At 36.4% G+C, this 60,948-nt stretch overlaps 1 protein-coding gene across 1 annotated transcript; it reads left to right on the forward strand.

Moving 5' to 3' along the window:
• Positions 1-26,611: 26,611 nt before the first annotated feature.
• On the forward strand, positions 26,612-60,169 carry LOC123549274 (tyrosine-protein phosphatase non-receptor type 1-like). The gene is made up of 9 exons (XM_053545530.1): positions 26,612-26,767; positions 30,159-30,267; positions 30,900-31,009; positions 32,042-32,140; positions 32,760-32,906; positions 39,797-40,006; positions 40,868-41,080; positions 42,261-42,691; positions 57,824-60,169. Exons 1-9 carry the CDS (start codon positions 26,699-26,701, stop codon positions 58,017-58,019), a joined length of 1,584 nt encoding a protein of 527 aa, XP_053401505.1. The 5' UTR covers positions 26,612-26,698; the 3' UTR covers positions 58,020-60,169.
• The last annotated feature ends 779 nt before the right edge of the window (positions 60,170-60,948 follow it).

The raw sequence follows: 60,948 nt of genomic DNA on the forward strand, positions 1-60,948 counted from the left end.
TATATTGCACGTAAGAACACGTCAGGTTAGATCACTTTTATTCCAGATAATTCCCTACATAGTATTTGTGTAGTTTACATGCACCATTCACTGTACTCTATATATATCTATAACAACAAGAGTATATACATAAAAAGGTTTTTGGTACTCGCTGCATGTATCATTGTAGATATTAACCATCTTCCGCCTAGACCTAGATTTTCCATCCACGGTTCCTGCAAAGATCTGCCAGATCCTGATACGCCTTTCTCTTTCTTTGTTTTTCTTCTTCGGGACAGTTAGCTTCAGCCATGTCATCAAACTACAGAATTCTGTCTGGTAAGATGTCGCTCTTAAAACTCTAAATATTGACTGGTTATTTCTTACCGCAATAAAGAATGGTCTCTAAACCCCAGAGATAGTATTTTTGTATAAATGCCTTTCAATGTGCTTCACACAAGTTCGAAGGGAACTGCTTGATCATATTTGTTTATTGTATAACATTTTGGATTAAATTAAATTGAAAGGCGTGAAAATCATTATTTGCATATTTACGTGTCATTTGCAACGGGAATAGACAGAATTATCAATTATATTCTAAAACCACAACTCTTTTCTCCAGTTCTGTGATATTGTAAAGTCAGTTACCGATTTAGCGCAAACAATGATTGATTTCTAGTTGCCTTCTAGAATTAAGATTTCGTTCCATTTCATGAACGAGAACTTAAGTACCTTTGTTCATTTTTATCAGTTCAAGAAGTTGACAAGAACCATTCCAAATGACGTAAAGACAACAACGTAAACTGATTTCTATTTAACAAGAACTAATTGTAAGTTAAGGTTTCCAAGTCCGAGACATTTTGCGTCAGGATATGTGTCTGAAGATAAATTCCGAAGTAAAACCTACGCCAGAATAGAATACTTGGTTCAGTTATGTCTTGGGAGAGCTTCTAAATGAGATTGTAGAAGAGACGTAATTTCAGCACGCAATGTCGTATAGTTATATCACTCAGATCCTATTCACGTTACAGTCACTATCGTCCACTCACATAATTTGCGCAAATAGCTCCGATTTCATATGGAGAAGCTTTTTTTTTATATTTCAGATTCAATAGGCCATAGGCCCATGTGAACATATACATGAATTACAATTATATGTAATGTCTAACCCTCAAATTACGGGGAAAACATTTTGCGGTAACCACTCAGTTTATATAGCATTGTTGTCAATGAAGTTTAAATCTACACAAAGTCGATTCCGCTTTCGTCATAATTACCACTACCTTCGTTTATAAAAAGATAATAAAAAGCGATTACGTTTATCATACTTTATTTCTTACATACAGAAACGTGCACTCACGCAAAAGGACAAAACGGCACGAAGTACAAACTGGCGTAATAATTTTTGTCTGCATATTATTAGGATCTTCGAAATAATGTTCTTGGCATTATATTGGAAATACGCACATTAATTTTCAAATAAAAGAGACGCTGAATATAAGTAATATAATTCATTTCCTTTTTAGATTTCTAATAAACTTTTACTTACGTAATTAATGCCATAGAAACATTAAAATTACTTGATTAAACTCATTAGATGAAAGCTGTGATGCAATCAGCAAATATCATATGGTTACAATTCGGCCAGTGGCTGTTCCGATGCGTGGTTTTTTTTTTTTTTTTTTTTTTAAATACATAAATTCTATGACAAAAAATTGTACAAATTCTGTAAAATACCCTTAGGGTAGTGTTTCTATTTTTACTGCAAAATAGTTATAACTATCTGGACTTTTATTTTCTTTGGTTTTATTTTCTTTTGCCGTATTTTTGTATTGATAACATTGTACTTAACTGTATGTTCAGCATTGATATCACTGTGCACATATAAACCCAACGTACGCCAAAGATCTGATCCGATCCTGGAACAAGAACAACAGTATTATTTTTGTATGACCGTTTAATATTGCAGACAGACACATAGTAATAAACTTGTAAAGTTGCACCTGCTGCACGAGCAAATATGTCTTAATTGTTTCCATTTTGCCGCTCGAGCAAAAAATTCAATGCCACATTCTCAGGAAATTTCTCGGCAAAACGCCATGATGTTCTGTTTGGGCGTCAGCGAATAGTATCCTATAGTAAAGCATTATACTTATAAATTCCGAATGCATTCCTTTTTGAGCAGCTTGAGTTAATTAAGGAAAATACATTGTTTATGGAAATCACCTGTTTTTCGGCGAATGCCGTCTAAATTCGTTTTCGTTACCTATGCCACGTGACTTCAGTTTGCAAATCAAACTACTTGTTAACGCATTATAGATAATTTATCAAAATGGAAGATTTATGCAACACTCTGCCTGATTGGACGAGAGTGTCAATTTCTTTCACTCTGTTGATTGTGCTACGCTGAGTGAAATGTAGACAAAGCGTTTATCTTAAACGACGCTGTTCACAGTTTTAAAGCTAACTTTGGCTCAGTATATTTAGCAAGAATATTGATATATCGCAAAAAGATAAGTAAGTTTAATAAATATGATAAAAACCTGTTCAAATACCAACATATATCAAATTAAAGAAAGAGCTGAATACGGTCTGCGTATCACATGAGTAAGGGTGTGATTAGAGTCTTTTATGTAGAGAAGTGCTTTTTAAAAGATTTTCCTTGTTACAGTTGTCGTCTGTATATGAAAAGGTTTCTTGCTTTTGTGACTTATTCAGATTGCATATTGAAATGAGTACTTGTTTGCTTTGATATATTTCTTGTAAATTATTTAAGGACGTATGCTAGAATTTGGTGCGAAAATTTTCCCAATAACAGAATTTCTTCAAACTTTGGATATTGAAGGACAATCATCTAAGAAACAAAAAATGCAATAAAATCATAGGTCACCGGTATCGAAAAAAAGTTATCTGCCCTTGAAAACGGCATTTCCCCCAAAAATGACGTTTTCAAGGGTAGATAACTCTTTTTAGAATCCGGTGACCTATGATTTTTATTGCATTTTTTTGTTTCTTAGATGATTGTCCTTCAATATCCAAAGTTAAAAGAAATTCTGTTATTGGAAAAATTTTCGCCCATCTCATATACAGGGAATTCTAGCGTACGCCTTTAACTGATTTATTATATATGAATATTTTTCTTTAGTATGGTATGCAAATATTGAACTCAGTTGAAATCTGTTTTATTATATTTATGCTATATAATGACTGAATTTCATTACACTGAAATGAGTACGCTGCATACAGTTTATCTATGTGATATGACTACGGTCAAACTTTGTTTATGAAACAGAAATATTGAAATAATTACTTTTGTATGTTTTGCTTGACCTTCCCTTTTATAGGTGTGACGTCATTGTCCAAAGATTCTTAATAGCGAATATGCATTTGTTAAAGCGGGATCAGTTGGCCTATTTTAGAAATAAATAAAAATGATAAAAAAAAATCCTTTAATTGATTTTTTCTCATGTATTCTAATCAAACTTGATTTGTAGCATCTTTATTAGGCCCGCAGCCAATTTTGTTCAGCTGGGACATTTGACCCCTTTTAGGGGCTGCTAGAGCTAAAACTAGAAATGCCTTTATACAGCATCTCATGAACAGCTTGGTGGATCTTTGTCATACTTGGTCTGGAGCATCATTATAGGGTCCTCTTCCAAATTTATTTACATAGGAACTTGGGCCCTATTAGGGACCACTATAGCTAAAAGTAGATATGCCTTTCTTCGCATTAACCACTAAAAATGGATTTTTATCAAACTCGATGTGTAACAATATCGTAAGTTCTCCTGATATTTTGCTACAAATGTGGATAGTGACCAATTTAGCTAAAAATATAAACACGTTTAATGACCTCTTCTCATGAACCGCTTCATGAATCTTCATCAAACTACTGCTGTAATTATTCGTCTAAGGATAAACGAAACAAAATTGCAACCCTACGAAACCTTTGCGAAAAATTAAAAGAGAACCATTTAAATTGTTAAAGTGCGGTGTTTAGTTTTGCAATTTGAAAAATGTTAGATGAAAGATGAATGTTAGATGAAAAATTCATAAACTTCTTTCCTTATTACAATTCGCCGACCATCATTTTTAAAGATATTTCTTGTTATGTTTATATAGATATTCTTCACTTACTGATATTTTGATATTTTAACTGGTATATATTTCAATCAGTAGATAGAACTTTTAGGGAAAGTCTTGTACCGAATATTGTCAATGATAAGAGCTCAAAGAAATCTGAAAGTACACATATATAAATCTATAAAATAAGTTGTAACTACAAGTGCATGGAAGTTTCTGTAAACGTATACGGTTTTGTTCGACTTTCTTCAAGCAAATCTTCATTATGGATGGATACTATTTACTTTGTAGATTAAGAATTATATTTTATTACATATGCTTTGACTTGACATTTTTGTAGAAAATCTTCATGTGCGCTATAAACTAAACCAGAGCTATTTATTGATTTATTTTACTTCAAAAAGTCTCGGACGAAAACTTTCCACACCATGAGTAATTTTTAATGTAGTTCTGCACGTTTGAGAGACTGGAAAATACTATTTCTTATAAAAGCTGGAAATTTGTCGTTTTCGATTTTAAAAGTTATTTTCCTTTAATTTTCATCTTTGTAGCATGTTTTATATGCAAAGAAATCACAACACTCCAGATCACAATGTACGTAATCTGTGAACAACAACAAAAAACAAGCGTTCACAAAACGCATTATTTTGCGGATCAAAATCTTTATTAGCTGTCACTTAAAGTGATATAGAAACAAGAAGCTTACAGTTCTTTTTATCGTACAACACTTTGCGTTGTCTGATAATGACAGACGAATAACCGATATTTACATTTCCTAACAGTAAAAACTTTTGTTTTCTTATAACCTCTAAAAGATTACACTGCTCCGACACTGACAAAGAATGTGAAATTGACGTACAGGGAACATTGGATTCCGAAAGATAAGAGTTTGTACAGAACAGATACTTTATTTAAGACTTATACATAGTACACCGTCTACAGTTCACATTCTGTGAGAATAACGTAACATGTACATTTTTTTTTTAAAAGCTGGAAGTGAGCTGTATGTAAATTATAATGTGGATGGTAATGCATCTTTTGAGATCGGTGTCATTAGTAACTTATGATTTTTTAAGGTGAAAGATTTGGTTAAAATGAACGGTACCGAAACAGCATTGACTAATTAATGCTTTTTGGGGTTCTTTTTAAAGCTGGGATCAAGGTGAAATGTTTCATGAAAATTTGTATTTGTAAACATTGAGTAAACATTGCATTTTGACAGTCTATGACCGGAATCTGTTCTTCGTTCATTTTTTGTCTGACATCTATGTATCACCGCCCCTTTTTATTTCTATAGTTTGTAATTGATTGATTGGGTTTTATTTCCTCAAGTGATGTATTTCCGACTAGCTATTTAGATGTTATATGGTGTGGGTTCCTTTAAGGACGATGACAAAATTTTGTTTGCAGACTTTAATATGTGTCATCATAATCATGTATCAAGATAAGTATCATCAAGGTGGCATTATAATGACATCATAGTTTCATCATCCTACAAATAAAGTTATTACAAATTATAATAATGATTTAAGATACGTACACGAGATAACGTAAAGGAGACTGAAGACAATGTTTCTGCGCATTAAGTCAGGACCCGCAAGAGTTGTGGTGAACGCCAAGAAGAAGAAGAAGAAGCTAGAGTTATTATGGATTGCTTTAATAATGTTGTAAATTTAGCAGTCTTATTAAAGCTGATTTATTAATTGATTCTACTGATGGGAAACTTTGGCCTCTGCTACTCGGGGTTTTCATTTACCAGTTACCCTTATAAATTGCTTGGGATTATGTATCATTTTATCAGGGTACGTTGTCATCATGCAACATGTCTGGTTTGTTAGAGTTAGAGGTGACTCCGTATTTGGGATGGTATCATCAGTCAACGGTTATCCTCAAAATTATTAGTGGTTATCTTTGACTTTCATTTAATATGGTACACTCCAAATATGGAAGGGTACATACTTTTGTATATAAACCCAGGCCAGAACTGGGGAGGTTACTTTTACTTTTGGCTCGGACTTTAGAAATACAGATAATTGGATCTAGAAATAAAAAATGTAATATTGTAAGTGACTTTAGACCAGAGAAATGAGAGAATTATAATTCTGATGACTATTATCCATCTCATAAAAAAACTAGCATAGAAAACTGGAATTGAAATGTTACTTTATCAATGGTGTAGAAACCCTCATCCCGAACCTACGCTTTTCAACAATAATATATGAGATTCTATATGCCATATGTATTAACTTTGTCCGGCCGCTTAGCACAGTACATAAGAGCGTTGTTCTACGGATCTCGGGTCGCGAGTTCGATCCTCGAGAGGGGCGTATGTTCTCCGTGACTATTTGATAAACGACATTGTGTCTGAAATCATTAGTCCCCCACCTCTGATTCATGTGGGGAAGTTGGCAGTTACTTGCAGAGAATAGGTTTGTACTGGTACAGAATCCAGGAATACTGGTTAGGTTAACTGCCCGCCGTTACATGACTGAAATACTGTTGAAAAACGGCGTTAAACCCAAAACAAACAAACAAACAAAATCGGAAATTCGATCTGAAACACTGCTTTTGAGGTAATGTTCTTGTATCGAATGAATAAAAATACAACAAGTTCAATAATGTTCATTTCTACTTGCAGCTGGGTATCAAAATTAAATGACCAAGGCTTTTGCGTTAGTTAACACGGTTCGGAGTGCATATGAGACGAAAATGAGTAAATACTTAATATCCACGCATTTGAATAATGTACCAAACTAAATAGGATCGTGAAACAAATTACTCACTTACATATTAACTTGAAAAATGTACTGAACTTCCGCCATTTGATATCATATTTGACGGTTAATTCTATTGCGATTTTGTTTGTTTTGTTACTTCTTGCTTCTAATTTGGCATGAAATTACTGTCGGATGGAATTTCCAAATAGCTAAAGCATGTTGCTCTTTTCATTACCTCTCAAGTACAGGCACAAAATTGAACCGACTTTTGTTTGGTTTGAGTCTATGCTCAGAAAGGTCACTTTAATACATTTATTTTACAGGAAGTCAGAAGACTTTTCCACATTCTAAGACTCGGTATTCTTATTGTTTCTCGTCCTTCAAGAACACGAAATCAATCCAATGCTAGTTCACAAAGGAATGTTGCATTTTCATCATTTTTAACAGACTCAATCAAACCAATTTTGTGCCTTTTGCGGATCTTAACGCTGTTACATCAAAGAATGCAGAGTGCATTTTATCTTGTTTCGCACTGGTTTTACTACACTACTCTGGCACAAAACCAGAACATAATAGAGCCGTGCCATGAGAAAACCAACATAGTGGGTTTGCGACCAGCATGGATCCAGACCAGCCTGCGCATCCGCGCAGTCTGGTCAGGATCCATGCTATTCGCTTTTAAAGCCTATTGGAATTGGAGAAACTGTTAGCGAACAGCATGGATCCTGACCAGACTGCGTGGATGCGCAGGCTGGTCTGGATCCATGCTGGTCGCAAACCCACTATGTTGGTTTTCTCATGGCACGGCTCAATATTATCTGGCCTTGAACTACATATACGACTGTAATAGAATTGAAACAATTAGGACATATCTTGCGTAATACTATTTACAACCATGTTACTAGATTATAAAACTCCGTTGAAATATGAGAAGGGCGGTACAAAAATAATATTGTTCTTCTTGTCACCCGATCGGGCTCAGATCCTTGACACAGACTGCAGTTCATTTTGTATTAAATATGTTCAAATATTTACATTCGCCATATTCTTTTCCACTGAAACTTTTGACGTTCATTTCGAATGAACAGTAAAAGGAAAGGCGCGAAAGTTACGTCATCGCTGCTTAATGATAACCGACCGCTGTTTTGACGACGTCCGCGTATAGTCAAGGAGAACGTTCCCTAGATGACGTCGCAGTTGTTCCGTCTACTGAACAGAAATGGCCGGGAAGCTGATTTTAATGTTAAATTCAACAAATTATATGCAATCCATGATATTATATAGTTTACAAATGGAAAGGAAATATAAAATAAATATAAATATAAGAAATGAAACTATTTTTTCGGTGTTCATGCGAAATGAACGACAGAATAGGATCGACAAATTAAACATGAATCGGTAGCGCGATTCATGGATTTGCCGATCCTATTCAGGCTATTCTGTCGTTCATTTCGCATGAACACCGGAAAAAGTCATTTCATTTCTTAATTCCAACAGTGGCTACGGAAGTCAAGCAAAGTTTATATTTTGTGTAATGAGGACAAAATGGTAATGCATTTTTAAAATTTAAATTTGTATGTTGTGATATATTTGTTAGGTAATCAGTTTTCTTTAAAAGACATTATGTTTTGATCAATTAGTTACTTATTGGTTTTTGCCCATTTGATTAAACTCTATGGTAATTTATTAACTGTTATCTATAAAACCAGGATGATGGATCAGTAAAGATTTTTTGAATGGATCCCATAAATTCTAAAATGATGTACACATCAGGTACTATACTAATGTTACATTTTGTAAATTTCCTTTGATGATTGCTTCCCTAGCTCGTATCACACTATAAACGACGTGTTTTACAGAAATTAATTTTTTTTAATATGGAATTGGAACCAACACTTTGTTATTCTTCATATTTATTACGAATTACCTGCAAACGGAAAATCAGTAAGGATGATGTTGTAAAGTAGATTGCGCCACATATCAAAACTAATATCAACGACATATATGTTTTGAAACAGGCATTTATAATATATCATTGGCATTACCTATGACAGCTATATCTGATAATGTTCTTAAAAAGAAATTAACTCTCTTAACATAGCGCAGCTCTGCATCTCTTGCAGATATTGCTTTAGGATTTTAGGGATTATGTAATTCTGAAAATCGACTTGCGACGTTCCACCATGATGCCAAAAGAATTTCTTGATAATTCTAAAACATATTCTAGTATGCAGGGATGCAGTTTCGTGCCAGTTCTTACTTCATACTGTTTTGTCATATTAGTCGTGTGCATTATGTTCTAGATCAAAGTAAACATAAGGGCCTTTTCATAACCATTTGTTGTAGAAAGTGAGATCGACTCATGTCTTAGTGCTGGTTCTATTAAATATCTATTTAAATAATCTTGATACACAAACAACGCTATGTTTGCCAAGTGGTTACCGCACAAACTGTCTCGAATAAAAAGTAATGACGCAATATGTATAGGTGGGCGACAGGGATTGGAACGCATTAGACTTTATAACTGCACATATAAATGCAGATTGTATTGTCTCATTTAGAAGTTCTTTGAGCAAAGTCTTGTATTCTAGGTTTTGGTTTAGACTACAACTTCATCATTTTTATACTAGTACATATATTAGCGTTAACGATTAGTACTTTGATACCTTGATTTGCAATGTGTATATACAGGTACCAGTTAAAAAAACGAACAGCCCGCGTAGCGTAATGGTAGTGCGTCCGCTTCGATAGTGGGAGGTCGTGTGTTCGCTTCTTGACCGCGTCACACACAAGACGTGAAAATTGTGCTCAGCATAAAGAGGATAGTTCTAGGACTAGTCAGCTCGGTGTCGGTATTATGACTTGGTGCGGTATCATATCACTTGTGTACGGCGTGATATTCCAGTAAGGCAGCATTATAAATTGGGCATTGTGCTTACTGCTACGGGTAGACACCGTCGTTTATACGGCTGTAATAATAGTTGAAAATTAAGCAAAACCTTGCATTAACACAAGTTCAAGACACACTCAGTCACTAGAGACTTGAGATGCAGCGTTTAAACAGATATATTTCTGTGGTCCCAGACACAAAAATGATGGTTCTGGTGAAGCTAATCAATTTGTCGAAAAAAAGAGACTGAGCTAAGAAAGACCGAAGAGCCAGAACCTACAGAAATGTGACCACCTACTATATCTACATGCTGTAGATTGTACCGAAAACCTTTTAACTGAAACATGCGTGTGAAATGAAAGAAATATAGTTATGGTGCATGTATAGCATTATATACTAAGGAATGCAAATGATCTGTTTTGAGGGTTGGTTTTGTTGTAACATAAAATATGTTATTTATTTTGAGTCATGTATAAAAGGCTTTTTGTTTTCAAATCTGCCAAGAACAAGCTTTATCTCAAGAGGACTTCAATTGTGATGGATTCTTGAAAACTTTGCGATTCATCCAGTGCAAACGTTAAGAAAAAAAAACACAAGAACAGAGTTGAAGGATGAAGCTTTTTTAAAGATGAAACAAGAGAAAGAATATCTCATTAATTATCAAAGTGAAGTGCTTTGTTTTTAGAAGACAATCGGTGCAAGTACCAATGTATCTCCGCATAGCATGACCTCACATAAACCTCGTAGTGAGTGAACATATCCCATTAGGAAGTAATTTATCTATCTAAGAACAATCTTCTAGTGCAGACAAATTCACCATTTCTCATGAAATGACTATTTTAATTCGTACAACTTAGAAAGTCATGCCATTTTTATTATTTCTTCTACAGCTCAAATATATATCTGAAGAAATAAATATTAAAAAAACTCTTGACATTAATACATGTACCGACTGTATCAGAACATGATGCCTTGATTTGTCTGGATGTCGCAATACGTTCTGCATTGCAATGAAGTGCGCTGGATTTCCACATACATGCATTTTAGATACCAGCAGTTGATGCTTTTTATTAAATAACGTTTTATGTTATACGCTATCTTTTCAAATTGTTCGTATCTTGAACAAATGTAGGCGTTAGTATAAAATTACATGTGTATTGTTTTTGGCAGAACATAGTGATGTTATAACTCGATATGGAAACGCTTATAAATGAAATTACTTCTACAGCCTTAATTCTATTTAACTCTTAAACTGTGCATTACCAAAAGCTATCAAATGTCCAGCATAAAAGGCCAAGATAGGAACAAAATAGTAAAATGTTTTTTAGCTATCAACATTTTCACTGATGCTACAACGTGGCATGTCTAAAAAAAAATAGGAATACGTTAAATTTGAACACTTTTTGTAACGTTTTGTAACGGGACGTCTGTACGTTAACGTTGACGAATAATGCATTATTCGCAATATTGAGAGACAAAGAACACGATTCATCTTGTACTTTTACATCTGTATCCTGTAAGAATATTATACCCCGTAATGCCATGTAAATGTGGCAGATGAATGTGTTCAACAATGCTAGTATTGTCTTTGAAAGGTGACGCGAGAATATGTTGTTGTCATTGTTTGTATTCATAGTGCAAAAGTGATTGATAATTTTAAGCTTATTGAGCATAACATACATGCATGCGATATGCGCTAATTTATCACAAAGCTGCGTATGTGTTTGTTTACTTTCAGTCGCATAACAGAAGACTGTGGAAAACAGGCTGACATTCTGCAAAAAGAAAGTAATTATTTAAATGGCAACCAACCTGCATCGCGTATTGTCCCACGGAATGTTCTAATTACATGCCTTGTCTGTCCGTACCAGACCCTATGTGTCCAGTTGTTAAGTAAGCCGGACCAGACCGGGTCTAGCAGGGTCATGCGAAATATTTATACATTGTATACATAAACAAGCTACATAAACATCCATATAATAATCTCAAAAAAAAGCTATGTACTGAAATAAATACGCCAGGGTATCTTGATAATTGCTAGAGATGTGCTACTTCCACATACTAGTAAATCAATTAACGCATAGTAAATGCATAAACCTGATGACAGAATAAAGTTACATCTATCCATTCTATAAATAAATGATAATTATACGACCTCTATGGTGCCAGTGCATCATTCTCGATCAGTCCTTTTGGTATAGATATTTTGGTTTGAGTCAAAAATACCAGTTGAGTTTATCATAATTCAATTAATCAGAGATTTAACTGTTACGATAAGTTGAAATATCAGTTGAGACAGGCTTATTTATATGTAGAGGGGTGTTGCACATTTCATTATCCCTCATGAACAGACCAAATCAAACCTAGTCTGCTGTTATGTTGCTTGGTTGCGTTCTATGCGTTCAAAGAAAGTTTTCACAAATTTTAGGCGTTTCAAATTACTAAATGTGCAAATAATTCAGGCACAAATACCATACTTTCACAATCACTATTATGAATTTTTGAAAATTAATGTTTAATGGCCCCTGATCTTTAAAACTGCCATAACTCAACTGACGCAATAATTCTTCTTTCTTATCATTATCATTAATAGTCTTATCAATTCAAGAGTTCATTTTAGGGATTGTCAAACTTTACTAGTAGTCTTATTTCTTCTTATTTATTTTCTCTTGCGGAGTACGTAATGGGGCACTGCCTGCCCGAAGCATGTTGAGTCATTGCAGTCCTTTCTTTACTTTTTGTGTAGAAAAGGGTTATTTAAGTAAGGCTTGAAAGGGACATTTAGGTTGGACTATTAGCTTTTGTACGTATTGTAAATGCACAGACGTAACATTTTCCACGTCATTTTGCTTTGATGAATGCATATATGCACAGGAAATCGTATCTGTGTCCACAGAATTTGTTTTTCTTGTTTCATCCCGTTTTTCATTAACGCTTACTGCAAGCTGATCCCGTATTCGCTAGCAACTTCTGTAATCAGCTCTTAGTTCCAAAGTACGTTGACATTCGATTATGTAGGTTGGAGATGCGACAATACTTTAAGAACTTCAATAAGAATTAATGTTCCTTATTTCTCTGTGTAATAAAGATTGTAATATAATTATGTCAATATTTTTCATAAGCCAACATATCTCGTTAAAGTGTATGCAGCAAAGAAAGCAAGCGTCCAAGCAGATGCATTGTCTAGACGACGACTAGATAATATTTCTAAACTTTTTAATACATTTCTGAATTTCTATGTCACTTTTATCTCTTTTGCATCACGAATCATATAGTGCTTCATAACGATTGCAAGCATAGTGCATCTGTTTGTCATAGAAACGAAGCCTGTAATAACAGCAATGAAAACTGGCAGACCAGTGCTTGGCGGCATTTGGAGATAGCTATCTTTTGAAACAAAGTGGGTCTTCATTAAAAATGAATACAAGTTTCAAGTATTTAAGGAAATATTATAGTCAATCTTAAAAATACAGAGAAAAGATTGTACCTTGCGGACAAGCACATTTGAATAAAACATTTGATACTTCTCTTTGCAAAATGTTTCATGTCTTTTAAACAGGAATAGTCCGTCCCATTTTAATTAACTAATTTCCACAGGCTTTTCCTTTTGAAAATGTTTTATTTCGCATGGTTTGTTTCCTTTATATTTAAACAATAATAAAATAGATCTGAATAACATAAATCTTAACGACTGCATGTGAATAGAAAACGGTTTTATCAAACACCAACACAAGAAATTATTGATAATACTTCCACCCCCAGTAATGATTCATTTCAAAATGCATTTCATACTATGTTTTACAATTTTCTTTACATACCAAAGAAAAAAAAACACACCTGTTGATTTGATATGGAAACCGCCTGCCGTTCAAAAAAAGTATTTTCATAGCGGAATTCGTAATGATATTTTAAAGCGATAGGACAAAAATATTATTCATATCAATCAACAAACAGAGATAACGAAAATTGCATATTTAAAACACAAGAAAATAATACAAGATGGCCAAGATGGCCCTAGGTCGCTCACCTTAGAAACACACCATAACAGTGTAAACATGTTTGACCTAGTGATTTCATGGAAACAAATATTCTGGCCAATTTTAATTAAGATTGGACCAAAAATGCGGTCTCTTGAGTTTAAACAAGAATTTTCTTAGATATGACCTAGTGACCTAGTTTTTGACCCCAGATGACCCATATTCAAACTTGATCTAGATTTTATCAAGGCATTTATTATGACCAAATTTCATGAAGATCAATTGAAAAATACAGTCTCTATTGCATACACAAGGTTTTTCTTTGATTTGACCCATGACCTACTTTTTGATCCCAGATGACCCATATTCAAACTCGACCTAGATTTCATCAAGGCAATCATTCTGACGTAATTTTATGAAGATCAATTGAAAAAATACAGCCTCTATCGCATACACAAGGTTTTTCTTTGATTTGACCTAGTGACCTAGTTTTTTTAACCCAGATAACCCATATTCGAACTTGACCTAGATTTCATCAAGGCAATTATTCTGACCAAATTTCATGAAGATCAATTGAAAAATACAGCTTCTATCGCATACGCAAGGTTTTTCTTTGATTTGACCTAGTGACCTAGTTTTTAATTCCAGATGATCCATATTTATATTTGACCTAAAATTCACCAAAGCAGTCATTCTGACCAAATTTCATAAGGATCAATTGAAAAATACAGCCTTTATCGCATACACAAGGTTTTTCTTTGATTTGACCTTAGACTAGTGACCTACTTCTTGAACCCAGTTGACCTATATTCAAACTTGACCTAGATTTTATCAAGGCAGTCATTCTGACCAAATTTCATGAAAATCAATTGAAAAATAATCCTCTATCGCAAACACAAGGCTTTTCTTTGATTTGACCTAGTGACCTAGTTTTTGACCCCAGATAACCCATTTTCAAACTCGGCCTAGATTTCATCAAGGTAATCATTCTGACCAATATTCATGAAGATCATTGAAAATACAGCCTCTATCGCATACACAAGGTTTTTCCTTGATTTGACCTAGTGACCTAGTTTTTGACCCCAGATGACCCATTTTCGAACTCGGCCTAAATTTCATTAAGGTTATCTCATGAAGATCAATTGAAAAATACAGCCTCTATCGCATACACAAGGTTTTTCCTTGATTTGACCTAGTGACCTATTCTTTGACCCCAGATAACCCATTTTCGAACTCGGGCTAGATTTTATCAAGGCTATCATTCTGACCAAATTTCATGAAGATCAGTTGAAAAATACAGTATCTATCGCATACACAAGCTAAATGTTGACGGACGACAAACAGACGACAGACGACGGACGACGGACATCGAGCGATCAGAAAAACTCACCTGTAGAATAACAATAATAACAAAGCTTACGATATGAATAACAGAACATTGAATAACAATGTCAAACATACAAAAATAATCACACGAACAAGAGTGCCAGAATGTCACAATGTACGCCCGTCACAGCAAATTTCTTTACATTAGCACCTGTATTTGCAAAAGGAATTTCAATTTTGTGGTTGTTTACTATGTTTGTTTAGTAATTATTGTAATTCTTTTGTTTTTCTAAGTCCACAAAATATATCCTTACCAGGTAGAGATACCTTAAAGTACACCTAAAATTTGAAAGTAACATCTATGTTGTACCACAGAAAAGTGGTCTTGGTTACAATGTTGTACAATGTAAGTTATTTATAGTAACAACTAAGGGAAGTTAATCTTTAAAAAAAAGTAACTTCAGACAAAAATACTTACCAGGTAGAGATAAATACAACTCAGAATTGGATGTAACATGCATGTTGTACTACAGGAAAGTGGTCTCGATTTTTCCCTACGACTAGTAATGAAAAAGTTACAATATAAGTTATTTATAGTAACAACAAGGGAAGTAATTCTAAAGAAGGGACCTGCGCATGACACTCCGTCTCATGATGGTGTACAATGGTGCCAAGCTACATCAAAATCCTTCCATGCATGAAGAAGATATGCTCCGGACAAAGCCATTCTTGAATTTGACCTTTGACCTCTAAGTGTGACCTTGACCTTAGACCTAGGGACCTGGTTTTTGCGCATGACACTCCGTCTCATGACGGTGAACAATTGTGCCAAGTTCATCAAAATCCTTCCATGCATGAAGAAGATATGCTCCGGACAAAGTCTGTGGACGCCGCCCGCCCGCCCATCCGCCCATCCGCCCGCCCACCCGCCCGCCAGGGGCGTTCCCATAATACGTCCCGTTTTTCAAACGTGCGTATAAAAAGCGCTTGACATACCATACTCGTTCCCAAATCTTATGAGATCATCAATAGTCAACAGGAACCAAGACCATATTTTGTATTGCCTCAGTTATTTATAACGTTATTTTTCCGTCAGCACTAGGTTTTTTCGGGGAAGTCAAAGGAACGAGCTGACAAAAGCCAGGAACTCAAAACTGAATAAACCACAAACCTGTGAAGATACCAGTGAAAAAGAAAGCCTTAAAATCGTATTGTGAGCGTTCAGTGACGGACAGGAAGAACATACAAAGCATTTTGCCACGTGCCATTTTATTCTGCTTATTAAGTCGTTCGTGCGATCAAATACCGCAGTCACACATACGGTGCGGATAGCTACGTCTAGCCACGGATAGAAACGTAGTAGTCCGTATTGATCCGTACCTGAGCCGTACGGGTTGGTACGGTTTGATACGGATTGATACGGGTTACTACTTTAAGCTACGGCTTAGGTACGGATCGATACGGATTACTACGTTTCTAACCGTTGCTAAACGTAGCTATCCGCGCCGTATGTGTGACTGTGGTAAAAACGAGTTCAACTACAAAATGGCTCAGATTGGCCACTGACTGAAATCTGTCTCGTACCCACTGCAAATGACTGCAACTGACCAGGTTGTTAATTTTATGGAATGAGGATAAACGAAAGCCACGAAAATGAAAAAAAAGAGTCTCATAGCAATCTATCTGAATGTAGATTGAGGGATGACATTATGATAGGGTAAAGTTATCACACTTGTTGCACGCATTCCCGATTGGGAATCAGTAGAAACCATTTCCTTAATCAAATTATTATCAATTCCGAAACATCATGCAGTTTTTATTCTTTAATAAATATCGCCTGACTACGCCTGACAGTGGTGAATTAGATGTCGGATTCTCTTCCAAATAGTCACAATTATCGCAGCCCAATTAGGTCACGTCATATGCATAGGGCGTCATGATTTTGGGCTAAGAATGACACGAAATAAATCTTTAGAAATGATTTTCATCTCAAAGTAGTTAAACTGTACTGTAGTTAAACGGTTTTATCTTGACAACTGTAAATAGGGTAATTTATCATTGTTATGAAATTTGATTGACAAACAGAGAAAATAAATTTAAGAAATAAACTCAAAGTAGTACATGTAGTTTCTTTATTTGTTTTAGAACATGTGTCCGGGATAGCATAAAGTACATTACCATGATCATGAACATTTATATTTTTTATTCCAGTTGAAAAGTCATAGCAAAACTTTTCATATAATGTCGAGGTATTAAAACTATTTTTCAGATAAAACCGTATTGAAAAATGAATATCTATGTGGAGGTAAGAAAGTCGATCAAGAAATTAAAAAGTGTAAATACGTGTCAAATGACACGACAAATATACTCTTGATAATTTGGTAATGAATGTAATTACAATTACGTCAAGAAACATCTTCTGTAACGTACATTCTAGCATAAAACTGCTGTTCTTGTCACTTTTCGGGGGTGTTTTAACAGAAGAGAAAACGTTAGAAGGTTATTTTCTGAAATCATAGTTATTTCCTCGTCAGCTCCAACTGCAGTTGCAGTTTTAACGTATTATGAATGCACTCAAATTTTATACTGCTTCAGACGGAAAATAATCCGAACTGTTAGCAACACAGATAGTAACTAATGAAGAGATTTCGAGGGTTGAACGGAAAACTGTCTTAAATATATTTTTATTTAATATGAATTATGACAGTTTTCTGTTCAGCCCTCGATTTATTGTCTTCAATTGTCCTATTTAGATTTTTTAGCCGATTCATGACATTTTGCAAGGATTCTAGAAATGTAAACGGCCAACGGGGCAAAATTTTTCTCACGCTAATACATGCTTATCACAATTGTTTTTGTGTTTTGATTGTAGATCCAGTAATACTCATTGAGAAAAAACTGAATTATTATGATTTATAGAAAAAAATCTTAACTGGAATTTTAAGTGTTTGGAATTACTCTGAAAACAAATAACAAATGCATTTTCCCAGAGTAAATACAAATTCCTATCAAAAGTTTTGCCCTCAAATATAGCCGCTGATCTCATTTCCGGTCTGACCAATATTTTTTAACTTGCATTGAAAAACCCGATGGAACGGTTGTTTCTATGATGATAAAATGAAAACATATAAAGTTTGCCATTTAAATTTGAATTCCAGCACATATTTTTATTTTAAAGTACAAAAAATGTACTTTAATCAATAAATTGCCTCTTATTGGTCGGTCATCCGATGCTAAGAGCTGAAACAACTGTTTACTGCAGTTCAATGGCAGAAATTTGCCGATTTACAGAAAAGAATGACCGTCTCAAAATTCCACTGGAGGTGTGCTGACGTTCTGCCTGCAAATTTAGACCATTTTATGGTTCTTGATACACTAGGATTGAGTAAACGTACATGCTATGTATGATGCCACAAATGTCATTTTAAAGGTCAGTGTGAGCTTATTAATTCGTCAGAGTTAGATGAGAAAAATCTCATATTTGACTGCGAATTTATGAGTATCTAGTCGCAAAACAAGATGTATAATTTTATGATACATTTCAGTATTGCCTGTGTCTGCAGTCAAAAATTGCTATCATGACAGATTCATTTATTTTCTAAACAGAGAGAGATGTGAATGATGTACTCACGGCTTGTGTTGTAAAACTCGGCTTCTTGCTACAGAAAAAATGATGAAAACCTTTGAATCGGTTACCTACATAAGAAAAACATAAGATCCAAATCTTATGGTTTGATCGATATGATTCGTCAAAGATTCAACGGAAGTCCTGCAAAGAAATTAATTTCTTACATAGATCTGAAGTATGTCTGAATTTTTAAGTTATAGTTGCGTTTTACTAAAGCAAGTGTGGTGGCCATCTTTATTTATTATTTTTATGTATTTATTTGTTTATTTTTGTTGAATGTCTTGAAAACAACTCTATAGAGAATAACTCAAGAAACATTTCTGCCAAATTACTTTGAAATGTTGCCTGCAGATTCAGGCGGGAACAGGCAAAACTAGTTACGACATATGGCGGACAGGTTTAAGACAAATACAAAGTTGGCTTGAACAATTCTGGTATAGGTCAGCCAATGAACATTTCTGTGAAGTTATTTTGAAATTGTTACAGTCGTCTCTGACGGGAATGCTTGCTCTACATGCATGTAGGGAAAAGTGAAGACGCCCTCAAACCGGCCATCTTTCCGGCGTATCTATATAATTTAAACATTTTTTGTAGATTGTCACCATGGAAACAATGAGTACAATGAAAAATGCTTTATTGGACCTTTCTAAATAATAACTGAAACATTTAGAATTACAGTGTTTCCAAATTTTCGTTGTTCGTTTTATATGAATATACTCGCCACTCAGCAGTATTGGGAAGAAAACTTTAAAAATGTTCCATTACGACCATCCGTATACAACCTGGAGTTAATAACAAAGCAAACTGAATTTACTCATCAGCTCATTAATCTGAAATGTCTTGTTTACATTTAGTCATGATCCGGTACCTGTTTCTCAGACAGGAAGATTAAAGGTGTTCATGTTCATTGTTTGAGCCGCGCCATGAGAAAATCAACATAGTGGGTTTGCGACCAGCATGGATCCAGACCAGCCTGCGCATCCGCGCAGTCTGGTCAGGATCCATGCTGTTCGCTAACGGTTTCTGTACTTGCAATAGGCTTTGAAAGCGAACAGCATGGATCCTGACCAGACTGTGTAGATGCGCAGGCTGGTCTGGATCCATGCTGGTCGCAAACCCACTATTTTGGTTTTCTCATGGCGCGGCTCAATTTTGATATAGATATTGTATGAGTTTCTCAGAAACAATAACATCTTTCACCTTGATTCTTCCACGGCAGGGATTGCCATTGAAAAAAAAATTGTTATGAATCAATTACTGTTTGATTCGCTTCATCCGTTTATTGGGTAACTTCGTGATTTGTGGCTTTATTCTTCAAAATCCAGATATACACTACACTTCAGTCGTTGACAGTGGTAGTAAGATCTTTCTGAATTTTTATTAATGTCTAAAATAATATCAAATCTACGGCCAAAGATGTATTTTACCCACAATTTATGAATTCTAGCATTTCGATAAAAAAATGAGACATTTCACAAAACAGTTGCTTGGGAGTGTTGTTTGTATGCTGATTAAGACATCCTGAAGATATTATAACAATCCGCCTACAAATAAAGTCATAATTTATTTATTTAACTTTTGTCATATTGGAAATTATCCCACTAATAATGATAAGCGATCACTGAAAATTATCAAGAATTATTTTTTAAGTCAGTTGTTAAACTGAATGGAATTACAATTTCTACTTCTTTGAAAAGGCCATTTACTGAAATCAGTCCACATTCGTTATGAAATACGGTAGATAAACACTGTCTTCAATGGTCTATGGTCAAGTAAGGCATCTTTTCTGGAATTTCAAGTGGACTGACTTACTCCAAAACTAAACTACAAGAGTTATTCCGAGGACAAATAAGGATTCCTAGCTAAATTTCGTATTTTTGTTGCCATTAAAGACCGGCCAACTGCTTATCTTACTCGTTTATTCAAGTTGATTGGTTGTTTACAGTACATTACATGCAATTAAATACAAATAATTATTATACTTTCTAAATATACTTAGGCCTATAGTAATAAAAAAGATAAGACCTTCGAAATGTTTAGGAAATAAAGTTTTGCACGCCACCTGAATGATGTTCACCATATTTGGTCATATGTTTAAATTTTTTAAATGAAAACAAAGTGTTTTTAAGAAATCAAATGCAAAATTTGGTATGTGCCAAACTATAAATGGCAGCGGTGGGTTATATGTAAGTCGCGCTACATGAAGAATTCCATAGCATGTCATAGTGCGTCAGAGGTAAAATAATATAAAAAAAAATCTTCAAAAATTGCTTATGTTTCAGACAGGTTACATATTACTGATGACGGCGATAAAACTATCGCGCTATAAAAGAGAATTTATATGCATGCATGCTTAATAACAGGTTACTAAGTTACAAACAAACTTTTTTATCTGTCAAAGGGCGTACACCTTGATGAATGGATTTCATTTTTCATTCTAACAGAGAAATCTGATATGAGACCACACGTTCAAAGAGAGACAAATAAATGTGTAAAGTGTACCATGATTCAATGTTTGATACCATTAATTTTGTCGACAATAAGCCAAACTGCTAACAAGTATTTCTTCTGAATGTATGGGGATACCTCCAAGTTCGTCCCATATTCCGCAACTTGTTCCATGATGCGTTCGCACTGCATTCGGTGTGATAAGGTATGCGTCACTTTTTACAGTTGAGCAAACCTGCCGCGACTGAACGCAAATGGCCAATATATCAAATACTCCGTCTCAAAAGTAACACGTGCAACAGTACTTGCCCTACAAAAAAATTGTTCGTGTGTGCATTTATAGAGCACGTAAAAAACTATTGTACTAGGTTTGATTTGAATTAGCAGTTTGATTTTGTTTATTAAATCATGATATAGTAGAATCGTTTTAAACGGAGACTACGAAAATATATGATAAGCCAGGGCATGTCTGACCCGAATATAACAAGATTTGAGCCGCGCCATGAGAAAACCAACATAGTGGGTTTGCGACCAGCATGGATCCAGACCAGCCTGCGCATCCGCGCAGTCTGGTCAGGCTCCATGCTGTTCGCTTTAAAAGCCTATTGGAATTGGAGAAACTGTTAGCGAACAGCATGGATCCTGGCCAGACTGCGCGGATGCGCAGGCTGGTCTGGATCCATGCTGGTCGCAAAGCCACCATGTTTGTTTTCTCATGGCACGGCTCATTTATATATTTATATTATATATTTAAATCTGAATAACCAAACAGATTACTACACTCCCTACTACGTACCTTCAATGAAAATAGTTGAAGGTCATTAACCGAATAAATCCACATTCTTGGTGAAACAGAGTAGATAACTAATGAACACATTCATTGTCTCCAATTATCATATTTAGATTATTTAGCGGATCTATGACATTTTGCGGGGCTTCTGGAAATGTAAACGACCGATGAGACAGAATGTGAAATACTTTCTCAACCCTCTAATATATTTGCGTGCATATCACAGCTGCTTTGTATGTTATAAAGGTAAATATAGAAACATTTTGAGAAAAAAAAATGGAAGAAAACAATTTCACATTGTGAATCCCGCGATTTATCATAGTTGTATTATTCTCACCTATAGTGCATTACAATGTCATTACTAATGGCGCTATGAATTGAGTTACTGCAATACCATAGTTGTATTATTCTCACTTATAGTGGTATACTATGGTGGTATTTCAATGCCATTACTAATGGCGCTATCAATAAAGTGCTATAGATTGTGGCACTCACAAGAATCAGTTTCTTATTTTTTCCGGGGGCGGGGTGGGTTAGGGGATGGCCTTTATATACAATATTACACATAAATTGAATGGACTCCAGCTTAGTGAATAAAGGGAAAGTACTCCACTATGAGAAAAAGTAGGTTTTCGATAGAGTTCAGTTTCTTTCGTCGATTGCGCGACTTGCGTTTTCGTGTTTTCCTAATAGCTTTTTACGTTTTCTTTTGCAAAGTTACATGTGCATATTATTTAAAATACGGTTAAGTCCACTGCTAAAATATAAGACTTCCGCTTAGGCCGGTAGTTGGGAGTGAGGGCGTGCACATTCATGAACAGTCTTTTGGTTGTATTCTGTGCTTTCAAGTGATCTCCTTGCACAAATTGCAGATTTAATTGCTTGATATTTTATCTTTAAAATTTGGTTACGTGAATGCTTCTATAGATATAAACAGATATGTACTGTAAAATAACACTAAATTCAAAACGCGAAAAGCAACAAGCAAAAAGTAAAGCAAAAACGCAAAGAGAAAAGAAAACAAGAATCATTAAAGAGTTGGAATTTTCATTCCGAGTTTTATATTTTAAAAACGGCTTTACGTTGAGATCTTTATAACTATAAGAGGGTGTGTGGGCCTATATATTTGTGTTTTTAAAGCATGAAGAAAAAAGGAATAAAACAATTAGCAAAACAACGATGCAAAACAAAAATGCAGAAAACAAATTGCAAAAAGCTTCTCGCACCGGAATTCAACAAGAACCTTGTTTTGCCATGCATACATGTATACTTAATAAATATCAAAATTAAAATGATTTCAAAATCCAACACTTAAAACGTAAAGAACTTAATTTCATGGAAAATACTTTTCAGGAAAGTAGTTTGATGTTGGTCTACAAAATAGACCATGGGCAGTCAAAGTTTATGCCGAATAGTTATGATTCATTACAATGGGTACACTTTACGTACATGAAGTCGCACAACGGCTATTCTGGTGTCCAAATTATATAACAGATAGGTAGTAAACAACTAATCTTGGTTAAATAAAAAAAAAACTAGCCGTCTCGAACCACCAGGCAACAAAATAGTAAAATTCACCCACAGAAACATTGATTTGTAACAAAGAATGCGTATGTCCGATTCCTTGCTTTTAAAATTCTAGTCTTTGCCCCTGATCAACACAGAACACCGATAACATTGAGATGGCGATGCGCCATGCAATACTGGCAAAGGTAAAATGATTACTGCACGTATTCCAGTGTTTCCAAAATGCTAGAATACCCTGCTGGAATAGGGAATGGTCTGTCTCATCGCATTATTGTCATGTACAGCTTGGATTCTTTCAATACAATACAATACAATACAATACAATACCAATACCAATACCAATACCAATACCAATACCAATACCAATACGTTTTATTTTGAGTCGACAAAAAGATAACATTACAAAACATAAGCTCTGGAGAACTTTTGAGCCGACTACAAAACAGTTAAAACATTTTTAAGCAGACTGTCTCAGGTGTATATGCCTATCTGGCCTAAACTAGCAAAGGATTTTAATAACATTTTAATTCTCTCACTTCTACTTTATTTATACATGACATCTTCATTTATTTCACTCTCTCAGTGTCTAATAGGACGTTCCTGTTAGTACTCTGATATTTCCCTCGACCACCAATCATAGCACACACTCAACTTCAAAACAGCTTTATACATCGGCAACAAACGTCTTGCTGCAGATGAAGCCTTTCTCGTGTGCATACCACTCGGAAGGGAGTTGTGACAGTGCCTGGTAGGTAGGTAGCAGGCATGTAACATGAGTAAGTAGTTGGTAGGTAAGTAGTTCTAAGGGTAAGTAGGTGACTTTATGTACCACTTAGTTGACTTTAAAAAAGGGTGAAAAGGTTCAAGCTTCCAATTATAGACCAGTCTCATTGACATGTATAACTTGCAAGCTATTAGAATCATTGTGGTCAGTAATATCTTGGATCACTTAGACAAATTTAGACTGGCTCCCGTCCCTATGTTTGTTCTTATTTACATATATCAGTTTTCTTCATTAAGAGGGAAGTAACTCCAGAAGGTTGTTTCTACATTGAGATTTTTTATTGCCCCTGGCTCCGAACATAGGTTCAGCCATCAGATAAAATTGATCTATTTTAGAGGCTTAAAATTTTCTAATAAGATGTTTCCTGTCTTTATATAAAAAATAACCATGCAGCCAGGGAGCCAGGCTAAGACAAATTTAACATCCTGGTGGACAACCAGCATGGTTTTCGTGCCCGGCGGTCTTACGAGACCCAACTTCTGGGTTTTATTCATGACTTAGCTAAATCGGTACAGCGAAGCCAAGCTGATGTTGCCATCATGGACTTTAGCAAAGCATTTGATGTAGTTCACCATGGCCGGCTCTTATTAAAGTTAGATAATTATGGCATCAGGGGCCCTGCACATTCCTGGATCAAAGCTTTCCTAGGATATAGAACACAAAGGGTGGTGGTAGATGGGGCAAAATCTGGTTTGGCTCCTGTTATACTAAGCGTCCCTCAGGGGTCCGTCCTGGGACCTCTACTATTCCTGCTCTACATAAATGACCTACCAGGTTCTATATCTTCCAATGTGCGTCTTTTTGCAGATGACTGTGTTATCTACAGAACAATTAAGTCACACCCAGGCAAACTCAGCTCAGCTGCAACGAGACCTTAACAGTCTGTCATTATGGGAGCAGAAATAGAAGATGTCCTTTAATGTGAGCAAATGTCGTATCATGCATGTCTCTAGATCCAGAAAACCAGTAAATACTGTCTATAACTTACATGATCAGCCTCTGACTGTTGTCAGTCAAGCTACTTACCTAGGAGTAGAAGTATTTTCATCTAACTTATCTTGGTCCCCTCATATAAACAAAATATCTAGTAAAGGATGTCAAAGTCTTTGTTTCTTAAAACGTAATATACATTCTGCTAAGAGTAGTACCAAAACAGCCGCCTATAACACCATTGTTAGACCAACATTAGAGTATTGTTCCAGTGTTTGGGATCCTTATCCTCAGAAGGATATAGATATTAATTAGAAAACATTCAGAGGCAAGCTGCGAGATCTGTAGTAAATAATTATAGCAAGACCCCAGGCACATGCAGTCACAAATATCCTAACAGATTTAAGTTGAAATTCCCTCCAATCCAGAAGGAAATATAGTAGGTTGGTTTTATCTTATAAAATGGTTCATAATCATGTTGATGTCGATCTTAAACAATATGTCGTTCCAATCACAAGACAATCTAGACATTACCATCACTTAGCTTTGCAAATACTTTGTACCACAGTTGACCACTACAAATACTCATTCTTCCCCAGAACTGTGGTAGAATGGAACATCTTACCATCTCATGTAGTCAGTGCTGAAACAATCTTCGAATTCAAATCAGCACTTGCTGCATCGATGTTCCAACCATAATTACTATATATAGGCCTACTTGCTTTTACCCTGTTTTTAAACCAACTAATATTTCTCTTTTCCTGCACAACAGCTTATGTATGTACATGTTTTTACATTTAGGGCTATAAGGTGTTAGGTATTGCACCTTTTTATCACCAACTGTCAGGGAGTACTAGGTGGATTCGTTGAGTAGCTTGGGAAACCTGATAGTCTTTCACTTTTTAACCCCCCACGAATGGCCAACATGTATCAGCAATTGAACAAGGCCATTATTATAAAAGAAGAAGAAGAAGAAGAGGTGAACCGTGCATAAGGGATTTACACCTGACACGCTAAAGAACCAAGGAATCTCCTGAAACTGGAGCATCTGTATTTTGCACTATCCACCCATTAAAAATTACTACAGTAACAGTCCAAATAATAGGACGTTTCGGGACAGCGTGATAACTTTTGACTGTCGCTGTCTCCGTCACGTCCAAACTTATTCTGCATATTTCTGTTAGGAAATCCGCAATGAAATCTGTTGGGGACGTTTTCTGGTACATGTACAAAGTATTTGTAATGATTACATCTCCGATAGTGAAGTAGGAGCCGCCCATACGGCCTAACGGTGGGGAGTATAAATAAATTTACATACAAATCCTAGTGTAGGTAAAGACTACTGATTCTAAGGTATTACACGTTGTATCTTTAATAGTGCTCGCTCATATCACAGCGTAACATTTTTTCACAAGACAATCATTTTTGCTAATTGAAACGTGTTTGAATTTAAAAGAGACGAATATTATTGAGTACGCATCATTTTCTTTGATAATTTTGATTGGTTTATCTGAGAAAGCATTGTCCAATGAAATTTCATTTCCGTCGAAGATAGGAAATATGGCGACCTACGCACTTGACTGAAAGGAAGTTCGACATATTTCCTTTATACTTCCGCAATGTCGTCAAAAATCGAAAGGGAGTTTCATGAATATGAGTCCCATCATCTATGGCCTCAAATTTACCAGGTAATAAGGAAGTTTACCTCAATGCTGCTTGATGCCAAATTCGATTTTCTTGACTCGTCCCCAAAGGATCCGGGTTATAATTTTTTGCTAATGTGGTCACTTTTATTAAAGTAAAGAATTTCAGATGAACTTTTCGTCAGAATAAATGTTTCAGCTGACAGTTTGCATTATCCGAAATAATCCCTTTTAATGAAAACCACCACCATTGGCTTTAATAGCAGGCCGGTCACATTGCCCGATTGGGCTTAAAAGTCGAGTCATTGTAGACCAAATTATGTGATGACAGATGTGGCCATAATGTCACACTTCAAATAAATTTAACCCCGATCAGGCAATAATAGTTCGATTGGGCTTTTAAGCTCGGCTGGGCAATTAGTCCAAATAATAGGATGTTTCAGGACAGCGTGCCAGGAAATATCTACCCTGACACCTTTCCAAACACTAGGAACATTTTAACCTTATATATGCCAGGACAGATGTTTATAAGTCTAGTTTCATAACTTATACACTACGCGATTGGAATTCTCTACCACACGAACTCATTCAGAGCTACAGAACCTCAGAAAAACCAGTGGATTTATTTATTAGTTGTATCAAAAAGTTGGACTTATTATAAGTTCCCAACACTTGGCGCAGGCGCGGTGAGAAAATGTCGATGAGATGTATCACCGTAAAATATCAAGATCAAGCGTGATAAGTTTTGACTGTTGCTGTCGCCGTCACGTCCAAAGATATTCTGCATATTCCTTTTAGGGAATCCCCAATGAAATCAGTTGGGGACGTTTTCTGATATATGTACAAAGTATTTGTAATGATTACATCTGATATGGAATTTTTGTTGACATTAAAGCATAAACTTGCCTCACTGACATTTGATAAATGTATATATTTTGTGTTTTGTTTCTGCAATTCAGTGTCACCGGCAGTCTGCTGTTTACTGAAACCGGTGTCAGGGTAGATATTTCCTGGCACCTATCACATATTTTCGAAGATTTAAGTCTCTTATTTAAAATTATGATTCAGCCCATTTGAAGTTTCTACATGAATATAATATTTAATTTATCAAAGCAAGTAAATCTGACCAGAAGTAGGCCTATATTATGACTTTTTTTGATTTTTATGGCCCCGAAGGGAGGCATACTTGTTTTCAACTGTCCGTTTGTTAGTTCGTTCGTTCGTCACAACGTTAACTTTTTGCATGAAGGCACTTTACACGCGAACCACTGCACCCAGGACCTTCATACTTCGCATGCTGATAGTACTTATTGAGTACTAGACCCCTACTGACTTTGGGGTCACCAGGTCAAAGGTCAAGGCGCTGCGGGGGGCATTTGTCACCATTAGTGACAGCTCTTGTTTAAGGTCTTTGTTTTCCTAACAGTAAAATGCAGATATGGGTAAGACTTAGATGGATGACAGCTGTAGAATATTGGATCGTAAAAATATCTTCCTGATAAGCCAAATGTGTAAGGGCTATCGGCAATGTGACCAGCCTGTTAGAGTGTCTTGAAGTTATAGATATTTATAATTATGTCTTTTAGCAAGTTATTAACTAATGTTTTTATTTCTGGGTCTACATTAATTTGGTGTTAAACCTACATTACCAGACCAGCATGCAACTGCAACATCTACACTTGTGAGAAAATATTGTAGCCTTACTCATTTGGCTTATTGAAATAGTTTTTTTATTATCTGATATTTTGTAGTTGCCAACCTGTATCTGCATTTTACTGTTAAACAAAGATTTTCCTCTTTTTTTTTTTTTAAAGAAAACTTGCTTTAAACATTAATTCATGTAGAAACATCAAATGAGTTGAATATAACGCATAATTTTATGGAAGTGGTAACCAGACCTAGACCCAGAGGTCAGGTAGTCAATATATGTGACAGTACTATTATGATTAACATCATGATTAACAAGGATTTCTGTAAGTCACTTTATTAACTCGACAAGAAAAACAAGCAAGGCCTTATAAAACTTTAAACATGCAAAACTACTTTTATAAAGCCTTGCAAAATTACTTAAGAAAATTAATATCAAGTGTGTCAAAAGAAAACATATAGATTGGAGCTAAACTAAATATATATGGGTAGAGCATTCCAGCATCCGATGGGTCAGAGGATGAAAGAATTTAAGTGCTATTGGGTGCGTGACTGAGATACGACAAAATTTAGGTTCCATGTTTGTATCAGGTAATTGTGGTCAAAGAGTCAAAGTTATACTGGATCTAACACAAAACGATCACCAGTTGAACTCGAAGTATCAAAGGCATTCTTTGTTCATAAAACTGAATGGAACAAGTGTCTTCCTGCCTATGAACGGTTTAGATTCTCAATTCAGTAAACAATAATCCATCATTTTTGCCCACTTGTTTTAAAAGGGATAGATTCTGTTATCAGAATGGAACAATACCATGTAAGAAGGCTCTTTACAGTGCTAAATTTGATGCGGTTAAAATAAATCATTCCATTTTGCCAAGGAATCATAACTGTCACTGACTTCTCACCTTAGTGTTAACACAAATGGATTGATAGGAAGGGATTATGAAAATATTCTAAGGGGTATAAGCTTATCTAAAGAATAGAATATATTGGTCAGAATTATATTTCCCTGTATTTCCCACCGTCCTGGGAAATATGAGTAATTCCTGCTTTAATGCCAACCCTGGCAAGACATAATATAGTGCTGAAATGTCAAAATAGCATCATGACGTGTAACCTTGATATACAAATGTAACCGGTGAGTCCCAGTTTACACGACATTTTGATAATTATAGTGCAACTGGAACCAGAACATATGCATTATATTTAAAAAGTAAATTAACTGGGATATGTAACTGAGAAGTTAAAGTGTCAATACGACATGTGTAAATTTTCTAAAAAAACAATGATTCTAAGCAGGTATGTTCCTGTAATCCTATGACTGGTCCTATACAAACTATTGAACAATTATGTGTTATGACATAACCCTTGACTTTTTTCAGTTTTTCAGCAATGATTCAGTTGTTGTACACTTAAGATGCTGCAGCCATCTTGTTTTAAAACCTTTTGCCTGCTGGTCGCAAGTGATTCTGCCATTGCGACCAGTGCAGACCAAGATCATAGTCTGCACTGTTCACTATTTAGTCAATAAATTTTCAGTGAACACCCCTTTGAATTATAAATGGTATTGCCAGACTGATTGTAGAAATTAAGCAGAATAAAGTTTAAATCAAAATCTGTACCAAATATTCACTAACTGGGTGTGGAATAGTATATATAATCTGGTTAGCATGGACACTTGTAACACTAACAGACAAGATAAATCATAAATGCTCATTCTAGCAAATTTTTAGTTTTCCAATGGACAAAAAAGTTAGAAATTGTTTCAGTGAACTTTTTTATTTTTCAGAAAATAAAGAATGAGGCATCCCTGATCTCAATAAATGATAATCTATCTGTTGGTGAAGCCAGAAAGCCTGAAAACAGAAGTAAAAACAGATACAGAGATGTTAGTCCATGTAAGTGTTTACAGACAGTATTGTGGAACATTGATTATTTGACAATAAAACATGCTATCATGACTAACGAGTATTCAAATAAAAGAAGTCCTAAGAACATGACATTTTTGCACATAAATATTGTAGTCTATTTACTGGTATATATGTTTATTCTTACTGCATTAAGATTAAACTTCTAACGGCAGTTGGACTTTTGTCAGTTAAGATTATTATTGGTAATTTTTATGGTTTGCTTTTGCAATGGTTAAATAAAATATGAATGAATGAATATGTACTAAGTAGCTATTTCCTGGGGACACAATTGTGTCATTTCTAAATATAAATACAATAACAGTTACTGTAAAATCATGAATGTTTACTAACTTTGGATTCATGGATTCCCATGAAATAGCTGTTTTTGCCCAAACAGTGAATTTCTTGTCAACGGAATTAAGTGATTACACAGTAAAAACAATATATCTATTTGTTAGGATTTGATTTTGTGGATAGAGACAACCAAGGGATCCACAAAAATAAGTCCCCCCCTGAACTCGAATAATATCACAGTATTAGGTTTTTATCTTTTGACTTTATATCTATGCTGTCATAATCAGTATTTAAGAGTTATATGTCTTCTTTGTTTACTACTTCAGATGATCACAGTCGAGTTGTTCTGCAAAAGGTGCCAGAAGGGGACTCTGATTATATCAATGCCAGTACTATATACGTCCCTGAGTCAAACAGGACCTACATTCTGTCACAGGTTTGGGCTTCTCCACATAAGCAGTTTGCCGGTACTTTTACAAAGTCCCTTAGATACAGCACAAACCTTGAAGGTTTGAAATCCAAGACAGGCATATATAGGCTAGTTTGCCGCACTTTAAGTGACTTCAGAAAATTGTAGCAATATTATGATGTCATAAACTATAAATATTATGCCAGGGAGTAACCAAATCTTTGTCATCAGGATTTAATTTTGAACATGACAACCAAGAAAAAATATTTTACATGTCCATGTTTGCATGTTTTTCCAACCCTTGCAACACCATGGACAAAAAAACCTTGCTAGCAGTTTTTCATTCCACACTGTCCCTCGGGATAGGGAAAACCCTGCTCTATATGGGCAGGCATGTAAAGTTCTCATAATAACTCCAGTAATGTTGAAAATGGTGTTTAATCCATCAGAGCAAACAGCCTGAATTTACATCATTCTGGAAATAGCATTATTCTGTCTTTAAAGTTTTCCCATTGTAGAAAGTATCACGTAGGCAGATCAAATGTAAAAGTTCAGACAATCACGTGTCACACCTGGCGTCTTGACTTTGATCTCCAGGTTAACAAAGTTTAGCATGTTCTCTAAGTGCAAGTGTCAGATGTTTGATACATTCAAATTCAATATTGATCTTGTTTTTATGCCCCCGGCATCTACTGATGCGGGAGGCATACAGTGATTGTCCTGTCCGTCTGTCCGTACGAGGTTAACCAAATGGGACTGTTCCATCTAGCATCAGTACCCCTAACTAGAATGACTTGATACTAATGCAGATGTAACCTGTGACCATTCCTCATCTTCAGACATCACTTGACCTCAGTTTGACCTTGAACTTGACCTCGTTTTGGACTTAGGTTGCTTTGCCTTTTGCGTTTATTGAACACAGCTACTTGTTTTTTGTGTTTTGATGCAATTCTATCGGCTATTAAAATGACAATTTTAGAGTAAGGTATACACAGATTAGTTATATTGCAAATTCAGTGCAGTTATTCCTGTAAACCAGTTATGTTTTAATGATTTAAGGGTCCTCTGGAGCACACAGCTGGCCATTTCTGGCAGATGATCTGGGAACAGAATACCAAAGCCATTATAATGTTAAACAGAGTTATTGAAAAGGGAACAGTAAGTAGTGTCATTTGTTGGAATTTGAAGTCAGTACAATCAGAGGAACGGCTGAATATGTTCAGATGTCAACATGACAACAAGAATGTTTGTCAGGAATTCGAAGTTAGATTAAACTTGCTGCATGGAGTTTGCTTGAATATCTTGCTGGAGTGATTTCATCAGGATATATATTTCTTTTTGAAATCAACACCTGTATTCTGTCAAGCAATACGGTGGAAATTTGTTCTTTGAACTTGACCTGACGGACAAAATTTGTTTGTGTCATTGGTAGCTCGAGCCATTGAACAATATCCTTCATGTAGGTATTTTGACGTGATCCGACGGTGAGTTTGAGCGTAGGGTACATGTTATGTTCAAATTATCAGAGTTTGAGAGAACGCAGTTCCACTGTAATTTAGATTAGATAAATTACCTTGATTGTTTTGCTTTTGTTAATAGAGTGACTAGTGAATTCCCTTAATATTTATCAGCATTTTCCCAAAAGCTTAACCAACTATGAAGTGCAAATTCTCAACCAAACAAAACGTGTCTGTTGTTTATATAAAAAAATATCAAAGTGCAACATAAAAGTTGTGTATGAATTACCCAATCTAAAAGAATTATCTGTATTTTGCAGTTAAAGTGTCACCAGTACTGGCCGCTAGGTGAGGAAGAGGAAGAAGAGGAGCTGACTTTCGAGGAAACAAATCTGAAGGTTACACTGCAGGAAGAGCAAGGCTATCAACATTATACTGTCAGAACCTTTGATTTAGAAAATTTAGAAGTAAGTTGTTGACTTGTGGCCTTGCATACTTGTACATTTCAAGTCTTTCATTATTTTAGCCAGCCTTAGACACTTATTATACCCCCACAAAACGAAGTTTGGGGGGGTATGTAGGAGTGAGCTTGGCGGTCGGTCCGTCCGTCCGTCCGTCCGTCCGTTGGTTTTGCATGGTTTCCAGATGATAACTCATGAAAGGCTTGACCAATTTAAATAATTTTTGGTACACAGGTGTAACATCAGAAAATACAGGTCAAGTTCGAATTTGGGGTCAGTAGGTCAAGGTCACAGTGACCCTGAACAGCTAAGCAGTTTCCGGATGATAACTTGAGAACGCTTGTGCCTAGGATCATAAATTTTGGTACACAGGTGTAATATCATGAAATGCAGGTCAAATTCGACTTTGAGGTCTGTAGGTCAAGGTCACAGGGACTCAGAACAGCTAAATGGTTTCCCGATGATAACTTGAGAACGCTTGGGCCGAGAATGCTTGGGCCTAGGATCATAAATTTTGGTACACAGTGACCCGGAACATTTAAACAGTTTTCGGACAATAACTTGAGAATGCTTGGGACTAGGATCAGGAAACTTAATCTGGAGGTTGGTCATTTCAAGCAGATGACCCATATTGATTTTGAGTTCCAAAGGTCAAAGGTCATTTAAACCTTTAACGGACAATAACTTGAGAACGCTTTGGCGGAGGATCATGAAATTTCATAGGGAGGTTGATCATGACTAGCAGATGACCTCTATTGATTTTGTGGTCAGTAGGTCAAAGGTCAAGCAAGTTCAGCTTTGACATTGGCTTAGTTCTGTGACAAGGCCATATTGTGGGGGTATAATTGGTCACTCCTGTGACAACTCTAGTTTCAAACTGATTTGTTTGTTTTAGGTTTAACACCGTGTTTGTGCCCCCCCCCCCCCCAATGAGTGGTGGGGCCATATAGATTTGCTCTTGTCCGTGCATCCGTCCGTGCGAAGTTCGTGACACGCCTAGCTCAAAAAGTATTTGATATAAATTAATGAAACCTTGCATGATATGAACTTGCGCACCTTCTATTTTTCGTCTGGCTCCGCCCCCTAATTTTAGAGTTATGGCCCCTGAAATAGTCAAAAATGCACATTTTCACCTTGTGACACGCCTAGCTCAAAAGTATTTGATATAGATTCATGAAACCTTGCATGAGTCTTAATCATGATATGAACTTGCGCATCTCCTATTTTTCATTTGGGTCTGCCCCCTATTTCTAGAGCTATGGCCCCTGAAATAGTCAAAAATGCACATTTTCACCTTGTGACATGCCTAGCTCAAAAAGTATTTGATATAAATTGATGAAACTTTGCATGAGCCTTTATCATGGTATGAACTTGCGCACCTCCTATTTTTCGTCTGGCTCCGCCCCCTATTTTTAGAGTTATGGCCCCTGAAATAGTCAAAAATGCACATTTTCACCTTGTGACATGCCTAGCTCAAAAAGTATTTGATATAGATTCATGAAACCTTGCATGAGTCTTATCATGATATGAACTTGCGCACTTCTTACTTTTTATCTGGGTCCGCCTTCTATTTCTAGAGTTATGGCCCCTGAAATAGTAAAAAATGCACATTTTCACCTTGTGACACGCCTAGCCCAAAAGTATTTGATATAAATTGATGAAACCTTGCATGAATCTTTATCATGATATGTTCTTGCGCACCTCCTATTTTTCATCTGGGTCCGCCCTCTATTTCCTGAGTTATGGCCCCTGAAATAGTGAAAAAATGCACATTTTCACCTAATTATGTGCTTCAGTCAAAAAGTATTTAATGTAAATTCATGAAACCTTGCTTGAGTCTTTATCATAATGTGACCTTGCACAGTTGGCATTCTTCTTGAGAATTTTAGCGTTTATTACAGAGTTATGGCCCTTGAAATAGCCAAAATAGTGGATTTTTTGTTTGTGATGCTCATAGCTCCAAAAGTATATGGTATAGAATAATGAATCCATTTCATAATTATTTTTTTGGAGGCTATACCCCATTAAGACTGCAAACATTTGAATGATTTCCCCTTATTTGTGACAAATGTACCAGTGGGGGGCACACCCTGTGTCCTACAGACACATTCTAGTTCAACAGTATTTCAGTTATGTAATGGTGGGAAGTTAACCTAACCAGTGTTCCTGGTTAACCTTACCAGTGTTCCTGGATTCTGTACCAGTACAAACCTGTTCTCTGTAATGAATCACATGAATCAGAGGTGGAGGACACGATGTCTTTTATCAAATCGTCATGAAGAACACACCCTGCTCGGGGATCCAACTCACGGCCCTGCGATTCACTCTCCCTATTGAGCTAAGCGGGCAGGCTGCCAAACTGATTTGAATACAGATGGCTTGTATGCATGTTGTTTATGCCAAAGTAATTTAAGCTCTGTCTACTTCAGGTGCTTTTGCATGAAGTGTGAAAGTTTATCAAATTATCTATTGCACAGAGGGACTTGTATTTGGCCAGTTAACCAAGGCACTTCGGAGTTATGGCCCTTGAATTACCCAAAATCGGCCTTTTTACTCTTCAAAGGTATATTTGTAGTGAGTAAACAGTATATAAAGAGTGACTTACTATTTAGATGATTAGGCAGTTGTGGGAGACATGTGCTTTTCTCAAAAGCAACACTATTTATTTTGTGCTCTGCAGTGAAATACTGAAATATATCTGTGAAATAAAATTGATATTTTCAGTTTAAAACAGTGAATTTTCGCTGTTTAAAACAGTGAAAGTATCATTTTTAGCTCGATTATACGAAGTATAAGGAGAGCTATCCTACTCACCCTGGCGTCAGCGTCCTTCCGCGTCCCCACCTTGGTTAAAGTTTTTTTTACACTTTCTCTTTTTTCTGTAATTACTTGTAACTACTATGGATTTGCTTTAAACGTAAAATAGTTATTCCTCATCATCACCCACATCATATGGCACAAGGGCCATAACTCTCACACAAATATTTCATGAATTATCCCCCTTTTTACTTAGAATTCCAAGTTTTGATGCACTTTCACTCTATCTCCGTTATTCCTAAATGGATTTGATTCAAACTGGAAGTATTTGTTCCACATCATCTTCCACATCATATGACACAAGGCCCATAACTCTGGTGCCAATATTTAATGAATTATCCCCCCTTTTACATAAAATATCAGGTTAAAGTTTTGATGCACTTCCATTACATCTCAGTTATTACTAAATGGATTTGATTCAAACTTAAAATAGTTGTTCAACATCATCACTCACATCATATGACACAAGGGCCATAACACTTGCACCAGTATTTCATGAATTATTCTCTCTTTTTACTTAGAATTTCAGGTTAAAGTTTTGACACACTTTCACTCTATCTCAGTTATTACTAAGTGGATTTTATTCAAACTTAAAATGACTGTTCCACCTTATCACCCACATCATATGACACAAGGTGCCTAACTCTGGCACCAATTTTTCATGAATAATGCCCCCTTTTACTTAGAATTTAAGGTTAATTTTGATGCATTTTCACTATATCTCAGTTAAAATGAATTTGATTCAGACTTGAAGTAGTTGTTCCATTATCCATATCATCACCCACATCATATGACACAAGGTGCATAACTCTTGCACCAATATTTTATGAATTATGCCCCCCTTTTGCTTAGAATTATACTTATATAGGGTTTTGATACACTTTATCTTTACCTCTCTTATTACTTAATATTTTTGACACAGACTATAGCTATTGTGCAATATCTTCATCCACCATTGGAGTCATTAAACACTCCAGTGACAGCTCAAGTTCCTCTGATGTGCCCAGTTTCACTATCCAGCATCGAAAAATATACTCCAATAAAGATATAGATGTATAAAAATACTAACAGGATCATGAATATATACATTCTATCATAATAAAATGTAAAAGAAATCAGGAAACATGATAACACTATTCACAGTTTTTCTGCAAGGATATCCTGACGTCATGCTGTGACATCACGATGTGATGCACGTGAACTTGTGCGGACAAGCTGGATATAATTTTGTTAAAACCATTGAAAATACATTAAATAAATAGAAAATTTGTCTGTTACAGTTTAAGATCGAAATAGTTTTCACTCGTGAACAAGTTAATTTACATTTTCACTGCGCCACTCGTGAAAATATTGCATTATGGTGTTCACTCGGTGAAATATATTTCGATCTTACGCTTAAACAAATACCCTCTATGTCTTTAACACTTAACATTCAGTTGTCAATGTTCTTGTGGAAATACTATTGTTTGATAACTTGTCATTCCCACATAATCATTTAGTCTCCACGGTTACGAAAAGACATAGTTTACTAAGTTGCTTCGCTATGTAAAAGTTACTTGTAGCAAACTGGCTGTTATCGAACATAAGTTTTGAAGAATGTATTTTGAATTCTTGTTTTCCACAATTTCCTTGAAGAGGGTACATAGTGTCTGAGTCTAATATATACCAGTACCCCTTTTATCTTTCTGCTATACAAGATAAAACAAAATAAAGCAATCAGCTTGTTACAACTTCCAGTACAGTCTAACCTGTCTTAAGCAGCCAGCCAGGGGATGCAGACAATTTGGCCGCTGAAGCCAGGTGACCGCTGATCGGGGGTGCAGCCAGTATATGTGTTTTTCAGACTTCCACCAGTTTAGCCTTTAGGCCCATTTCTTTTTCAGTTTCTATTATTATTTTACCAAGATACCTTGACGTGCATTTGCCTTTGTAATACGAATTGTCTTCTAAGCAATCTAAAAATCCAGTGTGATTTTTTTAATAACAAAAATTGTTACAGACAATTTTCCAACTTCAAAACAAGTTTGGTTTACAATTTTCGCCATTTTGGTAAGGGAAGCTACTCTCCGCGCTTACTGTCTACGCTAAAATCTAATATCGCTGTTATGTTCCATAAAAGATCGAGAGGTTTATATTTCTTTCAAACACAATAATTTTCGTATAAATTTAATAGTCTTTTGATGAAAGAAATATAAAGAATCACAAATATTATGCTTCTAATTAGATATCGAGTGTTATCTTTAACCGAGATCAAACTGTGAACAACAAAATTGGTGACACGCTAATTGCCGATAATTACTGGCCATTTGATCGGAACAAAAAAGGGATCACATCTTTGGTTATCAGTTTTAATTGATAAGCTCATGTAATTTTGGCGTCCGTGTGGTGAAGTCACGCGAGACTTAGCAATCACTTGATTCTCAAAAATCGGGTATCGTCGGCGATCATCGCCTAAAAATAATTTGTTTTGGAAGAAACATGGCCGCTGAAAGGGGTCAAATACGGCAGTCGGGAGGCAATTTTAGTGGCCGCGGACAGGAGGTGGCCGCAGAATAAAGTGAAAAATAGAGGAAAATCCATCGGGGGCGTCTTAAAATGACCGCTAAACGGAGGTGACTGCTAATCGGAGGTGACCGTTAGTACAGGTTAGACTGTACTTAAGGATTTTTTAAAACAATTTTTTTTTTCACAACTTTTTATCAGATTTGCAATAACTGTATGGAAAATGATGTAACTAAGAAACTTAAAGAACCTACAGCTAACCAGAAAATGAAGTCTCACCCCCCCCCCCCCACGCACTGGGAGAGACATATTGTTTTTGGGGTCACTCCATCAAAGATCAAGGTCACAGGGGCCTGAACATGGTTTTTATTAGCTCATCTGATTTTTTGAAAAAAAATTGATGAGTTATTGCACACATGAGCGGTTGCCCTGCGTCGGCGTTGCCTGGTTAAGTTTATGTTTAGGTCAGCTTTTCTCCTAAACTATCAAAGCTATTGCTTTGAAACTTGGAATACTTGTTCACCATCAAAGCTGACCCTGTATAGCAAAAACATAACCCCATCTGCTTTTTGCAAGATTTATGGCCCCTTTTGTACTTAGAAAATATCAGATTTCTTGGTTAAGTTTTATGTTTAGGTCAACTTTTCTCCTAAACTATCAAGCTGTTGTTTTGGAAACTTGGAATACTTGTTCACCACATAAGCGAACCCGAACATCAAGAAACAAAAACTCCATCTTGCTTTTTGCAATAATTAAATTGCCCCTTTTTTGGACTTAGAAAATCAGTTTTCCTTGGTTAAGTTTTATGTTTAGGTCAGCTTTTAATCCTAAACTATCAAAGCTATTCCTTAAAACTTGCAACACTTGTTCACCATCATAAAGCAGACCCGTACAGCAAGAAACATAACTCCACCCTGCTTTTTGCAAGATTTATGGCCCCTTTTGACTTAGAAAATATCAGATATCTTGGTTAAGTTTTATGTTTAGGTCAATTTTTCTCTTAAACTATCAAAGCTATTGCTTAAAACTTGCAGCTCCTGTTCACCATCATAAGCTGACCCTGTACAGCAAGCAACATAACTCCATCCTGCTTTTTGCAATAATTATTGCCCCTTTTGGACTAAGAAAAATCATTTTCTTGGTTAATATTAGTTTAAGTCAACTTTTCTCATAAACTATCAAAGCATTGCTTAAAATTTGCAACAGTTTTTCACACCATCATAAGTGGACACTGTACATCAAGAAACATAACTCTATCCTGCTTTTTGCAAGAGTGATGGCCCTTTTTAGACTTAGAAAATCATGGGTAGGACAAATTTCTATTATACAAAAAAAATCAGATGAGCGTCAACACCCGCAAGGCGGTGCTCTTGTTAAACATGTGGCAAGTCAGAAGGAGAAAAGGACAGTAAAACTGTTTATTTTAACCCAAGGATATACAATACAGAGAGAAAAAATGCAGGTTGGCTAAAAGGGCAAACAGGGTGCAGAAGAATCAGGAACAGGCAGTACATGATGCCATTTGTTTCTGATGAAGGAATTCTGTTTTAGAAATTAAAGTTTGAATTCTTTTTCAGACGAGTGAAGTTAGAGAAGTCTATCACTTTCATTACATCACATGGCCAGATTTCGGGGTACCCTCTTCTCCAGTTTCCTTTCTCATGTTTCTCGAGGCTGTTAGACAGAAGGGGGTACTGGAGCAAAATGTGGGGCCAGCAGTTATACACTGTAGTGCAGGGATTGGCCGCAGTGGAACATTTTGTCTAGTGGATTCTGCTTTGGTGCTGGTATGTAATAATGCAGCTTATTCAAATGAGCCACACCATGAGAAAACCAACATAGTGCATTTGCGACCAGCATGGATCAAGACCAGACTGCGCAGATGCGCAGGCTGGTCTGGATCCATGCTGGTCGCAAAGTCTGGTCAGGATCCATGCTGTTCGCTTTCAAAGCCTGTTGCAATTAGAGAAATCGTTAGCGAACAGTATGGATCCTGACCAGACTGCGCAGATGCGCAGGCTGGTCTGGATCTATGCTGGTCGCAAAGGCACTATGTTGGTTTTCTCATGGCATGGCTCAAATCATGTTTCACTAACACTGTTTTAATTTTAAAAAAGGCTTATATAAAACTTATAATGGTTGAAAAAAATATTAGTAGCTAGAAAATTATGTATTGGTGTTTATTTGGTATGAGAATCGCTGTGGAAAGCAGGAGAAGAAATTTTTTAATCATGGTCAGTATTACTTTGCAAGGTACTTGCCATCATTATAGAATTGGTACACTGAAGGAGAATCAAAGAACCTGTAGATCAGTCTTTACTGCAAAATTCTCTAATTTTATGAGCTTGAAAATTTCATGGTTTTGGAAAAAAATAGTATTTTGTAAGAACATGAGCAGATGATGAAACTGCAAAATTCCTGAAAATTTGTTAGGAAAGACAATGAATTAACAGTACTATGTTTTTGATTAAAGTAGAAAGTTGAAGTAGCAAAGAAGCGGGGAATCTGAGAGGCTTCCCATTTAGAACTTAATTTGCTGCAGGAAAAGTAGCATAGGCCTCGGGCCACTATCTGGGGGAAATCCCTGCCCTCTGGCCCTTAATGAAACCCTTATAGCATCTGAAATGCAGATATTTTCCCTTTATTAGGTTGAGAAGAGTGGAACATTGGAAGGAATTGACATCAAGTCTCTACTGATCTCAATGAGATCATACAGAATGGGTCTGATACAGACGGCAGAGCAGCTCAAATTCTCTTACGCAGCTATCATTGCTGGAGCACGGAAAGTGCTTGCCCTAGCTGGTGATAGAGATGCTGGTAATAGGGAAGTCAACAACGTACTTGACGACTACTTATATGTGGTAAAAATACAAACTATGTTGGACATTTTCTTTGTAACATCCTATGGCATGCTGTACTTTTTGCCACATGTTAATGCAGCTAAAGCATATAGATCAAAATCGCTACTTTTTGATGTAAATTATATGTAAACAGTCCGGTTACTGCTGATATTATTGAAAACAGCCGACTCATGTATTGCAAAGTATTGTTTTATTTTTCAAAGTAACTATTAACTAGTCAAACCCATCATATTTGATGAAATTTGTAATTTCTTCATACCTGTGTTGTGTTTATCAGAACTGGAACACATTTATGGAGTTAAATAAGGTGTTATTTATTGTAAAACATGGACAGTTGTCAATAATTTGTAGCCACAAAACCTGGGACTCAATCATATTTGGCTGGGACTTAACATTTTGGGAGTACCGAGTCCCAGTGACTCATTGAAATTATCAGAAAACACGAACACTGGTGTACATGTATATAACTTGTTACTGTGTGCAAGAGTATACGTCAGTATAAAGTTCAGCTTTCCATTTTTCCATTGATAAAACCAGTTTTAGCTTGAAATGAAAGGGGCAAAAAATGGGTTGCCTTAGTTCATCATTTAACACAGCCACAGTAGGTGTTATTGTCACCTAATTTTTATCACAAACGTTTCTAAATCACTTGCCCCTCATCGATGTGGGTTCGAGCCTCACTCGGGGCGTTGAATTCTTCATGTGAGGAAGCCATCCAGCTGGCTTACGGAAGGTCGGTGGTTCTACCCGGGTGCCCGCTCGTGATGAAATAATGCACGGAGGGGCACCTGGGGTCTTCCTCCACCACATAAGCTGGAAAGTCACCATATGACCTATCATGTGTCGGTGCGACGTTAAACCTAACCTTTATATACTCAAAGTTTCAAATTCCATCTGTATTAGTAGAGAAACAACGTTGAATTGCTACTAAGTATAATAACCTTAAATATGCTGGCGGCAAGTGATTTTGCCTTTGCGACCAGTGCAGACCAACATCAGCCTGCACATGGTCTGCGCTGGTCCTGCGGTGATCATGGTCTGCACTGGTCACTATTCAATCAGTAAATTTTCATTGAACACCCCTTCGAATAATAAATGGTACTGTCCAAATTGAATGATGGGCCATTCCATTTTAAAAACTTGGCAGGGTAAGGGTTAAAATTTAGCTTTATTTTGATAGAGAGATGAAGCACCACCCCCACCCCCTCAAAGGGTAGAGTCCCTGTCAGCAAACAGACGAGGACAGAATCCGCCACCCCCTCCTCCAAGGAGCTACCCTGGGGATGAGGAGCCTGCTGCAAAACATCCTAAACTTGACTCGACGACAGATATACCTCAGAAACTCCAGAGAGAACATGTCATGGGGGGAACGAATGATTTAGACTCAGAAAGTGATAAGAGTGGTACTAGAACTTTACCCACTGGGGGCAGAGATGAAAATAGGCAGCTTGAAAAACAGGACTCTGAAAATAATAATCCAAATAAGGAAGGGGAGGTAACAAAAGATGAAGAGAAGAGGAGTAGGGACAGTGGAGGAGGGTGTCAACAGGTTGAGGGTGGAAATGGAGAACCAGAGCAGCACACAGGGAACTCGGTATCGGAGCATGTCAGGTAAGAATGGTTGTATATTTTAATGTGTATTCTAATTCAGAAGCTTCTCTTGTTAATGTCTAAGGGCCTTTCTTTTGTAGTTGATTAGAGGGAGCACAACACAGGGATCACACAGGGTACATGTATTTTTTTCTCTGAGCCACTGCTTTTTCCGAAACGATAAAATTATACGGCCAACAACTGCAAAGCACATAGCATTGACGTTCTTGTAGGACTACCAAAGTACTCGTACCACATGAGAAATTAATGCATTTATTGAATCTTTCTACTTTTTAAAAAGCTATTTTGTTTAACTTCTAAAATTATTTTTGATAAACATCTGCCATTTAATAAAAAGAGTTTTGAAAATCACATTTAAAACAAAGATGTCAATACAGAAGAAATTTTTTAAGCTGTTCGCATTTTAAGTTGTCTTATTTTGCACATTGTTTAAAAGTGGGTGGGGTTTGATGCCTTTGCATGTTTTCTCGAAAAATGCTTCAAAATAAGAGCTGCTTTTGCAACAGTTGTCATATTTTTCTTGAATGCAGACTTTTTTAGCTCACGTGTCACAAAGTGACAAGGTGAGCTTTTGTGATCGCGCGGTGTCCGTCGTCCGTCCGTGTGTGCGTCCGTAAACTTTTGCTTGTGACCACTCTAGAGGTCACATTTTTCATGGGATCTTTATGAAAGTTGGTCAGAATGTTCAGCTTGATGATATCTAGGTCAAGTTCGAAACTGGGTCACGTGCCTTCAAAAACTAGGTCAGTAGGTCTAAAAATAGGAAAACCTTGTGACCTCTCTAGAGGCCATATATTTCAGGAGATCTTCATGAAAATTGGTCAGAATGTTCACCTTGATGATATCTAGGTCAAGTTTGGAACTGGGTCACGTGCTTTCAAAAACTAGGTCAGTAGGTCTAAAAATAGATAAACCTTGTGACCTCTCTAGAGGCCGTATATTTCATGAGATCTTCATGAAAATTGGTCAGAACGTTCACCTTGATGATATCTAGGTCAAGTTCGAAACTGGGTCACGTGCTGTCAAAAACTAGATCAGTAGGTCAAATAATAGAAAAACCTTGTGACCTCTCTAAAGGCCATTTTTTTTTATGGGATCTGGTTGAAAGTTGGTCTGAATGTTCATCTTGATGATATCTAGGTCGTTTTCGAAACTAGGTCAGGTGCGGTCAAAAACTAGGTCAGTAGGTCTAAAAATAGAAAAACCTTGTGACCTCTCTAGAGGCCATATATATCATGAGATCTTCATGAAAATTGGTCAGAATGTTCACCTTGATGATATCTAGGTCAGGTTAGAAAGTGGGTCACGTGCCCTCAAAAACTAGGTCAGTAGGTCAAATAATAGAAAAACCTTTTGACCTCTCTAAAGGCCATATTTTTCATGGGATCTGTATGAAAATTGGTCTGAATTTTCATCTTGATGATATCTAGGTCAAGTTCGAAACAGGGTCATGTGTGGTCAAAAACTAGGTCAGTAGGTCAAATAATAGAAAAACCTTTTGACCTCTCTAGAGGCCATATTTTTCATGGGATCTGTATGAAAGTTGGTCTGAATGTTCATATTGATGATATCTAGGTCAAGTTCGAAAGTGGGTCACGTGCCTTCAAAAACTAGGTCAGTAAGTCAAATAATAGAAAAACCTTTTGACCTCTCTAAAGGCCATATTTTTCATGGGATCTGTATGAAAATTGGTCTGAATTTTCATCTTGATGATATCTAGGTCAAGTTCGAAACAGGGTCATGTGCGGTCAAAAACTAGGTCAGTAGGTCTAAAAATAGAAAAACCTTGTGACCTCTCTAAAGGCCATACTTTTGAATGGTTCTCCATAAAAATTGGTCAGAATGTTCATCTTGATGATATCTAGGTCAGGTTCAAAAGTGGGTCACGTGCCTTCAAAAAGTAGGTCAGTAGGTCAAATAATGAAAAAACATTGTGACCTCTCTAGAGGTCATATTTTTCATGGGATCTGTATGAAAATTGGTCTGAATGTTTATCTTGATGATATATAGGTCAAGTTTGAAACTGGGTCAACTGCGATCAAAAACTAGGTCACTAGGTCTTGAAATAGAAAAACCTTGTGACCCTCTCTAGAGGCCATACCCTTGAATGGATCTTCATGAAATTGGTCAGAATGTTCACCTTGATGATATCTAGGTCAAGTTTGAAACTGGGTCACGTGCCATAAAAACTAGGTCAGTAGGTCAAATAAAAAAACATTGTGACCTCTCTAGAGCCCATACTTTTCATGGATCTGTATGAAAGTTAGCTTGAATGTTCATCTTGACGATATCTAGATCAAGTTGAAACTGGGTCAACTGCGGTCAAAAACTAGGTCAGTAGGTCTAAAATTAGAAAAATCTTGTGACCTCTCTAGAGGCCATATTTTTCAATGAATCTTCATGAAAATTGATCTGAATGTTCAACTTGATGATATCTAGGTCAGTTTCGAAATTGGGTCACGTGCGGTCAAAAACTAGGCAAGTAGGTATAAAAATAGAAAAACGTTGTGACCTCTCTAGAGCCATATTTTTGATGAGATCTTCATGAAAATTAGTGAGAATGTTCACCTTGATGATATCTAGGTAAAGTTCAAAACAGGGTCACATACCTTCGAAAACTAGTCAATAGGTCAAATAATAGAAAAACCTTGTGACCTCTCTAGAGACCATATTTTTCAATGGATCTCATGAAAATTGGTTAGAATTTTTATCTTGATAATATCTAGGTCAAGTTCAAAACTTGGTCACATGCGCTCAAAAACTAGGTCACTATGTCAAATATAGAAAAAGGACGTCATACTCAAAACTGGGTCATGTGGGAAGAGGTGAGCGATTCAGGACCATCATGGTCCTCTTGTATTGACTTATTATTTAAGATTGCACTAGAAACTCTCGTTAGAAATGACAGAAATGTCCTAAAATCACGGTCGCGAAAACTGGTGACAAATATGGAAAACGGAAGTTAGAATTAAATTCTTGATTTAATACTTGTGTTTAGTTTCTTTTCTATCATCAGAGCTGTTTAATACTTACAATTTCTGCTTATTTAAAACTTTTTAGCTCATCTGATTTTTTGAAAAAAAAATGATGAGTTATTAGCTCACCTGTCACAAAGTGACAAGGTGAGCTTTTGTGATCGCGCGGTGTCCGTCGTCCGTCCGTGCGTGCGTGCGTGCGTCCGTCCGTCCGTAAACTTTTGCTTGTGACCACTCTAGAGGTCACATTTTTCATGGGATCTTTATGAAAATTGGTCAGAATGTTTATCTTGATGATATCTAGGTCAAGTTCGAAACTGGGTCACGTGCCATCAAAAACTAGGTCAGTATATCTAAAAATAGAAAAACCTTGTGACCTCTCTAGAGGCCATATATTTCAAAGATCTTCATGAAAATTGGTCAGAATGTTTACTTTGATGATATTTAGGTCAAGTTCGAAACTGGGTCACGTGCCGTCAAAAACTAGGTCAGTAGATCTAAAAATAGAAAAACCTTGTGACCTCTCTAGAGGCCATATATTTCACAAGATCTTCATGAAAATTGGTCAGAACGTTCACCTTGATGATATCTAGGTCAAGTTCGAAACTGGGTCACGTGCCATCAAAAACTAGGTCAGTAGGTCAAATAATAGAAAAACCTTGTGACCTCTCTAACGGCCATATTTTTCATGGGATCTGTATGAAAGTTGGTCTGAATGTTCATCTTGATGATATCTAGGTCGATTTTTAAACTGGGTCACGTGCGGTCAAAAACTAGGTCAGTAGGTCTAAAAATAGAAAAACCTTGTGACCTCTCTAGAGGCCATATATTTCATGAGATCTTCATGAAAATTGGTCAGAATGTTCACCTTGATGATATCTAGGTCAAGTTCGAAAGTGGGTCACGTGCCATCAAAAACTAGGTCAGTAGGTCTAAAAATAGAAAAACCTTGTGACCTCTCTAGAGGCCATATATTTTAAAAGATCTTCATGAAAATTGGTCAGAACTTTCACCTTGATGATATCTAGGCCAAGTTCGAAACTAGGTCACGTGCCGTCATAATCTAGGTCAGTAGGTCAAATAATAGAAAAACCTTGTGACCTCTCTAAAGGCCATATTTCTTAATGGATCTGTATGAAAGTTGGTCTGAATGTTCATCTTGATGATTTCTAGGACAAGTTCGAAACTGGGTCACGTGCGGTCAAAAACTAGGTCAGTAGGTCTAAAAATAGATAAACCTTGTGACCTCTCTAGAGGCCATATATTTCACAAGATCTTCATGAAAATTGGGCAGAACGTTCACCTTGATGATATCTAGGTCAAATTCGAAACTGGGTCACGTGCCATCAAAAACAAGGTCACTAGGTCAAATAATAGAAAAACGTTGTGACCTCTCAAAAGGCCATATTTTTCATGGGATCTGTATGAAAATTGGTCTGAATGTTCATATTGATGATATCTAGGTCAAGTTCGAAAGTGGGTCACGTGCCTTCAAAAACTAGGTCAGTAAGTCAAATAATAGAAAAACCTTTCGACCTCTCTAAAGGCCATATTTTTCATGGGATCTGTATGAAAATTGGTCTGAATGTTCATCTTGATGATATCTAGGTCAAGTTCGAAACAGGGTCATGTGCGGTCAAAAACTAGGTCAGTAGGTCTAAAAATAGAAAAACCTTGTGACCTCTCTAAAGGCCATACTTTTGAATGGTTCTCCATAAAAATTGGTCAGAATGTTCATCTTGATGATATCTAGGTCAGGTTCAAAAGTGGGTCACGTGCCTTCAAAAAGTAGGTCAGTAGGTCAAATAATGAAAAAACATTGTGACCTCTCTAGAGGTCATATTTTTCATGGGATCTGTATGAAAATTGGTCTGAATGTTTATCTTGATGATATATAGGTCAAGTTTGAAACTGGGTCAACTGCGATCAAAAACTAGGTCACTAGGTCTTGAAATAGAAAAACCTTGTGACCTCTCTAGAGGCCATACCCTTGAATGGATCTTCATGAAAATTGGTCAGAATGTTCACCTTGATGATATCTAGGTCAAGTTTGAAACTGGGTCACGTGCCATAAAAAACTAGGTCAGTAGGTCAAATAATAAAAAAACATTGTGACCTCTCTAGAGACCATACTTTTCATGGGATCTGTATGAAAGTTAGCTTGAATGTTCATCTTGACGATATCTAGATCAAGTTTGAAACTGGGTCAACTGCGGTCAAAAACTAGGTCAGTAGGTCTAAAATTAGAAAAATCTTGTGACCTCTCTAGAGGCCATATTTTTCAATGAATCTTCATGAAAATTGATCTGAATGTTCAACTTGATGATATCTAGGTCAGTTTCGAAACTGGGTCACGTGCGGTCAAAAACTAGGCAAGTAGGTATAAAAATAGAAAAACGTTGTGACCTCTCTAGAGGCCATATTTTTGATGAGATCTTCATGAAAATTAGTGAGAATGTTCACCTTGATGATATCTAGGTAAAGTTCAAAACAGGGTCACATACCTTCGAAAACTAGGTCAATAGGTCAAATAATAGAAAAACCTTGTGACCTCTCTAGAGACCATATTTTTCAATGGATCTTCATGAAAATTGGTTAGAATTTTTATCTTGATAATATCTAGGTCAAGTTCAAAACTTGGTCACATGCGCTCAAAAACTAGGTCACTATGTCAAATAATAGAAAAAAGGACGTCATACTCAAAACTGGGTCATGTGGGAAGAGGTGAGCGATTCAGGACCATCATGGTCCTCTTGTATTGACTTATTATTTAAGATTGCACTAGAAACTCTCGTTAGAAATGACAGAAATGTCCTAAAATCACGGTCGCGAAAACTGGTGACAAATATGGAAAACGGAAGTTAGAATTAAATTCTTGATTTAATACTTGTGTTTAGTTTCTTTTCTATCATCAGAGCTGTTTAATACTTACAATTTCTGCTTATTTAAAACTTTTTAGCTCATCTGATTTTTTGAAAAAAAAATGATGAGTTATTAGCTCACCTGTCACAAAGTGACAAGGTGAGCTTTTGTGATCGCGCGGTGTCCGTCGTCCGTCCGTGCCTGCGTGCGTGCGTCCGTCCGTCCGTAAACTTTTGCTTGTGACCACTCTAGAGGTCACATTTTTCATGGATCTTTATGAAAATTGGTCAGAATGTTTATCTTGATGATATCTAGGTCAAGTCGAAACTGGGTCACGTGCCATCAAAACTAGGTCAGTATGTCTAAAAATAGAAAAACCTTGTGACCTCTCTAGAGGCCATATATTCAAAGATCTTCATGAAAATTGGTCAGAATGTTTACTTTGATGATATTTAGGTCAAGTTCGAAACTGGGTCACGTGCCGTCAAAACTAGGTCAGTAGATCTAAAAATAGAAAACCTTGTGACCTCTCTAGAGGCCATATATTTCACAAGATCTTCATGAAATTGGTCAGAACGTTCACCTTGATGATATCTAGTCAAGTTCGAAACTGGGTCACGTGCCATCAAAAAAATAGGTCAGTAGGTCAAATAATAGAAAAACCTTGTGACCTCTCTAACGGCCATATTTTTCATGGGATCTGTATGAAAGTTGGTCTGAATGTTCATCTTGATGATATCTAGGTCGATTTTCAAACTGGGTCACGTGCGGTCAAAAACTAGGTCAGTAGGTCTAAAAATAGAAAAACCTTGTGACCTCTCTAGAGGCCATATATTTCATGAGATCTTCATGAAAATTGGTCAGAATGTTCACCTTGATGATATCTAGGTCAAGTTCGAAAGTGGGTCACGTGCCATCAAAAACTAGGTCAGTAGGTCTAAAAATAGAAAAACCTTGTGACCTCTCTAGAGGCCATATATTTCAAAAGATCTTCATGAAAATTGGTCAGAACTTTCACCTTGATGATATCTAGGCCAAGTTCGAAACTAGGTCACGTGCCATCATAATCTAGGTCAGTAGGTCAAATAATAGAAAAACCTTGTGACCTCTCTAAAGGCCATATTTCTCAATGGATCTGTATGAAAGTTGGTCTGAATGTTCATCTTGATGATTTCTAGGACAAGTTAGAAACTGGGTCACGTGCGGTCAAAAACTAGGTCAGTAGGTCTAAAAATAGATAAACCTTGTGACCTCTCTAGAGGCCATATATTTCTCAAGATCTTCATGAAAATTGGGCAGAACGTTCACCTTGATGATATCTAGGTCAAATTCGAAACTGGGTCACGTGCCATCAAAAACAAGGTCACTAGGTCAAATAATAGAAAAACGTTGTGACCTCTCAAAAGGCCATATTTTTCATGGGATCTGTATGAAAGTTCGTCTGAATGTTCATATTGATGATATCTAGGTCGAGTTTAAAACTGGGTCACATGCGGTCAAAAACTAGGTCAGTAGGTCTAAAAATAGAAAAACCTTGTGATCTCTCTAGAGGCCATATATTTCGTGAGATCCTCATGAAAATTGGTCAGAATGTTCACCTTGATGATATCTAGGTCATGTTTGAAAGTGGGTCACGTGGCATCAAAAACTAGGTCAGTTGGTCTAAAAATAGAAAAACTTTGTGACCTCTCTAGAGGCCATATATTTTACAAGATCTTCATGAAAATTGGTCAGAATCTTCACCTTGATGATATCTAGGTCAAGTTCGAAACTAGGTCATGTGCCATCATAATCTAGGTCAGTAGGTCAAATAATAGAAAAACCTTGTGACCTCTCTAAAGGCCATATTTTTCATGGGATCTGTATGAAAGTTGGTCTGAATGTTCATCTTGATGATATCTAGGTCAAGTTTGAATCTGGGTCATGTGCGGTCAAAAACTAGGTCAGTAGGTCTAATAATAGAAAAACCTTGTGACCTCTCTAGAGGCCATACTTGTGAATGGATCTCCATAAAAATTGGTCAGAATGTTCACCTTGATGATATCTAGGTCAAGTTTGAAAGTGGGTCACGTGTCTTAAAAAACTAGGTCAGTAGGTCAAATAATAAAAAACCTTGTGACCTCTCTAGAGGCCATACTTTTCATGGATCTATATAAAGTTGGTCTGAATGTTCATCTTGATGATATCTAGGTCAAGTTTGAAACTGGGTCAACTGCAGTCAAAAACTAGGTCAGTAGGTCTAAAGTTATTAAAATCTTTTGACCTCTCTAGAGGCCATATTTTTCAATGGATCTTCATGAAAATTGACCTGAATGTTCACCTTGATAATATCTAGGTCAGTTTCAAAACTGGGTCACATGCGGTCAAAAACTAGGCCAGTTGGTATAAAAATAGAAAAACCTTGTGACCTCTCTAGAGGCCATATTTTTCATGAAATCTTCATGAAAATTAGTGAGAATGTTCACCTTGATGATATCTAGGTAAAATTCAGAACAGGGTTACATACCTTCGAAAACTAGGTCAATAGGTCAAATAATAGAAAAACTTTGTGACCTCTCTAGAGGCCATATATTTCATGAGATCTTCATGAAAATTGGTCAGAATGTTCACCTTGATGATATCTAGGTCAAGTTCGAAAGTGGGTCACGTGCCATCAAAAACTAGGTCAGTAGGTCTAAAAATAGAAAAACCTTGTGACCTCTCTAGAGGCCATATATTTTAAAAGATCTTCATGAAAATTGGTCAGAACTTTCACCTTGATGATATCTAGGTCAAGTTCGAAACTAGGTCACGTGCCATCATAATCTAGGTCAGTAGGTCAAATAATAGAAAAACCTTGTGACCTCTCTAAAGGCCATATTTCTCAATGGATCTGTATGAAAGTTGGTCTGAATGTTCATCTTGATGATTTCTAGGACAAGTTCGAAACTGGGTCACGTGCGGTCAAAAACTAGGTCAGTAGGTCTAAAAATAGATAAACCTTGTGACCTCTCTAGAGGCCATATATTTCACAAGATCTTCATGAAAATTGGGCAGAACGTTCACCTTGATGATATCTAGGTCAAATTCGAAACTGGGTCACGTGCCATCAAAAACAAGGTCACTAGGTCAAATAATAGAAAAACGTTGTGACCTCTCAAAAGGCCATATTTTTCATGGGATCTGTATGAAAGTTCGTCTGAATGTTCATATTAATGATATCTAGGTCGAGTTTAAAACTGGGTCACATGCGGTCAAAAACTAGGTCAGTAGGTCTAAAAATAGAAAAACCTTGTGATCTCTCTAGAGGCCATATATTTCGTGAGATCCTCATGAAAATTGGTCAGAATGTTCACCTTGATGATATCTAGGTCATGTTTGAAAGTGGGTCACGTGCCATCAAAAACTAGGTCAGTTGGTCTAAAAATAGAAAAACTTTGTGACCTCTCTAGAGGCCATATATTTTACAAGATCTTCATGAAAATTGGTCAGAATCTTCACCTTGATGATATCTAGGTCAAGTTCGAAACTAGGTCATGTGCCATCATAATCTAGGTCAGTAGGTCAAATAATAGAAAAACCTTGTGACCTCTCTAAAGGCCATATTTTTCATGGGATCTGTATGAAAGTTGGTCTGAATGTTCATCTTGATGATATCTAGGTCAAGTTTGAATCTGGGTCATGTGCGGTCAAAAACTAGGTCAGTAGGTCTAATAATAGAAAAACCTTGTGACCTCTCTAGAGGCCATACTTGTGAATGGATCTCCATAAAAATTGGTCAGAATGTTCACCTTGATGATATCTAGGTCAAGTTTGAAAGTGGGTCACGTGTCTTAAAAAACTAGGTCAGTAGGTCAAATAATAAAAAACCTTGTGACCTCTCTAGAGGCCATACTTTTCATGGGATCTATATGAAAGTTGGTCTGAATGTTCATCTTGATGATATCTAGGTCAAGTTTGAAACTGGGTCAACTGCAGTCAAAAACTAGGTCAGTAGGTCTAAAGTTATTAAAATCTTTTGACCTCTCTAGAGGCCATATTTTTCAATGGATCTTCATGAAAATTGACCTGAATGTTCACCTTGATAATATCTAGGTCAGTTTCAAAACTGGGTCACATGCGGTCAAAAACTAGGCCAGTTGGTATAAAAATAGAAAAACCTTGTGACCTCTCTAAGAGGCCATATTTTTCATGAAATCTTCATGAAAATTAGTGAGAATGTTCACCTTGATGATATCTAGGTAAAATTCAGAACAGGGTTACATACCTTCGAAAACTAGGTCAATAGGTCAAATAATAGAAAAACTTTGTGACCTCTTTAGAGATCATATTTTTCAATGGATCTTCATGAAAATTGGTCAGAATTTTTATCTTGATAATATCTAGGTCAAGTTCAAAACTGGGTCACATGAGCTCAGAAACTAGGTCTCTATGTCAAATAATAGAAAAAACGAGGTCATACTCAAAACTGGGTCATGTGGGAAGAGGTGAGCGATTCAGGACCATCATGGTCCTCTTGTTGTCATCACTTGAGCGGTTGTCTGCGTCGGCGTTGCCTGGTTAAGTTTTATGTTTAGGTCAGCTTTTCTCCTAAACTATCAAAGCTATTGCTTTGAAACTTGGAATACTTGTTCACCATCATAAGCTGACCCTGTATAGCAAGAAACATAACTCCATCTTGCTTTTTGCAAGATTAATGGCCCCTTTTGTACTTAGAAAATATCAGATTTCTTTGTTAAGTTTTATGTTTAGGTCAACTTTTCTCCTAAACTATCAAAGCTATTGCTTTGAAAATGGAATACTTGTTCACCATCATAAGCAGACCCTGTACATCAAGAAACATAACTCCATCTTGCTTTGTGCAAGATTTATTGCCCCTTTTGGACTTAGAAAATCAGTTTTCTTGGTTAAGTTTTATGTTTAGGTCAGCTTTTATCCTAAACTATCAAAGCTATTGCTTTGAAACTTGCAACACTTGTTCACCATCATAAGCTGACCCTGAACAGCAAGCAACATAACTCCATCCTGCTTTTTGCAATAATTATTGCCCCTTTTAGACTTAGAAAATCATTTTCTTGGTTGAGTATTATGTTTAAGTCAACTTTTCTCATAAACTATCAAAGCTATTGCTTTAAAACTTGCAACAGTTTTTCACCATCATAAGTGGACACTGGACATCAAGAAACATAACTCTATCCTGCTTTTTGCAAGAATGATGGCCCTTTTTAGACTTAGAAAATCATGGGTAGGACAATATTTCTATTACACAAAAAAAATCAGATGAGTGTCAGCACCCACAAGGCGGTGCTCTTGTTTTTATTTGTTTTTCCCCAAACTAAGCCTCGACAATAATGAAAAAATTGCTAGAGATCGTAATGACCGACTGTCCATATAATCATATCAAGCACACAAAATAACGATATCAATTATCCAATTTGTTCTTTAGTAATCTAATTATCACCAATTGACTTCCTAATCAAATAAGATTATTGTAAATTGGCTCCCTCCTTTCAATAACGGATGTTGTTTTTAGCTCACCTGTCACAAAGTGACAAGGTGAGCTTTTGTGATCGCGCAGCGTCTGTGTGTGCGTCCGTTCGTAAACTTTTGCTTGTGACCACTCTAGAGGTCACATTTTTAGCTCACCTGTCACAAAGTGACAAGGTGAGCTTTAGTGATCGTGCGGTGTCCGTCGTCCGTCCGTGCGTGCGTCCGTGCGTCCGTCCGTAAACTTTTGCTTGTGACCACTCTAGAGGTTACATTTTTCATGGGATCTTTATGAAAGTTGGTCAGAATGTTCATCTTGATGATATCTAGGTCAAGTTCGAAACTGGGTCACGTGCCTTCAAAAACTAGGTCAGTAGGTCTAAAAATAGAAAAACCTTGTGACCTCTCTAGAGGCCATATATTTCACAAGATCTTCATGAAACTTGGTCAGAATGTTCATCTTGATGATATCTAGGTCAAGTTCGAAACTGGGTCACGTGCCATCAAAAACTAGGTCAGTAGGTCTAAAAATAGAAAAACCTTGTGACCTCTCTAGAGGCCATATATTTCATAAGATCTTCATGAAAATTAGTGGGAACGTTCACCTTGATAATATCTAGGTCAAGTTCGAAACTGGGTCACGAGCCATCAAAAACTAGGTCAGTAGGCCAAATAATAGAAAAACCTTGTGACCTCTCTAGAGGCCATATTTTTCATGGGATATGTATGAAAGTTGGTCTGAATGTTCATCTTGATGATATCTAGGTCAAGTTCGAAACTGGGTCATGTGCGGTCAAAAACTAGGTCAGTAGGTCTAAAAATAGAAAAACCTTGTGACCTCTCTAGAGGCCATATATTTCATGAGATCTTCATGAAAATTGGTCAGAATGTTCACCTTGATGATATCTAGGCCAAGTTCGAAAGTGCTTCATGTGCGGTCAAAAACTAGGTCAGTAGGTCAAATAATAGAAAAACCTTGTGACCTGTCTAGAGGCCATATTTTTCATGAGATCTGTATGAAAATTGGTCTGAATGTTCATCTTGATGATATCTAGGTCAAGTTTGAAAGTGGGTCATGTGCCGTCAAAAACTAGGTCAGTAGGTCAAATAACAGAAAAACCTTGTGACCTCTCTAAAGGCCATATTTTTCATGGGATCTGTATCAAAATTGGTCTGAATGTTCATCTTGATGATATCTAGGTCCAGTATGAAACAGGGTCATGTGCGGTCAAAAACTAGGTCATTAGGTCTAAAAATAGAAAAACCTTGTGACCTCTCTAGAGACCATACTTGTGAATGGATCTCCATAAAAATTGGTCAGAATGTTCATCTTAATGATATCTAGGTCAAGTTTGAAACTGGGTCAAATGCCATAAAAAACTAGGTCAGTAGGTCAAATAATCAAAAAACCTTGTGACCTCTCTAGAGGCCATACTTTTCATGGGATCTGTATGAAAGTTGGTCTGAATGTTCATCTTGATGATATCTAAGTCAGATTTGAAACTGGGTCAACTGCGGTCAAAAACTAGGTCAGTAGGTCTAAAATTATTAAAATCTTTTGACCTCTCTAGAGACCATATTTTTCAATGGATCTTCATGAAAATTGGTCAGAATTTTTATCTTGATAATATCTAGGTAAAGTTCAAAACTGGGTCACATGAGCTCAAAAACTAGGTCACTATGTCAGATAATAGAAAAAATGACGTCATACTCAAAACTGGGTCATATGGGAAGAGGTGAGCGATTCAGGACCATCATGGTCCTCTTGTTCATGGGGTCATTATGAAAAGTGGTCAGAATGTTCACCTTGATAATCTCTAGGTCAAGTTCGAACCTGGGTCACGTGCGATCAAAAACTAGGTCAGTAGGTCTAAAAATAGAAAGACCTTGTGACCTCTTTAGAGGCCATATATATCACAAGATCTTCATGAAAATTGGTCAGAATGTTCACCTTGATGATATCTAGGTCAAGTTCGAAAGTGGGTCACGTGCCTTCAAAAACTAGGTCAGTAGGTCAATAATAGAAAAACCTTGTGACCTCTCTAAAGGCCATATTTTTCATGGGATCTGTATGAAAGTTGGTCTGAATGTTCATCTTGATGATATATAGGTCAAGTTCGAAAGTGGGTCACGTGCCTTCAAAAACTAGGTCAGTAGGTCTATAATAGAAAAACCTTGTGACCTCTCTTAAGGCCATATTTTTCATGAGATCTTCATGAAAATTAGTGAGAATGTACACCTTGATGATATCTAGTTAAAGTTCAGAACAGGGTCACGTACCTTCGAAAACTAGGTCAATTGGTCAAATAATAGAAAAACCTTGTGACCTCTCTAGAGGCCATATTTTTCAATGGATCTTCATGAAAATTGGTCAGAATTTTTATCTTGATGATATCTAGGTCAAGTTCAAAACTGGGTCACATGGGCTCAAAAACTAGGTCACTATGTCAAATAATAGAAAAAACGACGTCATACTCAAATCTGGGTCCTGTCGGAACAGATAAGCGATTCAGGACCATCATGGTCCTCTTGTTATACAAGTTTTGTCTACACAGATTATCGATTTTTCACACCTTTTGGTTTCGTAAACACTGTGGAACAGGCAAAATACTTAGTTTTGCAGACAGACATAGCTTCAGGCCATTTTCGTCAATTAGAAATTTTCGGAGCCACATTTAGTTTTTTGTCGCAATTGGCTCAAGTGGCGATCGACAGCGTGACCCCTGCAACATCAACAGTCCTACAGGTCACATGTTTGAACCCTGGAAAGAATAATCTCTTTAAACAGAATACAGTTATGTTATTTATATTTAGGGGACAGTTAAAACTATTTCCCTGAGGTAGCAGGTTCAGCTTCAGAAATGTCTCCAGAGGTCAATAGGTTGATTGAGGGCATCAGTACTAAATGTTATCTCTGAGTTTGATTATTTCCCAACGCCCAAGAAACAACTTTTTTTAGTCACCAGTTGTCGTCCCTTATTTTGAATGCATATATTAATTTTGTCTAGTCCTTCTGTCAGTCTGTCCATCTGTCAACAAAGCGTGTACGTACTGTCTGTTATTGCTTTTTAAGAGCTGTCTGTTAATGCTTGATAAGAAGTGTCTGTAGATGTTTTGCCTTTCGTTTTTGGGCATGCAACAGTTCATCATAGAGGGCAACAGTTAAAACTTATCCATCACACCAGATTGCTTTATACAGAAATAGTCAAAATGACAAATAATCATCTATATAGAATATTAAGTACCGTTAATGTAAAACAATATGTTTGCAGTCATTCATAATTCATCCTGCCTTGTATGGAAGATGTCCATCACAGGCAGATAACAAGTAAGAACTTTACAGATTCGTTCAAGACAAGATTTGAATCTTTTTAACTACTGAAGTTGGTCAGGAAATGAGGAACCTTAGGCATGAGATTTAAAGTTTTTAGCCAGTTTTGTCATACGCCTGTACAGCAGCTGTTCAAAATATGTTAACTCAAAAGTCGGTTAATCCGTAGGTAAGACTTCATTCAGTTGGGAGGGCGCAGATCTCTTGATCATGGGGTCGTGATTTCAATCCCCAGGCCAGATGTATGTTCTTCGTGACGATTTGGTAAGTTGGTGTCTGAAATCATTCGTCCTCCACCTCTGATTCATGCTGGGAAGTTGGCAGTTAGTTGTGGAGAACATGTTTGTACTGGTACAGAATCCAGGAATACTGGTTAGGTTTACTGCCTGCTGGTTAACTGAAATACTGTTGGAAAACCGCGTTATACCAAAAACAAACAAACAAATTAGTCTGTAAATACATTTTCTCTACTGTAATATGTTATTCTTTCTGTTACAGTGAAACACATATAAGACAGAGAAGGCAAGAGGAGCGGCATAAAAGGAAAGAAAAAACACAAGAAATGATCAGCAAAATGAGAGAAAAACAAAAATCTAGTGAAACTTGGAAGAAAAGGCGTTCATATTTCAAGCCAATAGCAATTGGACTGTCATTGCTGGTTGGGACGTATATACTATATCGGCTGTATTGGTAGCTAGAATACAATTTGCTTTTAGAGAAATACAGATATTTTTGAAGTGTGTGAGTCATGTTTTTGAACAGCGTGATCAAATGTTCATGTAATTTGATAACAGTCATAATGGTACATTTTTTGTCTGTAAAAAAAGAAGTCGTGTTAAGTGTGAAAAAAAGTGTGCAAGTGGTCAAACCTGCTCTTTCAGGCAACACTGCTAGTTACCAAGCATTACTGTTGGACCACATTAGCGAAAACTCAATGGGTCAAGCAAAATTTGTTCAAGTTATCGTTAATTGGAGCCATCGAAAAATATGTTATAGGAATTTTGCCGGGACCTGGTTATGAGTTTGAGCTAAGGAAAGTGTTTGAATTACCCGATTTTGAGCGAAAAAGTTGGACTGTATGTATATCATGGTTGAGTGGTTATGGTCACTGACTTTGAATCACTGGTCCCTCATCGATGTGGGTTTGAGCCTAGGTGTGTTGAATTCTTCATGTGAGGAAGCCATCCAGCTGGCTTACGGAAGGTGGGTGGTTCTACCCAGGTGCCTGCTGGTGGTGAAATAATGCACGGAGGGGCACCTTGGGTCTTCCTCCACAGTCAAAAGCTGGAAAGTTGTCATATGACATGTAATTGTGTCAATGTGACGTCAAACCCAACAGTCAATCAATCTTGATGGAATTAAACTTCCTTGAATAGAAAAAATAACAGATTTAATAGATGTTGGAGGCAGCCTTTTTAAAGGTGTCGGTTTGTGCAGGTTTGACTGTGTTTGACGAAGTGTAACTGTAAGTAACTATAAACAGTTTTAACTGTATAAATTTAGCAGTCAAACTAGAGGGTTATTTTAATAGGGCTATACATGAGATTTCATAGATAACATTATATTTTGTTTAATTTGATAGATTTTTTTAAATCTAAATTTGGTGAATCTATCACATACTGATAAACTTATGAATATAAGTTTTTGTCTTTTGATTTTCTTTTGATATACCATTGGATACAGCATAGAGGTAACAGCCGGGTTATAAAATAGTTACTGTCCGTACTGGAAATCAAGAGACGTAACATCATACTATTAATCTTAACTAGAGATAATATATTACTAAAACTTGAAAGAATTACAACATAGGCAGCATTAACATTAACAAATAGTTTTCTGCTTTCTGAGTATAAGTTTTTCAGTATTCAGGACTTGGAATAATTTTGTTGTTTAGGGTCTGAGTGGAATATTTTTGTTGTGTTTTATTCAGGGATACCATGTGTGTGTTTTTTTTTCATGCATAGCAACAAGCAGAAATGCAGTTGAAGGGTAATGAAATCTGCTCCGTTACATTGTGCCAGTTTTAGAAAATTCAATGTTTAATATTTCTGATGTAGTCAGTTAGTTCAAAATTTGTCAGATGAGAGGTCACGTGCCATGTGAGGCAGTCTTTTTATGCCCCCAAAGGGAGGCATATTAGTTTTCAACTGTCCGTCCGTTAGCTCGTTAGTTCGTCACAACGTTAACTTCTTGCATGAAGGCACTTTACTCGCAAACCATTGCACACAGGACCTTCAAATTTCACATGCTGATAGTACTTCTTAAGTACACAACCCCTACTGACTTTGGGATCACCAGGTCAAAGGTCAAGGTCACCTGGTCAAAGGTCAAGGTGCTGCGAGGGCATTTGTCACCATTAGTGACAGCTCTTGTTTTGGGATGTTTTTGATATAAGATAGTCAATTCATTCTTTGATGATTTGACCCAAGATGACATGTTACAATTCATTCGTCCTCCACCACTTACTAATGTGAGGAAGCTGTCAGTTACTTGAAGAAAACAAATTGGTACTGGTATTGATACGAGGAACGTAGGTAGAGTTTTGTTATTTGGATATACTTATTTAGATGCAAAATTTCCCAAAACAATAACTTCATGTAGTCAGTTTATGACATGAAATATTTACTTCGTTAGTATTGTTATATTTCCATTGTGGACCAAAGTTTTTATGCTAAGCTTTATACAGGAATAGATTTTCCTGATTTTGTATTAGAAGAAGCATAAACTTAAACTGTTCTATCTGAAGTGCATGAAAAATGCTTTTATCAGGAATCTGAAGATTATGCCAGCAGCATACATCAATACTCATACACCTGCAGCTCGGACTTCCCACTGAGACGCACATTGAAGCCAGAAGGATACATGTAATCTGAAAAACAAATTTGTCCGCGCCATAGTTATTTTTAGTATATTCTTTGAATGTTTAAATCATCACATTTTAATACTGTTTCTGTGTAAAGTAATTGATTTTATTTTGGTTAAATTTTTTATTGTTTTACACTAAATAATTTTGTTTTGGGTATTCCCCCCCCCCCCCCCCCCCCCCCCCCCCCCCATTTTATTGATATTTTTTTCCATTGATGTAAGGAATATTGAGTTTACATAAATTAAATACTTGCATTCGTGAAAAAGTAAAGTGAGTACTGTTTCATCTTCCTCTGCTGTGGCCAAGTGGTTAAGAGCGCTGGTTTCTTACCACTTTCCCCTCTGATTGGTGGATTTTGAACTTAGCAGGGAAAGCAAAATTCTTACAAGTGACGCAACAGACGAGGTGTCCTAAGGAAGTGGTTACACCCAGGTGCCTTAAAAAAATGCTCAAAGGGGCACCTGGAGGTCTTCCTCTATCATTAAAGCTAGAAAATTGCCATTACCTGTTATACAACAAATAAACCATTTCTTAAGTTTAAGCAAGCATATCATTTGAAAATATGTGAAATTTTTGTTTTCCTATCGAAATTTTATCAATAAGTTAGTTTCATATTTTATTTTTCTATTTATTTTTTTATATTTGGCAAATCGTAATCTAGTTTTTAAGGGAAGGCCAGTTTTAAAATTATTTTCCAGTTTTCATTTCATTAAATGTATAGTTCTTCAGTGATTTTGTTATGCATTTATCTCTATAA

This window comes from Mercenaria mercenaria, chromosome 6 (assembly GCF_021730395.1).
Source record: "Mercenaria mercenaria strain notata chromosome 6, MADL_Memer_1, whole genome shotgun sequence".
NCBI classification, from domain to species: domain Eukaryota; kingdom Metazoa; phylum Mollusca; class Bivalvia; order Venerida; family Veneridae; genus Mercenaria; species Mercenaria mercenaria.

Excerpts from the sequence above, each read along its gene's own strand:
- LOC123549274 (XM_053545530.1), top strand. The coding sequence starts at position 26,699 with ATGTCGTCAAAAATCGAAAGGGAGTTTCATGAATATGAGTCCCATCAT. Across the intron at positions 30,268-30,899 it reads ATACAGAGATGTTAGTCCAT|ATGATCACAGTCGAGTTGTT; the intron begins GTAAGTGTTTAC and ends TTACTACTTCAG. Across the intron at positions 42,692-57,823 it reads TCGGTATCGGAGCATGTCAG|TGAAACACATATAAGACAGA; the intron begins GTAAGAATGGTT and ends TTTCTGTTACAG.